The sequence below is a fragment of the Pelodiscus sinensis genome, chromosome 32 (assembly GCF_052426305.1).
Source record: "Pelodiscus sinensis isolate ZL-2025 chromosome 32, ASM5242630v1, whole genome shotgun sequence".
NCBI classification, from domain to species: Eukaryota; Metazoa; Chordata; order Testudines; family Trionychidae; genus Pelodiscus; species Pelodiscus sinensis.
The window spans coordinates 4,561,478-4,631,188 of NC_143083.1; the positions used below are offsets into that span (position 1 = coordinate 4,561,478).

General features: G+C 56.3%; 2 protein-coding genes across 4 annotated transcripts; both read right to left on the bottom strand.

The window, feature by feature from the left end:
* Positions 1 to 11,409: 11,409 nt before the first annotated feature.
* Positions 11,410 to 21,291, bottom strand: LOC142819043 (uncharacterized). Of its 3 annotated transcripts, none has more exons than XM_075903183.2 (7): positions 20,853 to 21,291; positions 15,881 to 15,955; positions 15,313 to 15,538; positions 13,926 to 14,068; positions 12,974 to 13,090; positions 12,327 to 12,480; positions 11,410 to 11,689 (listed from the first exon to the last, which is right to left on the bottom strand). In XM_075903183.2, exons 1-7 carry the CDS (start codon positions 20,910 to 20,912, stop codon positions 11,685 to 11,687), a joined length of 780 nt encoding a protein of 259 aa, XP_075759298.2. In that variant the 5' UTR covers positions 20,913 to 21,291; the 3' UTR covers positions 11,410 to 11,684. The 3 variants fall into 3 exon arrangements, with proteins under 3 accessions (XP_075759298.2, XP_075759300.2, XP_075759299.2); XM_075903185.2 differs by lacking the exon at positions 20,853 to 21,291 and adding an exon at positions 19,186 to 19,635; XM_075903184.2 differs by lacking the exon at positions 20,853 to 21,291 and adding an exon at positions 16,032 to 16,146.
* A 19,071-nt stretch (positions 21,292 to 40,362) lies between these two features.
* On the bottom strand, positions 40,363 to 42,097 carry LOC149520883 (uncharacterized). Its single transcript, XM_089775028.1, has 2 exons — positions 41,224 to 42,097; positions 40,363 to 41,028 (listed from the first exon to the last, which is right to left on the bottom strand). Exons 1-2 carry the CDS (start codon positions 41,771 to 41,773, stop codon positions 40,526 to 40,528), a joined length of 1,053 nt encoding a protein of 350 aa, XP_089631154.1. The 5' UTR covers positions 41,774 to 42,097; the 3' UTR covers positions 40,363 to 40,525.
* Between the last annotated feature and the right edge of the window lie 27,614 nt (positions 42,098 to 69,711).

Sequence of the window (69,711 nt, forward strand, 5' to 3'; positions counted from 1 at the left end):
GGACGGTGTCTTGGAGGCACCACGCCGGATTCTGGGGAGCGGGGCTGTGGACGGCTGGGCCGCCCAGGTCTCGGGAGCTCACCCGAATCCCAGGAGCCTTGGGGAGCAAATCAACCCGGCTAAGACACGTTTAGGTGCTGCCAGCCCCGACAGCCTGTCCCACCAGCCTAGAGGAGATCCGTCCTGTCCCGGCCCTGGTTCTCCAGCCGTCCTGCCCCTCTGGCTCCCAAGCCCCGTGGCTATTGTCCTTGGGCCAGTTTCCTGCAGGGCCAGCTGCCCGGCGGGAGGTGGAAGGAGCTAAGCCCAGGCCAGCTCTCTCCTTTGCTGACAAGCAGCGGGAGCAGGCCGGCGTTCCTGGCGTGCGGCGGTCGCTAAAGCAAGCTGAGCAGGGAGCCTTTGCGCATTGTTCTCCCCAGAACTCCTTCAGCTTTACTCAACGGGAGGCGTAAGGCCGATCCGTCCCGTCGCTGCCGCCATTAACTCCCCGCGATGGGATCTGCGATGAAAAGCCCCCGTGCGTCCCGTCTTTCCAATACGATTATGCCAGAGGGAGCGCTCCGGCGCGGAGGATGGATCCCCCTCATGGTTGCAGGGCATTGTGGGAAACGCCTGGAGATTGCCTGGTTCCCACCGGCTCGCGACTGGCGTGGGATGGACTCCAACGCTGGCAAGGGGAGCAGGGCTGTCTGGATTGAGCGCCCGGTGAGCTTCCCAGAGCTGGGAGAGCCTGGCAGCTTTCCGCAGGGCTGGGTGGCGCGGGCAGCTCGGGGACGAGCCACCGCGCCACAGGAAGGGGCCGCTCACGCTTCTCTGGCACCCGGCAAAGTCGGCGTTGGGTCTGAGGAGAAGATGCGACCGGCCTGGAGATCAGGGCTCTGGGGGCATCTCCAGGCCGAGTCCAGCATGGCAGCAGGCAGAAGGACCCGTGTTTTCTTGCCCTACGGAAGGCCTGAAAGCCCTAGAGGAGGCAGCCCCGGAAAGCCAGGCCCGTCCGCCCACGGGCTGCATGCAGCTCAGCCAGCGCAGGGACAGAACCGAATGCAGGGCCTGAGTCAGGGCCCTGGGGACCGAAAGAGCATTTGTGTAAGGGGACTGTTACCCCTCACTAAAACTCTGTGGGAGTTTTTTGGTTTGCCAGCTCCCAGCTTCAGAAGGGGAAGGGTTCATGAGACTGACAGACCCCAGAGACAATGGAAAGCAGCCAACACTCCAGCTCAGCCTGACTGACAGGTTGTAAGCGGGGATTGTTCTGGCTCTCTCTGAGCAAACAGAGGACACAATGCAGTGCAGGGCTGTACGAGTGCAGTGGCACAGGGGACACAATGCAGTGCAGGGCTGTACGGGTGCAGTGGCACAGGGGACACAATGCAGTGCAGGGCTGTACGGGTGCAGTGGCACAGGGGACACAATGCAGTGCAGGGCTGAGTAGTGCAGTGCAGGAAAGAGTAGTGCAAGCTCTGTGAAGAAGTCCTGCAGCGACAGAACCAGACACAGACAGCCCGAGCAGTGCAAGCTGTGTGCAGAAGAAGTCCTGCAAAAGGAACAGAGAGCTGAGACTGCTAAGAGGAGTGCAAGCTGTGCTGAGGGTCAGTTTTTGCAGCAGCAGAGCCAGGCATACACAGCTCAAGGAGTGCAGACCCTGTGTCGAGCAGCAGACTGGCAGTGCTCAGAGAGCCAAAAGGAACAGAGAAGCAACACAAGGAGCTGGAACTGGCCAAGCAGCACAGCCTGCAGCTGGGTGTGGTGAGCACCTGGGACCAGCAAAGTGTGGGGAGAGGCTCTGGACTGGGAGAGGGGTCTGGCCACTTCGAGCTTGAGACTGTGTGGTCACTACCAGAGCTAGCGTGTCCAGCCTGTAGCCCCCTCTGCAGCATATCCAGGGCCTCTAAGGAAGAGACTGTGAACTGTCCTTACACTCTGCAGACTGCTGTGTTGATGTCCCTGTGCTACAGAGCAGGGCTGTGTGTTCTCATTTAACCTTTCTCATTGTTTCTTATTCTTTTCTCTTTAATCAGATGATGTTTAATAAATTGTATTTGCTTTGAACCTTATGAAGTGATCACTGGGCCAAGAAGGCCTGCAGTGTAAAGAGAGCACCTCGGAGTGGGGACACCCTAACTCCTGCCCCTAGTGACTACAAGGTCAGGGATTAAGCCCCAGGAAACCTGGGCCCAGCCTTGTTGGGGTTTCAAGGGCTCTGCTACTCAGGAGAGTGGAGGGGGAGCCCTCAGGATCAGGGAGCCGTGGGGTAAAGGAAGTGGGAGCGGGGACTCAGATCCTTTCGCTGGTTCATTTCACCGGGGTGGTATAGAAGCCAGGAAAGTTCCCCACAATAGCGGGATCATTCCCTCACTTACATTTGGGATCCCAGGCGGCGGCTTCACGGGCCTGGCGAAGGGTCTTTTCTTCCATCCGGAACAACTGTTCTGGGGGGCAGGAGACGCAGGCAGCGTCCGCCTCCTGGGAAGGGTGCTGGGCCGACGCTGGTGCAGCAGGCGCAGATATTTCCTTGCGGGCTGGGGGAGGAAGATGCCAGCTGCTCTCCATCGAGGTCGGCTCCATCTCTCGACACCACCACTGAGCCTGGGTTGTTTCCAGTCCTGTCAGCTGTTGTGCCTCCCGCCGGACACAGATCCGGTGCCACGTGGATTCTTTGGGACCCTCTCAGGATCCTTTGCCCAGGGGGCTTAGCGGAGTCAGCGGCGCAGCCTGGCCGGGGTGGAAGGTGCTGTGCTTTGGCCAGGCCTCTGTGCAGAGCCCAGGGCTCCGATCGCTCCGTCGGGGCATCCTGCTTGCGGTCCACCAGCCTGGCTCCGCCCCCACGGAAGTCGACGGGAGAGTGGCCACCGATCTCGGCGGCAGCGAGACCAGCTCTGTGGCGGTAGCTAAGCGCCTGCACCAGAGCTACGGCTCCCAACCAGGGGTGCGCCGGCCCGGCCCAAGAGGTCCCCAGACCCTGAAGCCCAGGGAGCTGTGACCTGAAGGGTTGTGACATGGCCCCAACCTGGAGCTCCCAGAGCGTGCCGTGATTAGGAGGGGCCCAAGCCGCAGGGGCCTTCCACGGCCCGGTGGAGCACACGGAGCAGCCTGAAAGTGGCCTGCAGGCTGGGGAGGGGGAGCCGGCGCTCAGGAGAATCCAGGCTTGGAGGCGATGGAGCTTTTTGGCCAGCTCCTCAAGGAGGGCGGGGGGAGCAGTGCAGGCTGGGCGCCTAAATGCCCAGTGCCCTTGTGTCCTGGGAAAAGCACACGCGGGCCGTGCTGGGGCCTAGCGGGTCCTGGGGCCCGTTGCTGGGAGGCGCTGGAGGGCCCCGTATGGCCAGGGTCCGTGGTGACTGGGTTTCTCTGGGAACTTGCTGCTCCTTGGGACACATAATCCCCCCTCGTTGACGGGCGCCCGGTTGCCAGCGACGCACCTCCCCGCAGAGCGCTGCTGCCCTAGTTTGGCTCCGGAGCCGGGCTGTGGAGACAGCAGCGTCCTGCCCCCAGGGGCTGGGGCAGTTAACGAAGGGGGGAGGGGCCCTTGGCCATGTCCCACGGCCCCATTTCCCTCTGTTTCTAGGACGTGAGCCAGGGGGCCACGCTTTGCCAATTTGCTCCCAATGACAGGCCCAAGGTAACCCGCCAGCAGCTCTTAATTGGATTTGCTGACGCTAATTGCTATCATTTTTGCCTCAATTAAGCCATTTATTTCCCATTTAGGTCCCTCTCCACGGCACTAATGAGGAGCCATTGGTGGATCTGTCTGCCCATGATAGCAAGGCCCCCTCCCAGCAGCCTGGGGGGGAAATATCCCACAAGACAACGTGTCCCCCATCTCGTTCCCCCCCCAGGCTACCGGGGGAGGGGCTGCGCGTCCCCGCTGCTCAGACGAACGGCCCAGGACTGACCACCCTCCCCTCTCCACCACTCCACAAGCGGGCCAGGCAGGGGGAGCGGAGCCCCCGCCTGCCCTCGGAGCAGCCCATAGCAGTGGCCTCTGTCTGTCCCCCCATCCCAAAGCAGAGGTGGGCTGGCTGTGGGGCCGTGGCTCTCGGAACAGAGGCGCCCATCTGGCCTGAGTCTGAGCCTGCGGGCGCCCATCTGCCTTGGACAGAGGCGGTTCCCGACCCCCTGGTGCTGTCGGCTGTTGTGTCCCCTCCAATACCATGAGGTTCCAGGAGCCCGGATTGCAAACCCGGTGAGCAGAGCTTTTTGGGGGGCTGGGGAGGGCTCAGGTATCAGCCCCCAAGGGACAGGGAAATGGCTGCTCTGATACCGCTGGGGTTTGAGGCTCTGGGGGCAAAGGTTCAGGCCGGGGTGTTGCCAAGGGGCGGGGAGTCCCCAGGCCTTGCCCCCCCCCCCATCCGCAGCCAGACGTGACTGTCAGGCAGCAGGAGAACAGAAGGTTTATTAGTCGACAGGGACACAGCCTAGAACAGACTTGTCCGCACAGGAACCAGACACAGCCAGTACAACCCAGGTCAAGGGGGCGAGGGGGAGCTGGGGTCTGGCTTTTCCTGCACCCCAAGCCAGCCCAGACTGCCCCACTCCCAGCAGCCTGGTCCCGGCCCCCCAGCCAGGCTCCGCCTCTGGCCTTTGTCCTGCTTCCCGGGCAAAAGGTGTCACCCGGTTGCAACCCTCTCCCCAGCTCCGGTTATGGGGCATCAGCCACTGCTCATGGGCAGCTGGGGTAACCCCCCTCCGTGGAAGTCGCCCTGAAAATTCCCATCACCATGGAGGTAGAGGTGTGGTGCCTGGGGAAACTGAGGCACGCATACGGGGTTACTGCAGGAGAGTAGAACTCATGTGCAACGTAACGAGGTGAATAAAATCCCCATGGAGGGGGGCCGATCCAGGAACACGTGCTGAGCCGCACAGAAGTGACTCAGCTGTTCTGAGGGGTGGGTAGAACGCGTCCTAGAGCAGTCAGGCCGGGGAGGGGGGAGCGCGCCAGCCTGGAGGGACATGGAGGGAGGAACACCAGGGCGTTGCCCCTTCTGCTCTGCATGAGCCATGGCACGCACCCCCCCCCTCCCGCCCCACGCCTGGCTCTCAGAGCTGGTCTGCAGCCAGCAGCCCATGGGCCATTCCTGCGGGAACGCTGCCCCCTGCTGGCTTCCAGCAGGACAGCGAAGCCACACAGCCTTTGGTCTGCCCCCCTCCCCGCCCACCCATGAGGCTCTGCAGCTGTGTGGGGGGGGTGGGGGGGTGGGCAGGGGATCAGAGAATGAGTGGCCCCACAGTGTGTGTGCCGTGTTCGTGCACTCACCGGGTGGCGTGTGTCCAAGCGGGGGGATACTGTAAGAACCAGGCCCCCATGTAGCTGCAGCTGCAAAGGTGATTCGCTTTGGTCCCGGGGCTCGTCGTCGCAGCCACCGGCACCGTCTCTTCCCGTCGGTGCATGCCAGGGGCCCTGCTTCCATGTGGAGCAACTCTTGCCGGGAGCTGTGAGAGGTGCAGGGAAGCATCTACAGCCCCCCCTAGGCCCCAAGCTTGTGCGCCCGCCCCAGCCCGACCTGACCGGGGCTCACTGCTGGGTTCGCATGGCTCCACCGAGCTCGCTGCATCCTGCACTCCAGCGCTAAGGCCTGGCCAACTGCCCCTTACCGAGGCCGGTTACAAATAAGGCACCAAAAGACCAGCTTGGGCCCGTTTCCTCCACCTGCAGAGCCTCTGAGACGCCTGCTTGACTAGACCACTTGCTTCAAGGAAACAGTTTGGGGAGAGTCAGGTTCAAGTCCCTGGGCTGCCACCGATTCCCTGTGTGACCCTGGGCAAGTCACTTAGCCTTGGAGCTCCAGTCCCCAGCCATACCCTGAGGCTAACAGCACTGCCCTGCTACACCCGGGAAAGAGTCATGAAAACTTGTGAGGTGCTCCCATAATGCATCGTGGCGGGGGCGGTAAGGCCATGCCTACATTATGGGGGAGGGTGCCACAGCTGTGCAGACATAACCCCGCAGCATCGACTCAGCCTGCAGGAATGGAAGGGGCTTTCCAGAGCCGTAGGAACATCACCTCCCAGAGCAAGGGGCTGCCCCAGCCAGCCACCGCCCTGCGTCTGCACAGGGGTCAGCCGGCCTAGCTCAGGGGCGCTGTAGGGCCTGAATGTTACTTGTCGTCCCGGCCCATGGGCCGTCGCTCCCTCTGCCAAGGTCCCAGAGAGCGAGCGGGGCTGCTGCCGAGTTGTTCAGCCACCGCAACCAGCCGATGAGGGATGAGCCGTGATGTCTGGGCCTTCTCCTCTGACCTCTCCGTGACACCCACGGCTCGCTGCACAGGGAGGGCGGCTCAGTCCCAGCTCTGCAGGCAGCGTGGCCGCAGGCAGCAACGGGCGGCTGCCTCCCGCTTTGGCAGAGCCCGCTGGCAGCCGCGTCGCGTGAGGGGCTCCACGTGGCGCGTGCCCAGCAGCCGGACGACTGTGGGGAGAGAGGGATGGGCTGCGCGGGGGACTGGCCCTGGGCTACACAGCCTTTCGCTGCCCCCCCGGCGCTAAAATCCAGTCAAAGCGAGTGGCTGGAAGCTGAGGAGAAGCCAGTATGAGACACGGGGCTGCCAGGTCAGTGCCCCAGACCTGCTCCCCGTTGGAGAGAGCAGGGGCACGTCTGCGCTAGGAAGCTATTTAATCACTCCCGAAATAACAAAATCGAACTAGCATGTCCACACTGCGGGGAAGCCTCGAAATTAGACCGGGGCGGCTCCGTTAACATGGGCGAGCTACTTCGAGCGCTAGGAAGCTCTGGGGAGTCGTTAGTTGGAATGACTCTGAGCAGACATTATTCTGGAATAGCGGCACCGGAGCGTCCACGCAACGGCTGTTTCGAAACAGCTATTTTGAAGTGAGCCTTATTCCTCCAGGAAAGCGGGAGTCCAGGTTTCAAAATAAGCGGCCTGTTATTTTGAAATAACTGGCTTGACTGTGTGGATGCTCTGCTTATTAATTCGACTGGGGCAGGGGAGGGAGGGTTTAGGGTGCCAGATGATTTCAGAAAAAATACCAACCCCTCCCCCCCCCAAAAAAAGGATCCCGAGAATTGTTAAGCAAAAAACTCCCCCAAAAAGCAAAACCCAGCGTGGTCCCTTTAAAAACTGCGTGATGCCCTAATAGTCTGCCACCCGCCATCTTGCCTCCCTGCGCCAGGCCAGACAGCTCCCCTCTGGAACCCGGGAAGCACGAGGGTTGCCAGGCTACCTCCCTATTGAACCAGACAGCCTGGGATTTTCACCTCCTGGCCGGGAAAAAAATCAGAATGTACCCGACATTTTAGGTGTCTGGTATTTTCTGAATTTTTTTTTTACTGGACAGGAGGTGAAAACACCGAACTGCCTGGTTCAATACCGGACACCTGGCAACCCTAGGGTTTTATTGCCAAACAACCCCTAGTACAGGCCAGGGCCAGGAGAGAGGAAAGACCAATGAGCCTGAACCACCCTCTTGCTCCCTCAGCTTGCACAAGGTGTCCACACCGCGGGAGAAGAGGCACATCCCAGCACACCTGTGAGCAAACCAGTGCTCCAAAACTAGAGCATGGCCCACAGCCGGGAGGGGGGAGCAGATCCGACTACCTCGCTGCCAGAGACCGAGGCACGAACCCGGGGCAGCTGGCCTCACCCGCCGCTCTCTCGGCCGCGGCTTGGCTCTGCTGTTAGCACGCAGGCTGGGTCAGCGCGCAGGGGTACCTCAGAGCATGCCGGGATGGACACCTCCCCGTGGAGCGTACCCCCTGAGACAGCTTCTCCCCCGCGCCTCCTCGAGGGGGTATCAAGGAAGGTGGGAAACAGGCCCAGAAAGGACAAGTGACTGGCCCAAGCTGACACCCCGAGGCAGAGTTGAGCACAGAGGCTGTGTCTAGACTGGCAAGTTTTTCCGCAAAAGCAGCTGCACTGGCCTCTTGAATTTCCGCAAGAACATTGAGCATCTCATGTAAGAAACCCGTGCTTCTTGCGGAAACGCTATGCTGCTCCCATTCGGGCAAACGTCCTTTTGCACAAAAGGGCCAGTGTAAACAGCTCAGATTTGTTTTGAGTCACGAAAATGGCGATCGGGGCTTTTTTGCGCAAAACCGCATCTAGATTGACACGGACACTTTTCCGCAAAAAGCACTTTTGCGGAAAAGCGTCCGTGCCAATCTAGACGCTCTTTTCCGCAAATGCTTTTAACGGGAAACTTTTCCGTTAAAAGTATTTGTGGAAAGTCATGCCAGTCTAGACGTAGCCAGATTGTCTGCTCCCGCAGGGCCCTGGCACTGCACCATCCTGCTTGCCCTCCCCCCGCTCTCCAGGACGTGTGTGAGCACAGTAACAGGGGTCCTTGACTTAGGGTCTGTGGATGCTGGAGCTTCCAGCTCAGGACACTCACCCAGGCAGGCCTGAGTAGGCTCACGGGCTAAAAATAGAAATGTTGCCGCACTGCAAGCGGCGGAAGGGACCAGTTGCTCCAGTCCATGTCCAGGGTCTGTATGTGATGCAACTAACAACGACCCGGCTGGGTCAGACCAAGGGCCCATCCAGCCCCGTGTCCTGTCTGCCAAGTGGCCACCGCCAGATTCCCCACAGGGAATGAACAGAGCAGGGAATCATCAAGCGATCCCTCCCCCGTCAGCCATTTCCAGCTTTTGACAGAGGCCAGGGACACCCTCTCTGCCCACAATCGCTAATAGTCATTGATGGGCCCAGCCTCCATGAGCTAATCGAGCTCATTTTTTAACCCTGTTTTAGTGTCGGACTTCACAATATCCTCCGGCAAGGAGTTCTACACGTTAACTGTATTATGTGAATGACGTCCTTGTTTGTTTTTAACCTACCTGCTACCCATTCATTTCACTTGGAGATCCCCCTAATAATTCTTATGCTATGGGAACAAGTAAATAACTTTTCCTTATTCACTTTCTCCAGCCCAGCCCTGATTTTGTAGACCTCTATTCTAGCCCCCTTAATCTCCTCTTTTCTAAGATGAAAAGTCCCCGGCTTTAAGTCTCTCTTCATGACAGCTGTTCTAAACAATCCCCTAAGCATTTTCCTTGCCCTCCCCCCCCCCCGTGCCAATATAGCTTTGATATGATACAACCACATCTGTATGCAGCATTGAAGATGTAGGGCTACCATGGCAATAAGAGAGTCTCCGTCCTATTTTACTGATTCCTAACCGTTTGCTTGTGTGACTGCCGCTGCACCGCGAGGCTTTCAGAGAACGGTCTACACCGACTCCAAGACCTTTCTCGAGAGGCGGCTACTCTCTTTTTGGTGCCTTCACTCAAGCACTCCGAACAGCCCAGCAGCTGGTAGCAATTTACATGTTACTTACTTTGGCTGGATGCAAGGGTGGTGACTTAGAGGTGAAATGGCTTTGCATCCAATTATTGCTCTCACCCCTGCCAAGCCATTTCCTGCTGTCACAGCCATCCCAGCGCTGCCCAGATCTCCAACCAGCTGGGCTGCGTGACACTCACAGAGCTCTTGGCACAGCTCCCACTAGCAGACATGGCGGCTCAATGATTTGCAGGTGATGCGTAAGATCCCAAATTCAGTGCATCTCTCCCCCCCCCTTAAATTTTGAAGCATAAATAATCGTGCAGCCTGGAGCAGCAACAAGCAAAGTCCCAGCTTTACTATCCTGGGAGGCACAGCCCCACACCCATACGAAACCCATGCCCAGAATTCAAAAGGCTCTTGCATCGCCCTGCAGCGCTCCTGCATATTTGATGAAGCCCCGTGTTAGAAAGACTGGCTGCAGAGGACAGGAAAGCGATCAAATGCAAAGCGAGGAGCAATTGAACTCATGCGGAGCACAGTAGAATAAGCCCAAGAAGGAGAAGCCCAGGTAGTCAAACAGCACCCCTGTGCAGACACACCATGCTTTTTAAGAGGCATATTTACATTTAGGCTATGTCTACACTGGCATGATTTTCCAAAAATGCTTTTAACGGAAAAGTTTTGCGTTAAGCATTTTCAGAAAAAGCACGTCTAGATTTGCGGAAAAGCATCCTGCCAAAGCACTTTTTGCGGAAAAGCATCCGTTGCCAATCTAGACGCGGTTTTCCGCAAAAACGCCGATCGCCATTTTTGCGATCGGGGCTTTTTTGCAGAAAACAGTACTGTGCTGTCTACACTGGCCCTTTTGCGCAAAAGTCTTTCGGAAAAAGACTTTTGCCCGAACGGGAGCAGCATAGTATTTCTGGAAAAGCCCTGACGATCTTACATGAGATTGTCAGTGCTTTTCCGGAAATTCAAGCGGCCAGTGTAGACAGCTGGCAAGTTTTTCCACAAAAGCAGATGATTTTGTGGAAAAACTTGCCAGTCTAGACACAGCCTTAGAGACACTGCCCAGGGAAGGAAAGCTTGACAGGTTCATACCTACAGCTGTCCGGGCTTCTGGCTGTTCTGCATGCTGTGAGCACCTAGACTGTATAACGCTAAACAATGCTCCCTTTAATCTCTTCCATCTATGTGCAGAATAATTTATGTGCACCAAGGCCCAGGCACGTGCACCACCAGGTGAGACAGAACCAGGTGGCACCGGACCCAAGGCCCAGCTTGCAGGGAGCCCTGAGCCTAAGATGGAGATTGGGTTACCTGGAGATTGGGTTACCTGTAAAGGGTTGTGTGGTGGGGCTCACATACAGCCCCTGCTACAGAAGGAAGAGGGTTGGGCGCAGGGGGATTTCTAGAGGCTGGAGCCTGTCCTCCCCCGCTGTCAGCAGGAGCGCTTATGACAGTCCCGTCCCCTGCCCCCACAGAGAGTGGTTACTGGCGCGACAGCGCCCAGCTCCCCCTTTCCTGCAGGGACCATCCTATCCCACCCAGAGAACATGCCCACGGCCTTCCCCCCCTCAAGGCCTCCGCTCCCTGCAAGCAGCATCTCAGCTCTCTGCAGGGGCAGCGGGGTGGAGCAGTCGCCTCTTGAGATGCATGCGAAGGGCAGGCTCAGCCTCCCCTCCTAAGGCTGGGTTGTTAATTCCAGGCTCCTCCACCCCTTGGGGCACCCTTAGGGCTCCCAGCACGACTGGGCACAAGATGCTGGCAGCAGCCTGGTCAGGGCTCTGGAAACAGGAGGCCTAGAGTCACCTCTGGCCTGCAGCCTCTTGGCACCAGCCAGGCCAGGGCCAGGCACCCCAGGATGGAGATGTAAGTGACTAGTTGCTCCCCCTTGCTGCCTCTGTCGGGGCGGGGGGGGGGGGGGGGAAGAGAGGGAGGGAGAAGAGAGGAGAGCAGGATCCGGTGCTGGGGGGAAGCTGGCTTTAAGGCAGGCTCCCCCCAGCACTGTCTCTGCAGGATGGGGGTGGGGGGGGGAGGAGAAGAGTGGGGAACTGTGCAAGCAGGGACTGAAGCAAGCCCCGCTCACCCCGTGCCCCCTGCTGCGCTTCTGCCTTGGAAGTGTAGGAAGAGCTGCAGGTGGGGAGACAGTCTAGATGTGGCCTCCATTCACCTCCAGTTGTATCCTGCAGCTCTGTACCCCAAGCCCCGCCGAGAGCCGTGACCCCACATCCCCGTCTGTTGCCCAGCTCCAGGGCAGAGACGAGCCAAACGGCTTTTGAAAAAATCACATGAAAAGGTTTATTCGGGTAAGTCTCAAACGCTGAGCATTGCATTTTATAAGTGGATCCAGCACCCCGGGGCATGAGTCAGCACGCAGGGAACCAGGCATTTCCACGCCGCCGTAGCCACCAGGGGAAAATAACCGCTAGGTCCCGGAGCGGAGGGGCCCATTTACCCTGGAGGGAAGAGGCAAAGAACAAGGATTCCAGTGACTGCGCTGACCAGGAGCAGCCCCAGACACTGCTGGGCAGGGAGGGCAGAGCATCTCAAAGAGGGGGCTCGATTTCAGGCCCCCCCACCCCCACCCGCGACACTGCCAGGGGTGGAAGCTTTGGGACAGCCAGGACTGCCGGCTGGAGGCATCGCTCAGGGAGGTTCAGGGACCTCACGCCAGGTCCTGAGTCTCACTGACATCCCAGGGGGCCAGTCAGACCCAGGGCCTGAGGGGAAAGGAGGCCACAGGACAGCGGCTTCTGGCTTTGCAATCCCTTTCAGCAGCTCCCAACTTTGGCTCATTCTTCGAGTGCTGCTCAGAGCAATTGGAGGCGGAGCTGCCAGCAGGTGCTCAGCACAGAGGTAGCTCAGGCCCTCCATGGAGCCAGGGGTTTCAGGTCCTGGAAAGGGTTGTGCCTGCACCTCCCTCACCCTCCGCAGGGCAGCCGGTGGAAGGGCAGACGTCCCACGGGATTGGGAAACGTGCTCCCAAGACCCAGTTCCCGTGGCCCCCTCGCCCCTGTGGGCACATACCCCCCCCCCCCCCATTGCCCAGGAGAAAGGACCTATGTGCAAGGGGGACCCCCTGCCCCCACTTACCCATCACCTCAGCCCGTGGCTCCTGGTAGTCGCCGCCGCTCGCCGGGGCCGGCTGCTCCGGGGCCTCCCCGCCGCCGCTCGCCGGGGCCGGCTGCTCCGGGGCCTCCCCGCCGCCGCTCGCCGGGGCCGGCACGTTCTCTCCAGTCAGAGCCGCCTGCGGAGTCAAGGGCGCCCCACTGGGCAGCTCAGACTAGATCCAGCACCAAGAGCCGGCCGGCTACGTCAGCTCTGGTGCTCGGGGGCGTCAGACTAACGGCCGGGCTCAGGGGGGCCTCAGAGGGGATCCAGGCCCTCTGGGGTCGGGGACAGAGCAGCAGCGGGAACAGCCACAGAAAACTGGCTCCTGTCAGCTACAGGCCCCCTCCAGCCACCTTGCGCCGTTTCCTTGGTGACCAGGTGGTTACGAGATCGGTCCAGCGCCACCATTCCCCTTCCCACAGCTGGGCATGAGGGGTCAGCTCCGCCGCGGCCAGCCCTGCTCCGGGGAGCCAGCCTGCAACCGGCTGTGGGGGAAGGGGGCAGCCGTCTACCCATTCACCAGAGCCAGTAAGCCGCACCCGTTACGGGCGAGCTGCCGGTTAGCCTGGCACATCCCTACTCAGAACAGGCTGGCTCGCCCCCATGGCCAGTGAGTGCCGCTCCCTCACCTGCCCGTCCGGCGAGTCCTTCAGCTCCAGCACCCCGTCTCTCTCCTCAAACTCCAGGTCGGTCTCGGTGTCGTTCTGGGACCTGTACTCCTCGCTGTCCGTCTCCGAGCGAGTTGGCTGCAAAGGGGAAGGGGCCCATGCGCTCAGGACAAGCGGCGTGCCAACGCTCCCCCAGGGGGAGAGGGGAAGGGGCCCGTGCGCTCAGGACAAGCGGCGTGCCAACGCTCCCCCAGGGGGAGAGGCTGCAGCAAGCCTAGGGCAGAGGGCAACCAGCTGCTCTCCGAGAAGGGGGCAGACTCCCTTGAAGGGGAAAGGCGAAGGGCAGCTGGGTGCCCAAGTCCCTTTGGGGGAGGGGTCGCGGTGCTGACTGCCTCAACGCCACCTGCCTCCCCCCAGCTCCCTGGGTGAACAAGGGTTTGAGACCATGGGGTGGGACTACAAGCAGCAGCCTGCCCCTGCCAAGATCTGGCCTGCGACAGCCCAACGCAGATTCACCGCGGAGGCAAGAGGTTTAAGAGCATCCCCTGCCAGGCTCCCCAGGCATTCAAGGGAGTGTGGAGAAGCTCATAGCCCAGTAGCTATATTGGGAGACGACTGCAAGGGAGGTTTAGGTTGGACATTAGGGTGGCTCAACACTGGAGTAAGTTGTCTAGGGGGGTTGTGGAATCTCCATCACTGGAGATTGTTAGGAGCAGGCTGGACACACCTGGCAAGGATGATCTAGCCGGTGCTTGGTCCTGCCGGGAGGGCAGGGGACTGGACCTCGAGGCCCCTTCCAGCACTAGCGCTCTCTGGTTCTGGTTCGGGGCTGTACGGGCTGACGCCAGCTGTACGCTGGCCCAGCACTAGCATGGCAGCTCCTTTCCAGAGCCAAATGGAACAGGGATAGGAGGGTCAAATACACCAGGGAGGCGGAAATTAAAACTCAAGGCCCCAGCTGGTCTTGCCGTACCTCATAGGTCGAGTCCTCCGTCTCCTCCTCCAGCAGCTCTTCCTGCAAGACCTCCACCCAGGACTGGTGCTCCTCCAGAGCCACGTCATCTTGCTTCCTTTTGCTCCCTTTGCCCAAGGGCTTGACTGGGCTTTTCTGGATCTCTGCAAGAAAGCCACCCAGAACGCAGTTAGCACCAGGGCATGTACCCCAGGGAGGTTTGGTCCCCCCGGCCCAGAGCCCCTCTCCCAGAGGCCAAGCGTGGCCCAGCAGCTTTGCCCCGTGACTACTCCCCTGGTTCTGCTCAGGTGATGGGTCCTGGCTACAAGGCTTAGAGAGAGCCCAGGCAGGTCTTGGCTCAGTGCTGGGCTCGTGGCCAGACTCCCTGCTGCTCTGGCTGCTGCTTTTTGGAGAGCCTTTGGGGCTCGCTGCCACCTTAATAATCCAGCTTCCGCTGGCTTTGGGGGAACAAGCAGGGAGCCAGGAGCAGCCAGCACCTGCCCCCGGGGGAACCCTTTGGGTCTCACTACGGTTTTGAATTTGGGGTAGACACGGACGTGGCGCCTCTGTCTGGTGTCTCGGCGCTGCGCTCCACTCGCTGGCAGTGGAGTTTCTAGGCAACACCAGCAGCAGAGCCGGACCAGCGTCTTCTGGGGGAGCCTGACACGAGGGCCCCAGCCTGTCCGGGAACCCAGCCGGCTCCTCCGTCGGGAGCTCTTCCTGCAAGAGGAAGGTGACCCACGGAGCCTCACTGAGCCTCTGCTTTCACCCAGCCAGCAACAGGGCACGGGCGGGGGCCTGGTGCCTGCCGGGGAAGCCCAGGAGGGATTTCGCTTCTGGATGCTGCAGGAAGTAGCCAGCGACCCCTCCCCTGCAGGGCAGGCTCAGCTCGGCGCTTACAGACAGAGGCGAGGAGAGCCGCTGGCCTCATCTGCAGTGGGGATTTGGGAGCCAGCCTGCCGACAGGGCAGGGGGCGGTGCCAGTTGCCCCAGGGCCCGGTGAGTCAAGCACTGGTGGCCAGAGTCCCAGGCCCTTTTGAATCACCGCCGGAGCACTGCGCAGCACGCTCCTGGCAGCACTAAGGGCTGGCTGCTCCAGCCCCGCCCCTTTTGCCTGAGGCCCCGCCCCCCTTGCCCAGGAGACCAGAGGGGCTGACAGAAGTGAACTGGGCCAGGTCCCCGGATTTAAGGAACTAGCCTCTGACCTGTGCCAGTTCAAGTCCCACCTTCCCCTTGCCAGGGAGATGCAGCCAAGCACCCTCCGCCCCAGGGAGGTCAAGGCCAACCAGGCCTCCCGTGGGTGCTCAACGCAAGTGCCCCTCTGAGAGTCCAGCCCTGCTCAGGTCTCACACCCGGGGCCGTTCTGCTGGACACTCTGCGGAGCCCGCTGCATAGCGACAAGCCTCACCCTCGGGGATGCCGCCCTGAGCCATGTGGGCTGCTGGCACGTAGCCGAGGGCCTGCTGGAACCTGGAGGGGATGACGGTGAACAGGAGCCGTGCCAGTCTGCTGAGACGCTTCTTGGCCTGCCGCACGGGCCTGGCCGGGGAAGAGGCATGACGGTCCCGCCTGCCCACGGTCTCCACCAGGCCCGAGGGGCGGCCCCAGGCCGAGATCTTGTGCAGGAGCCCGACCTGAGAATGCGAGAGAGGTGCCTGACTGGAAAGCCGGGGGGCGAGAGGAGGGCAGGCCGCCCTGGGGAGCAAGCAGGCAGTGCCGGGCAGCTGAGCCGCAGCAACAGCTAATGGCCATAAGGCCAGAGCAGCGACCCCTTCCCACAGCCCAGCAGGACACGCCGGTCTCTGGAGCGGGGCAGGGACCAGCGCACGTGGCGGAAACAGCAGCACCCTGCACCCTGACTGCAGCACCTTGGGAGGGTGGGGAGGGGGGAGCAGCAGGACCAAGTGCCAGGCAGCCCCCAGCTCAGACACACCCATGTGCCCAGACACTGCTGTGGGGCAGGGGCAGGCACTTACCAGGGATCTGAAGAGCCCCCATGGAGCCATGTGGTGGCGGAGCTTGGCCAGCAAGGATTCGAAGGCCAGCATCCCCTGCACAGGGAGAGGGGGGGTTAGAAGAGCCAGACCTTGGGCACTGCCCCCCCCAGGAAACCCTCCTCCCCCTCACCTGAGGGACCCTCAGGGGTTTGGTTTTCAGCTGCATGAGGAACGACAGACGGAGCCGGACAGAAGCCTGGTGTGGCCCCACCCCCAGCACCGTAGCTACATATTGGGCCCGGCCCAGCTGCTCTGTGTTGGGTTAATCAATTAATCAGCCCGGCTCCCTCCAGGCCGCCTGGTGCCCCAGCCCAGAGAGCGGCTCCAGGGCCTGCTCCGGGTGCGCTCAGGGCTCCCTGTGCCTGGGCTGGAGTCGCTGACGCGCTGCTGCCCCCAGCTCTGACGTCTGGGGGGTCATGCGGCGAACGCTGCACCCACCAAATTCACCCCAATATCCCACTGCTGGGGGTCACTCAGCCCCCCAGCTCACCCCACACCCCACTGCTGGGGGTCACACAGCCCCCCACCTCACCCCACACCCCACTGCTGGGGGTCACTCAGCCCCCCACCTCACCCCACATCCCACTGCTGGGGGTCACACTGAACCCCCCCACCTCACCCCACACCACACTGCTGGGGGTCACACTGAGCCCCCACCTCACTCCACACGCCACTGCTGGGGGTCACACTGAACCCCCCACCTCACCGCACATCCCACTGCTGGGGGTCACACTGAACCCCCCACCTCACCCCACACCACACTGCTGGGGGTCACACTGAGCCCCCACCTCACTCCACACGCCACTGCTGGTGGTCACACTGAACCCCCCACCTCACCCCACATCCCACTGCTGGGGGTCACACTGAACCCCCCACCTCACCCCACACCACACTGCTGGGGGTCACACTGAGCCCCCACCTCACTCCACACCCCACTGCTGGGGGTCACACTGAACCCCCCACCTCACCCCACACCCCACTGCTGGGGGTCACACTGAGCCCCCCACCTCACCCCACATCCCACTGCTGGGGGTCACACTGAACCCCCCACCTCACTCCACACCCCACTGCTGGGGGTCACACAACCCTCCACCTCACCCCACACCACACTGCTGGGGGTCACACTGAGCCCCCACCTCACTCCACACTCCACTGCTGGGGGTCACACTGAACCCCCCACCTCACCCCACACCCCACTGCTGGGGGTCACACTGAGCCCCCCACCTCACCCCACATCCCACTGCTGGGGGTCACACTGAACCCCCCACCTCACCCCACACCCCACTGCTGGGGGTCACTCAGCCCCCCACCTCACCCCACATCCCACTGCTGGGGGTCACACTGGACCCCCCACCTCACCCCACACCACACTGCTGGGGGTCACACTGAGCCCCCACCTCACTCCACATGCCACTGCTGGGGGTCACACTGAACCCCCCACCTCACCGCACATCCCACTGCTGGGGGTCACACTGAACCCCCCACCTCACCCCACACCACACTGCTGGGGGTCACACTGAGCCCCCACCTCACTCCACACGCCACTGCTGGTGGTCACACTGAACCCCCCACCTCACCCCACATCCCACTGCTGGGGGTCACACTGAACCCCCCACCTCACCCCACACCACACTGCTGGGGGTCACACTGAGCCCCCACCTCACTCCACACCCCACTGCTGGGGGTCACACTGAACCCCCCACCTCACCCCACACCCCACTGCTGGGGGTCACACTGAGCCCCCCACCTCACCCCACATCCCACTGCTGGGGGTCACACTGAACCCCCCACCTCACTCCACACCCCACTGCTGGGGGTCACACAACCCTCCACCTCACCCCACACCACACTGCTGGGGGTCACACTGAGCCCCCACCTCACTCCACACTCCACTGCTGGGGGTCACACTGAACCCCCCACCTCACCCCACACCCCACTGCTGGGGGTCACACTGAGCCCCCCACCTCACCCCACATCCCACTGCTGGGGGTCACACTGAACCCCCCACCTCACCCCACACCCCACTGCTGGGGGTCACACTGAGAGCTTCCCACTTCACCCCACATCCCACTTCTGGGGGTCACACTGAGAGCTTCCCACTTCACCCCACACCCCACTGCTGGGGGTCACACTGAGAGCTTCCCACTTCACCCCACATCCCACTTCTGGGGGTCACACTGAGAGCTTCCCACTTCACCCCACATCCCACTTCTGGGGGTCACACTGAGATCCCCCCATCTCGTGCTGACATCCTGCGCCGGTGGCTGACCCAGGGGGGCAGGCTGGGCTGCCGCCGAGCCCGAGGAGTCAGCGCTACGTCTAGAACGAGGTCGCCAAACGTTTCCCTGACTCACGAGGTGCCGCAGGATGGGCCGAGCGCCTAGGAGCAGCCAATGCCTCTCGCGCCCCGTCAGCGGGGAGTTCCCAGGGTCCCCTGGGCCATGGCCAGGCCGCAGGCCCCCCTTGCATTGGCTTTGGATTGGGCCTCCCGGTGCTAGGAGCTGTAGACACCGTGCTGGCCCCTTCGCTGGCTGAGTCACCCTGCGGGGTGTGTTGCTTACAGCCCCCTCCCGGAGGCGAGTCTTTGCCTTTGTCCCGCAGTTTCTGGGGAGCACTTTACGAAAGGCCGGCAAGGATCAGCAGCCCCAGCGGCAGCTGGACTAAAGGCACCGGTTTGCTGGGAGCGTGGCAAGAGGCTCTCCAGGCTCTCTGGGCCCTCGTCAGGTGCGGGTGCCGAGGGCGTGTGCTGGGCTCTGACACATCAGTTAAAACGTGTTGAGCGAGGGATTCTTCCCAGCTCCTGTTTTGCACTGGAACGTGAGAACGGCCAGACTGGGTCAGACCAAAGGTCCTTCTAGCCCAGTGTCCTGTCTGCCGACAGCGGCCAGCACCAGAGGGAGTGAACAGAACCGGGAATCTTCAGTCAAATCATCCATCCCCTGTCACCCATCCCAGCTTCTGACAAACAGAAGTAGGGACACCATCCCTGCCCATTCTGGCGTATAGCCATTGATGGGCCTAACCTCCATGAATGTTTCTAGCTCTTCTCTAAACCCTGTTAAAGTCCTGGCTTTCACGACATCCTCTGGCAAGGAGTTCCACAGGTTGGCTGTGTATTGCGTGAAGAAATACTGCCATTGGTTTGGAGGGGAGGACAAAGGAGGTCTGAGCCTCGCTCTATCCCCCCACTCTGTTGACCTCCCAGACTGAGTCCCACACAGAGCAGGTGCCCAGCCCCACCGTGCGCTATCCAGGGTTATGTTTACCCGGACATATTGTCTCACCCGGGGGATAGCCCTGGGCAGATGAAGTCACGCGACCCAGCGTTCCGGTGCTTAGCAGAGCTTCACGCAGCCCCAGCAGGCAAGCCTAGGAAACCGACTGTGGCTTGACACTTCCGACCCGCCGTCCTGATCAACCGTTCAGAGGTAGCTGAGCCCGGATGGGAAGTCCCGGGGTGGCTGTCTCCATGGGATCATTCCCACTGCTCTGCTGCCACCTGGGATCAAGACGGGAGCTGGCATGGTTTGGGATACGTGACTCCGACGTGACCGGTTCCCACTGAAGGTGCATTGACGCTGGAGCCAGAGGCGTGACGGCAGCCCGTGTAGACGCACTGAATCCGGATCTAGCGCCTCTGGCCACAGTTTGGCTGTGCCGTTGTTCGGTGTGGGGCACACAGGCAGGCCACTTTGTTCCTCTGCACTAGTCCAGCTGTCCCGGACATCGGTAGCAACACTCCCCGTGACTCCTGAGACCTCAGCCCCCTGGGGAGTGCCATCTGCACTAGAAGGGGTGTGCTCCCCGCTGGCCGGGCGGGGACTGTGAGCAGGGCGTGGCACCCCTCGGTGACCCTGCTCACACAGTCGCGGTTATCCCCAGCGCAGCACAACAATCGCCGTCGGTCCAGTGCGGGAACCGAGGCGCCGCCTCCGTGTGCCGCTGTCCCCGAGCAGGCGTCCCATGGGGACCACCACAGGCAGTGCCACTCGGTGTCTCCGCATCTGCCTCTGGGTGCAGGGAGAGACGCATACAGGACACATGCTCTCCGGAGAGGATTTCAAGGTTTCTCGGTAGGGCCCCCTCCCTTCTGGGGGCCCCCCGTCACTGCACCTCCCCAAAGCATTCCTAAAAAAATATTTCGGATTCAGTGAGAGCTGAGAGCTCCCCTCCCCCTGTGGAGAGGCCTCAGCTCTCCCTCCCCCATCTCCCCAGTGCCGCACAAAGGGGGAGAAATAGAAGGAGTTGCTGAAAAGAAGCGAATAACTTCAGCCAAGGAGCAAATAACAACAAAGGTACCAGCTGGGGTTGCTGGGCCAACCATGTACAAAGAGGTGGCTTTGTAACTAAATGTGGTAGTGATCCAAACGGGCCTCAGTGCTCACGTGGAGGGGTGAAGGAGAAAGAAAGAAAGAAAGAAAGAAAGAAAGAAAGAAAGAAAGAAAGAAAGAAAGAAAGAAAGAAAGAAAGAGAAAGGGACAGAGAGAGGGAGGGGGAAGGAAGGGAGGGAGGGACAGAGAGAGGGAGGGAGAAGGAAGGGAGGGAGGGACAGAGAGAAGGAGGGGGAAGGAAAGGAGGGAGGGACAGAGAGAAGGAGGGGGAAGGAAGGGAGGAAGGGAGGGAGGAAGGGACAGAGAGAAGGAGGGGGAAGGAAGGGAGGGAGGGAGGGACAGAGAGAAGGAGGGGGAAGGAAGGGAGGGAGGGACAGAGAGAGGGAGGGGGAAGGAAAGAAGGGAGGGACAGAGAGAAGGAGGGGGAAGGAAGGAAGGGAGGGAGGGACAGAGAGAGGGAGGGAGAAGGAAGGGAGGGAGGGACAGAGAGAAGGAGGGGGAAGGAAGGGAGGAAGGGACAGGGAGAGGGAGGGGGAAGGAAGGAAGGGATCCAAGCTGTCAGGTGAGCATTTACTTCTTGCTCTCCACAAATGCTGCTCCCTCATGCCTCCCCCCCATACCTTGTGCTTAGGGGGCTCAGCCCTGGAAAAGCCAGAGCTCTGTTGATTGACTCTTTGCATCTCTCTGCTTGCCGAGCACCCCCAGCCCCTGCTCCTGGAGGCCGTGCTCCCCTTCTTCTGACCCAAGCAGTGGCAGGGACCCCTCTGTCCATAGTCCCTAGCCAGGAGGGCGGGAGCCGGTTGGACGTCCCCTCCTCCCCCCTTGCTCTGCTTTGCAGGGGTCAGCCGCTGCGTAAGCCCTTGTTCAGAGAGAGCCGCGCAGCCCCGGCTGTCTGGCAAGAGTCATCCCGGCGCGTCACGGAGCGGGAGCAATCAGGGCTCGGCGGAGGGTATAAACAAGAGGAGGCGGCTGCACGGAGCTGGAGAGCGAAGCAGCGGAGAGGAGCCGGTTCACTCCCAGCTGGAGATGTCTCTGTGGGAGCCCGCGAGGCCCTGCTGGAGGCCCCCCCTCGGCAGACGTGCCCGAGACGCCTTCACGTACGTGGTGACGCCCGAGCGCATCCCGCAGTTCATCATCCCCTCGCTGGCCGTCCGTGAGGGCAGCAGGCCGCCCGGCCAGGGGAAGGAGCCGCCGGAGCAGAAGACCCCCCAGAGAAGCAGCTCGGAGCCCGCCGTGAAGAACGAACGTGCCCTCTGGGGCGCTGGGCCATGCTGCTCCAGCGCGGAGCTGGCTGCCCGGGTGGAGGAGATTCCAGACCCCGTCACCCGGGCCGCCCTGTCCCTACCCCACTTGCCCAAGATCACCACGCCGTACGGGTTCCTCTCCCTGGGCCAGAGCCCCCAAGTGACCAACGAGGAGGCCTTGTTTTCCCACTTGCACGGAGCTTGCGCCCGGTGCCCCGGTGGCAGGAAACAGCCGGCGACCCAGGAGCAGCCGGGACAGTGCCGCCACCCCAGGGCGCCCGGCGCCCACACGGACAGTCGCTCTGGGATGGGTGGTTGCCTGAGAGACTGCAGGCAACTGCCCTGTCGCAAGGGCAACAAAGGGAGCCCAGGCTGCAGCCAACCAGCCGGGGACAGCCAGGTCACCGGCGTGCGGCAGGGCAGGGAGGCGGAGGACTCCGAGGGCAACCCGAAGCCCCTGCCCATAGAGACTGGTCAGAACAGCTTCTCCGCCCCAGGGCAGCCTGCCAAGAAGCACAGGAGGAATTTCCTCCAAAGCCTCCTGAAGAAACACTTTGCACATCTCAGACATTTCCCTCTCCACTGACCTTGGGGAGCAGCCGCCGGGGACCAGGGCACGTCCCCCAAGCCTGGGAATTCCCCCGGGGGCTGGGCGTTGGGACTTAGACACAGCGCTGCACAGTTTCCTCTCCCCTCTTGTGCGAAAAGGTGCAAGGAGCTGTCTGAGGAGTGTGCCCGGCTGCCTTCTGCTGGGGGAGGGAGGAATCGGAATGGCCCACGGCGTGTCATGGGCCCCACATTCCCCGCAGTTCTCTGCGATTCTCTTGGGCATGTGGGGTGGGCAGTGTCTTCTCTCCGTGCTGGCGTGGTGGAGGGCAGCCCAGTGACAGCAGCAGCCCGCGGGGGTGGATTTGATTGCAATGCCGTGTACCTAGAGAAATGTTCCCTTTGGTGACTGCCCTGCCAGCTGTGTAGCAATAAAGCTTTTTTGTGCCGACTCAGCTCTCTTTCCATGGGATGCCTGGGCCTTGCGCACGGTGCGGCCGTCTGAGGAACGGGGCGGGCAAATACGGGCCTGCGGGCCAGATCGGGTCTGCCAGGATAAGCCCCGGCGGGCTCCCTCTGCTATATTTACCTGCACCTCCGCAGGTACCTGCAATCGCGGCTCCCATTGGCTGCGGATCGCCTTTCCCAGCCAATGGCAGCAGTAGGAAGCGACGTGGACCAGACACTTCCTGCTGTTCCTATTGGCCAGGCACGGCGATCCGCCCCCCGGCTGTAGCAGAAAAGAGCGGTGTTCTATGGGCGGAATGCAAAACCCACTGGCCGGAAAGGCTTTCGGCACCTGGGGCAGACGGGCAGGGGCTCCGTTTCTTGTGGACTGAAGGTGAAGGGGGATTTACTTGCAAAGCTCAGCGTCCTGGGGAAAGTACCAGGGATGGTAGGAGTGGGCTGAGTCTTGCCGGGTAAGGCAGAAAGGGCCAGCAGTTCACCTAGTCTGATCTGTATATTCCAGGCCCCCAACCTCACACTACACCCAGCAACTGGACCGAGGTTGAATTATTACAGGCCGCAGGAGACAAGACTGAAATGCTGGCAAAAGAGATACAGGCCAGCAGTGCTTCCTCACATTTATTCCATTCATGTGTGGAATAAATGTATGTGCATCAAAGCACGTGCACCACCAGGAGAAACAGAAACCTGCCTGTGTTAATCAGCAGGGCGGCACCGGACTCTCTCCTGAGGGAGCCCTGAAAGTACGTAGGAGGTGGGGTCCCAGGTACCTGGACACACAACAAACCAGGGAGGAGCTGCTGGAGGGGGCAAAGAGATCAGGCAGAGCCCACCTGGCTGCAGGGGCCACTGAGACCTGCCCACCTGCGAGTTCCTGTGCTGGGTTCAAAGCTCGTTAAACCCTCACATGCCACAGGGTTACTCATTTTTTTAAAGCAGCACCGACTGGGAGTCACTCCGGTCTGGAGACCAGCCCTGTTCCCTCCAGGAGTGCAAGCCCTGGGGGTCCAGAGCGAGGGGGCTCCCCAGCCGAGCTGGGGGGAGAGGCACTTAACCTCCAGGAGAGAGCAGACCGCCCCCCAGAAGGGGCTGCTGTTGCACTGGAGGGGGGCTCCCCCCAGGAACTATTGGCCAAGGCGTGGGTGTAACCACCACCAGACAGATTTGAACCTGTGGAGCTTAGTGTAGGAGCCACTACTGCTGGAGCTACGAAGCCAGCAGCCTCTCAGCTTAGGCTGCAGAGCTCCCTTGTTCTTACCTCTCGCTGTACATGGTCTAAGGGCCTCTCCGTGGGACAGTGACCCACCCGAGGTGTGTGGGCTACACAGGCGTGTCCTGTGAGTCCGTGGCACACAGCTAGAGCATCACCTGGGTCACAGCAGCTACGCAGTTTCTTCTGCAGCCGCGTGTCTCTGTGTCTCGGGCAGGCTGCCCACGGGAGTCTCTGCAGACCAGCACGCCTGAAGGAAGCCGCCCTCACATGCAGAGTGTCTGCGAGTTACAGGCGCACACTCGCTCTCTTCTGCAAAACCCCCCTGCTAGACAGAGGCAACCGGCTGCCTGGATACGGCAGCGAAAGGCTGTACCGCCACGCCGAGACCAACAGTACTGACAGGGACAGTGAATAATTAATTATTCCTCATGATGATAAGGGGTCAGCTTGCCACCCCCAACGGCTTTGGATATGGCAAGTTTCCCACTTCTGTCCCCACAGGCACGGGCCTCAAATGGTTCTCCACCCACACTTGGCCACAGCTCAGCAGAATTGGAAAACTGACTATCCCAGGCCTGTAATTGACTGGCACTTTCAAGGCCAGATTTTCAGGTGCTCAGTGTCACCGAGGGGCGGGGAGTCCCTGGGCCCTGCCCCCCCAGTTGTAGCTGTCACCTGTCACACCCCACTCCCAGGCTTCGTATGTGCCAGGCTGGGGCAGCCTCCCTCAGTGAGAGTCACACCCAGCATTCCCATCCCCATCTAGGTATCAGTGCAGTGGCCAGGGAAACTGAGGCACACACCAAGGGCTATCACAGGACAGTAGTAATCACATACAACAGAGTGAACAGGGGCTCACTCGATTAACTACCCAGGCTCCTGGGCAGGTGTGTCCAGCCTTCACTGACGCCCCTGCTACAGTAGCCTCCCTTGGGTGCCCACACCTGGCAGCGACTGCAGCATGGACATCCGTTCCAGTGTGACACTTCTGCCCCATTTCCACAAGAGTTCAGCGCCTAGCTGGCTCCCGTTGATTTCCGCGTGAGTTCGGGGCTGGCGGAAGTCCCCGTAGGTGCCGACCCCTGTCTTTTGGTGCCTTGCTAGCTGTGTGAATCGGGCTCAAAGTCTCTGGGGCCAGATCCAGATTCAGGCAATCTGGGGGCTGCATCCGGCTCCTGGGTCTTAGGTTCCCCATCCCAGGCTTACACTGTTGGAAAATCTGCCCCATTAAGTAGCTCTGAGCAGCTAATCATGGCCTATTGCTAACAGCATATGCATGCTCAGGCTGATCAATGGCAGTCCCATAACCTGCTTCCAGGCTTGGCTCAGCACGGCCTGCTGGCCCTGCTGCAGTAGAGCAGATTGGTGGAAAGGCGTGGAGCCCCCAGATCCCCCTCTTGGGGTGCAGAGTGGTAAAAGCAGCAGCAAACCCTCAGATCCGGTCATGCCACCGGGCACCAGCACCAGCACCACGGTGAAGTGTGGCATGTGAGAGATGGGGCGCACGAGGGGCTGTGCTTGGAGTGGGGAACAGAGGGGCAGTGGGGAGGCAGGAGGTCAAAGAAGTCCTCTGACCCAGTGGGACCTCCAGCCTGATACGGCAAAGTTAGCAATGAGCATGGTGTGGCTGGGGCATCCGAGGGTTTTGGGGTGGGGCGGTTCTCCCGATGTGTGGAGGATCAGTCCTCACAAATATGCATTGCAGAAGAAAGTTCACCCCCTGAAAGTCACCGAGTGCAATGTGCCTCTGTGTGAAATATGACGTAGCCTCCTCTGAAGCTGATGCCCAAGTGCCGGCTGTGGGATTCGGCCTCGTATGACTACACCATAAGTCCCTGACCGCTCTTTCTAGAGCACTAGGCCGTGGCTAGTTTTGACCTTCTGGGGATGTTTTTTATTTTGGCCTTCGGTGCGGCTACTCGGCGTCCCTCACACGAAGCCTGGTTATAAGATGTTTCTCTGGGAGTGTGTCTAGACTACAGGGTTTTTTCGAAAAAACATCCCCTGCGTCTAGACTGCTGCCGCATTCTTTCGAAAGTAAATCGAAAGAACGTGGCAGTTTTTTCAACCGCGGAAAACCTTGTGTTACGAGGAAGAATGCCGTTTTTTGAAAAAAGGCGCTATGTAATGCAAACTGTGCTTTTTCGCAAGAGAGCATCCAGACTGCAAGCCGCTTTTTCGAAAGTACCAGTTGTAGTCTAGGCGCTTTTTTTCAAGAGGCTTGCAGTCTAGACATGGCCTGGGTGCGCTCAGCCTGTTATTCAGGGCCCTCTTGACTCTGCTAACAAGCGGTTAAGTGCTAAGGGGCCTTACAGGTCTGCTGCTAAGGGGCCTCTACACGTTACCTGAAGTGGAGCATCATTTCGGCTTGAGGGCAACAGATCCTGTCATCTAGCTCCTGGGTTCTCAAGTGGCGGTGGGGCGGTGACCCCCACAGGGCTCATGAAAAGCTTCTAGGGCAGGGCTGGGCCAAGCTGCCGGATCTGGCCCGTGGACGCAGCAGGCCTGCCCCGCCCCCACACGCCACTCAGAGAAGGCGCCGTGGGGCCCTGTTTGTCTTTGAACAGCTGGAGGAGCCTGGGGGAGGCTTTCCCTGTCCCCGCACCATCCCATTGGCCAGTTCCCAGCCAATGGAAGCTGCCCGTTTGAAAAATAGGCCGTGCACTATGTGCCCCTCCCCCTCTCACCTCAGGCTTGCAGCTCTTCACAGACCCACGTGGCCCCTGCAGCCGGTGCAGGGGTGGGGCAGGGAGCCTGCCTGAGAAACCTGCTGGGCTGCTGGCCGGGAGTCACCCAGGTAAGTCTCCCGGCCAGAGTGCGCCCCAGCCTCTCCTTCCCCCAACCCTCTGCCCCCTCCTCTACCTCCACCCCACATAACACAAACCTTCTGCCCTCCTCCTGCACCTACAGCCCCTCCCACTCCCTGCACCCTGGTTCCCTGCCCAAGGTCACAACCCAACCCCCCTGCATCCCGGTCCCCTGCCCCAGGTCACAACCCAACCCCCCTGCACCCCGGTCCCCTGCCCCAGGTCACAACCCAACCCCCCTGCACCCCGGTCCCCTGCCCCAGGTCACAACCCAACCCCTCTGCACCCTGGTCCCCTGCCCCAGGTCACAACAACCTCCTTCACCCAAACTCCCTCCCAGACCCCACCCTCCCTCCTGCAACCCAATCCCTTACCACAAGCTTCCTCCTGCACCCAACCTCCATCTCAGACCCTGCACCCCCTCCATTGGTGTCATGGAAGAGAGTGGCCCTTGACCACTTTCTAAATTCTTGGAGTGGCCCCCCCATCAAAAATGATTGCCCCCCTGGTTTACAGCCCCAGGAATTGGAATGGTACCCCAACATTTGAATTCTTTATGAACACCCTGCTCTGCTCCCCAGCTTCAAACAGGAGGTGCTGAGGGAGCACCAGACGTCTGGGAACCACATCCCATGGGACCTAGTGCCACCTCCTAATCCCAAAGTAGACTGAATTGCTGCAAGTGGCAAAGTGAAAAGACTCGGGGGGGGGGGGGGTGATCGTATTAGGATATCTGCAAGAACGAGGAGTCCTATGGTATCTTGGGCTATGTCTACCCTACGGAGCTACTTTGGAATACCTCTGTGACGGCACGTTGGGGGTTCCCCGTCTCCTGCACCCCGAAATGGCACAAACAGACTGTACCAGCCAGTGGAATTGAGGGTGGTTTATTGCTCCTCCAGCACAGCGCAGCACAGATGTAATCTGGTTACAGGAACTGGGCTAGGAGGCCTCAGGCCCCCTTGAGATGGGGGAGACTGGGCCCCTAAACTCCAGCTCCTCTCCCTAGGCTGTCTCATCCATCCTCACAGACAGCCACCAACCAACTCACTAACTTCCAGCCCTGCCCCCCAGCCAAGGCAGCATCCACCTTCCTTTGTTCCTCTCCATGGGGGGTGTCTGGCCACTGGTTTGCATAGTGACTCATCCTGTTTTGCTGGGTCGTGGTACCCACGGCAGCCAGTGGGGGTTCCCCCAGAGCCAGCAGCATAGAAACCAGCCAGGTACCCCCACTACGTCACAGTTCTCCCCCCTCCGAGAGCGAACTGAGCAGGGTCACTCCGCTCGTGACCTAGGGAAGTTCGGGTCCTCTGCGTGGGAACCCGCCCTGGGGACATGGGTGCTCCCCTTGACTCGGGCCGGCCGTGGCGAGGCCCCACATGAATTGGCTTCCCTCTGTCCACTCGCCGCCCCGCTCCAGGGCGACTGGCGCAGGCCTGTCCTCGGGGGTCACACCCACCCTTCCACTGGCCTTGATCTCTGGCCAGGGTCTCTCGGGCTGGGGCCATGAGCCCAGCGAGCCTTCTCTGGACAGCCAGGGCGGCTTCCACCCCCGATGCTCCATCCAGGGAGGACTTCCCCTCCCATAACTCTCTCAGCAAGCCCAGAGGGTCCTCTATCTGGGGTAGAGACCCCCAAGCCGCTTTCCTCCTGTCTTGGGCCTTCCTGCCCCTCTGGCAGGAGTCACAGGACCGGCAGTACCGCTGCACGGCTGTAAAGATTCCCGGCCAATAGAAGTGCTGGAGCAGCTTCAGCCGGGTGCTCCGGATCCCCCGGTGGCCCCCAATGGGGGAATCGTGGGCCAAATACAGCAGCTTGAGGCGATACTTTCGGGGGACGACCAGCTGCCGCTCTACCCTCCATGCCCTCGCCTTCCTGGGGGGGAGCCACTCACGGAACAGGAGCCCACGCTCCCGCAGGAATCTCTCCTGGCCACCTCTCCCCCGGGGCTGAGCTGCATGGAGGCTAGCCTGGTCCCTCAGCCTCTGCAAGGAGGGGTCTGCCTGCACCTCAGCCTGGAATTCAGCTGCTGAGGCAGGGATCGGGACCTGTCCCCCACCTCTGCCTAGGTCCGGAGTCCCAGCCTGGCTGGACCCCGTGTCCACTGGGATGGGACCCTGAGGATGCTGCCAGGAGTCCTTCCCTGGACCCACGTTGTCAGCCCCCCGCTGGCTCTGGCTCCAGGTAGTGACTAGAGCCCGCTGGGATTCATGGGGCCACTCCTCTAGGTCATTCCCCATCAGCACCTCGGTGGGCAAGTGCGGGTGCACCCCCACTTCCTTGAGGCCTTCCTTCGCCCCCCATTTCAGATGCACCCTGGCTACAGGCACCTTAAACGGGGACCCATCTATGCCCTTCAGGGTCAGCTGCGCGTGGGGTAGTATCCGCTCCGGGGCCACTATGTCGGATCGGGCCAGAGTCACCTCCGCCCCCGTGTCCCAGAAGCCCGTCACCTTCCTACCATCCACCTCCAGGGGTATGAGGCACTCGCTCCGCAGGGGCCGTCCTGCCCCCACCCGGTACACGGAGAAATCCGCCTCCTGAGAATCAGACCTCCCAGGGGAGGTGCACTGAGCATCCTTCCCCTCTCTCTGAGCTGAGGTTTGCCTGCCAGCCCCTGCCTCTGGGACAGCCTGCCCTTCCTCCCGCCCCAGCCAGTTAACCCTGGAAAGTCCCCGGTCCTGGGACCTGGTGCACTGAGCCCTCTTGTGGCCTTTTTGCCCACAGCGATGGCAAGTTAGGCTTTGGGCTGTCTCTGTCCAGGCCCTGGCTGGTTCTCTGGGGCGCAGATGACCTGTTCCTTGGTCTCGCCCCGTAGTTGACTCCCTCCGTCGCTCAGCCGAGATCCGGTCTCTGCGCGGTTCCCTCTCTCTCCGGGACTCCCGTTCACACCCGGACCGGCTCTCCGTGAACTCATCCGCCAGTCTCCCGGCCTCCTGGGGGTTCTCTGGTCTCCGGTCCTTGAGCCACAGCCTCAGTTTGGGTGGGCACGCTTCATAGAACTGCTCCATCATGACCAGCTTGAGCAGCTCCTCTGCGGTCTGGGCTCCGACTCCAGACACCCACTTGCGGCAGTATTGCGCCAGGCGGGAGGCCAGGTCCACATAGGTCTCCCGTGGCCCTTTCTGTACCCCCCGGAACTTCTTCCTGTACATCTCGGGGGTCAGCCCGAACTTGTGCAGCAGGGCCTCCTTGACTCGGTTGTAATCCCCTGGCTGTAGGTCCTCCAGCTGGCTGAGCACTCCGGCCGCCTCCTGGCTCAGTGCGGGGATGAGCTCCTGCAGCCAGTCAGCTGGGGGGACCCGTTGCAGTCCACAGGCCCTCTCAAAGGCACTGAGGAACCCGTCTATGTCACCCATGTCCTTCAATTGGGCCACCACGAGCCTCTCCAAGCGTCTGGCAGTCCTGGGACCCTGGGGCCCATCCGCACTTGGCGCAGCCGGTGCCCCGCCGGTTCTCCGCTCTGCCATGGCCAGCTCATGCTGCCGCTGCCTCTCTCGATCTTGGCGCTCCTTCTCTCGATCTTGGCGCTCCCTCTCTCGGTCCTGGCGGTCCTTCTCTCGGTCCTCTACTTCCAATTCCCTGATCCGCAGCTGGATCTCCAGGCGCCGCAGCTCCGCTGGGCTGGCCCCTGCCCTAGATGGGCTACGGCTTGCAGGCCTCCCGGGAGACGCTGTCTCATCTCTCCGTTGGGTTCCAGCGCTCCTCCCCCTCTCTGAGCCTGACACACTCTCAGGGGGGGTCTGGCTGCTTCCCCTGGGGACAAGATCCTGGCCCTGTGGCTGGTCATTATCTTCCAGCTGGGCAATCAGCTGGGCCTTGGTTGCTTTCTGCACAGGCAAGCCCCTCTCTCTGCACAGCCCCACCAGCTTTGCCTTCAAGAGTCGGGCGTAGGCCATCTGCCCGCTGGGCCCCTCGGTGCAGACTCACCAGTCTAGTGCTGCAGCGCCCCACGATTCCCAGGAACCGCTTCGCTCTGTCTCCAGCACGCCTGGCTCCAGGGCTCTTGCTTCTACTGCGCCTTGTCGCTTGCCGCTGGAAGCTCCATCCACGGGGTGCAGTGCATCCCACTTCTGACACCAGTGTGACGGCACGTTGGGGGTTCCCCGTCTCCTGCACCCCGAAATGGCACAAACAGACTGTACCAGCCAGTGGAATTGAGGGTGGTTTATTGCTCCTCCAGCACAGCGCAGCACAGATGTAATCTGGTTACAGGAACTGGGCTAGGAGGCCTCAGGCCCCCTTGAGATGGGGGAGACTGGGCCCCTAAACTCCAGCTCCTCTCCCTAGGCTGTCTCATCCATCCTCACAGACAGCCACCAACCAACTCACTAACTTCCAGCCCTGCCCCCCAGCCAAGGCAGCATCCACCTTCCTTTGTTCCTCTCCATGGGGGGTGTCTGGCCACTGGTTTGCATAGTGACTCATCCTGTTTTGCTGGGTCGTGGTACCCACGGCAGCCAGTGGGGGTTCCCCCAGAGCCAGCAGCATAGAAACCAGCCAGGTACCCCCACTACGTCACAACCTCCGGTATCCCAAAATAGCTATTCCGCCTCTTAAGAGCAAGCCCATTATATCACTAGTCCAACATCCCTGTAAACCTCATTGCACGAGGGATAAGGGGTATATTGGAATAATGCCTTAATTTGAAATGTCTGCAGCGAGTGAAGAGGGTGAGTCCCAACCTCGGCACAGACTGGTAAGGAACAGGCCACAAGCCCCACACTGGTGTGAATTCTATATTTAAATTTCACAAGCCAAGAATCAAGTGTAAACTTCTCTGGTGCCTCACATCAGGGCTACTTAACACAAGGCTCGCGGCCTGTTTGTTTGTGGCCTGCGGGGCAGTTCGGGTTTAGGGTGTAGTTCGGGTTGATATGTGTTTTAGTAGCTCAATGCCTGGACTGTTGTGAATCCAAAACAAAAAAGGAGTTAACAGAATGGTCTTCTGTTGAGATGCGTTTTAGTAGTTAAATTCCTAGACTGCCCTTGCTCATTAAAAATGCTGTCCTAGGGGCAGAAATTGGGTGAATATTGCATTTTATTAATATCGGAAGAACTGACTTAAATGGGGCTTGCGTGTTGGGTAGCCTTGCCTTAATTTTTATATTTATGCCCCTCAGTGTGAAAGAAGCTATTTGCATATATTTGCATATATATTTGCATGTATATGCAATCACACTTAAGTTGCGGCCCTCGGCATGTGCTGCAAGTATCATTGTGGCTCCCGGGGCTTCCAAAGTTGAGTAGCCCTGCCTTCATGGAGTCAGAGAGAGTCCACCGGCGGACTTTGATCTGTCTCACCGCCCAGGGGAGCCACCCGTCCTGATGGATGGTCCTTGACACCATGAATCATTGCAATACTCAGGTTACTTCCAGTTCCGAAGGACCAGCTTAGTCACCCCTCGTCCCTTTCACCTTAGATCTCACACCAAAGACAACACTTGTAGCCCATCCTGTAATAAACTCTTTGCAGATTTATGAACAGGAAAAGGAAGCCGGAGAGTTATTTACAAGGTTAAAGCAGGTAAACATAGATACACAAAAGAGTTACAATCGTCAAACAGTTATAGATGCTTCTATAATACGCATGCTCGATGTTTTCTTTAGAGCTAACCCAAGCTAAACATAGGGAACCTCTTGCTTATAGCTAGAAAACATTGCCTTGCAGAGTGCAAGCAGCACAGAGATACAATTCCTTCCTGTGAGGAGTTTGCATTCTCTTCCCCCGCTGTGTTCTGAGCTGATCAGAGGAATTCATTTACATGAGTCATCTTCGGAGAGGGCGGGGGGAAAAAGGAGAAGATCAGAGCAACCAAGTGTTTTGTTTTCTTAATCTTTCCTCCAGCGAGACCTGCCAAGCCGCAGTGGCATTGCTGGAGGCTTGGGACTCAGAGAGAAGGAACAGGGGTGCCAAACATCTCGCGGCCAAGCTGCAAAGTTTGGAAGCACCTCTGTCCTTTGGGCAGCTGACAAACCCCTCTCAGGGAAGCCCAGATGCCACCTCTGCACAGATAATTGCCAGCTCCCATGGGCTGATGGAAAAAGACATCAGGCGGCAAGTCCACAAACAACGTCACCACGTGCTAAACTGACACCCGTGGTCTTCACCCCTTTCTGCTCGCGCAGTGGGAGACATGGACAAGAGTCTCTCCAGCACTAAGCCCCGGAAAGTGGCAGGTATGGACGGAATAGTTCCAGAATTCCCAAAGAACCTTGGTGAACAGGCTAGAAGGTGACTGGCCGATTTCTTCAGCAGCCCCCACTGCTCTGACATAATACCAGCCACATGGAAGGGAGCCTAGATCGTAGCCATTTTGAAGCCTGGAAAAGAGATCACCAAAAAGCCCTGGCCCATCTCGCTCCACAGCAGCTGCCATTAACTGCTGAAGCAGCTCCCCAGTCAAAGCTTACAGCTGATCCTGGAACAGCTAGTCCCCCAAGAGCAGACTGGCTAGAGAACCAGCCTCACCCAGCTACATAAAATTCAGCCACTAGTGAACACTCGGACCCGTGGCAGCACTCATTGATCTCTCTCCTGCGCACGCTGCTGTTTGGCAATCAAGTTTCCCACTGATGTTTGCGGTAGCTCTCCCGTCATCAGCGAGATGCCGAGTCATGGAAGATTCACCCAGCACGTTGGTGAATTTGCCAGTAGATCAGAGAAGCTGAACAGCCTCTGTGTTGCCCACCGCGTGGTTCGGTCTGTACAAGCAACGTGGGTGTGGCACCCCATAAATTCATCTCTGCAGACGACATTCCCCTGGCAACACGAGCCTGCTCTCCGAAGGCCACAGAAAAAATCACGAACAACCTCCAGACACTTTGAGGCCTGTTTCAAAGCCTGGTGACTGAAATCCAATGCTTTGGAAATGCTGTTTTCCTCCTGACTAACCACATGGCCACTGTGTTGCTGAAAGGGGACTTTTGCGGTCTGCTTCTTTCACATCGCCACCGTCCCCGGTACCGTAGAATTCCCCTGGATCAGATGCTAAGCTATTGCCAACGCCTTGACCAAACCAAGAAGAAGCTGAAGACAAGGGAGGGGTTGCTCAGGGGTTTGAGCATCGGCCTGCTAAACCCAGGGTTGTGAGCTCAGCCCTCAAGGGGGTTACCTAGGCTGTGTCTAGACTACATGCCTCTGTCGGCAGAGGCGTGTAGATTAGACACATAGGCAAAGGCAAATGAAGCCGCGATTTAAATGATCGCGGCTTCATTTACATTTACATGGCTGCCGCGCTGAGCCGACAAACAGCTGATCAGCTGTTTGTCGGCTCAGCGCGCTGGTCTGGACGCTCCCCTGCCGACATCAAAGCCCTTTGTCGGCAGCCCCGTTATTCCTCGTGGGATGAGGTTTACCGGGGCTGCTGACAAAGGGCTTTGATGTCGACAGGGGGAACGTCCAGACTAGCGCGCGAGCCGACAAACAGCTGATCAGCTGTTTGTCTGCTCAGCGCGGCAGCCATGTAAATGTAAATGAAGCCGCAATCATTTAAATTGCGGCTTCATTTGCCTTTGCCATAAAAACAAATCTACATGCCTCTGCCGACAGAGGCATGTAGTTTAGACGTACCCCTAGGTATCAGGGACAAAAGCTGTCAGGGATGGTACTTGGTCCTGCTGTGAGGGCAGGGGACTGGACTCGATGACCTCTCGAGGTCCCTTCCAGCTCTATGGGTATGTCTAGACTGCATCCCTCTGTCGGCAGAGGGATGCAGATGAGGCAGGTTGACATTCTAAATGAGGCAGGGATTTCAATATCCCGTGCCTAATTTTCATAAAAATGGCTACCGCGTTTTGCCGACTCAGCACTTTGCCAGCAAAAAGTGGCAGTTTAAAGGGGGATCCGTGGAGAAAGAAAGCCTTTTTCGACAGATCCCTTATGCTTCCTGCAAGGCCAATGGCAAGGACCTCGGCCTTGTCTGGCTTGTATCATGGGCTGCATGCAAAGACCCTGTTGAAGATCCAACAAAGAAGTCTTGGGATTCTGCCTTCCCTGTAGGCAGTGGCACGGACTCAGTCTCCTTCGGACAAGGGAGGGAAGGTGTGAATAGCTCTGCCACAAATGGGACGTCGAAGAATCATCCAGTTGTGACTGGTGAGGTAGAAACCATGTGACATACCCTGGACAACTGCCCCGCTCATGCTTACTGGGGTGTCATGAGAGGGATCCATCTCCCTACTCCAGAAACGTGAGAAAGGCTTTTTCATCTCCAGGTTCAGCTGTAATCCCGTTGCTTTGCAGGTGCCGTATGGACGACAGAAGAGGTCGATCGTGGGCAATAGGACTGAGAAGAGGCCGCTCTCGTGTGAAATACATAGATCTGGGCCGTGTTTCGATCCAGCAGTGGATGGGTTAAAATGGTCTGGAATGAGCTTGTGTTGAGTCCATGTGAGACACCGGCTTTTATTGGCTCAACGTGCCTACGGTCAGAAGGGCCTGGACCTGCAGCTGGCACCTGCCGGCCCACGTGAACGAATCTCGAATCTCGTGTGCTGAAGAGCAGCCAGGAACTTGAGTGTGAGTCACACATGCCAGACGGTCGCTGTTCCCTAGAGGCCCTAGCGCATGAGGTGCCGTGTGTACACACACACACACGCACGCACACACACACACACCACCGATCAGTGCCTTAAGTGTAAGACCACACACACACACACACACATACACACACATACACCACCGACCAGTGCCTTAAGTGTAAGACCACACACACACACACACACACACACCACTGACCAGTGCCTTAAGTGTAAGACCACACACATACACGCACACACACACACACGCACACACACACACACACACCACCGATCAGTGCCTTAAGTGTAAGACCACACACACACACACACACACACACACATACACCACCGACCAGTGCCTTAAGTGTAAGACCACACACACACACACACACACACACCACTGACCAGTGCCTTAAGTGTAAGACCACACACATACACACACACACACACGCACACACACACACACGCACACCACTGACCAGTGCCTTAAGTGTAAGACCACACACACACACACACCACTGACCAGTGCCTTCAGTGTAAGACCACACACACACACACACACACACACACACACACACACACACACACACACACCACCGACCAGTGCCTTAAGTGTAAGACCACACACACACACACACACACACACACACACACACACACACACACACCACCGACCAGTGCCTTAAGTGTAAGACCACACACACACACACACACACACACACACACCACCAACCAGTGCCTTGAGTGTAAGACCATCCTTCTTCTCAAACACCCTTGTGTTCGTCAGACAAGGAGCACTGGAAACCAAGAGAAAGGAGGGGGGAGAGAACGGAAGGTTTGTAGCTCACTTTTGAGGCAGAAGCAGTTCAGAAGTGGGCCTGATTTACTGACTGATTTAAAATTTCCAGGGAGCACATACGCACCTCCAAGTCCACTCATGCGCCTGAAAGTTTGGTTGCTGGTAAGAGTTACAGCTACTCTCCGCCCCCCTTTCTGGTCCAACCACTTCCAGTCTGCAGTCTGCAAAGGGTTAAACATCCTCTCAGGGTGTTATCCATGCTGCTGCCTTTCACCCTCCTCCCTGAGGTAGATGCACTGTTTCTCATGTGTCCAGGAGGCTGCAGCCAACTGCTAAGAGGCAGTTGTGCAGCACACGTGACCCTCGTGAAGTTCTTCATCAGAATTCGAATGGAAAACAATGAATAAGCCACGCCAGGCCCCCCCTTCCCTGGTCTCTCCACTCACGTGCTCGCGCCCATGAAAGCGTGGGCCGGAGGCTTCGTTCTACATTGTCTGCCCATAGAAAGGCCAGAGTCATGCCACATCGAAAGCACAACGGGGTTACCAGCTGCATCTGCCTCCAACTAATGGCTAAACACGGATAAAAAATCTGGTCTCATTATGTTTCTTTAATTGGCCTCAGAGCTCCGTGTATTGTGCGGCTGAATTGAATTTAGTCAGGAGGAGGGAATGAAGAGGAGGGAGAAAACTTGCCCTGCGTTATTTCATCCTTCAACAAAACAGCTCCCCAGGAAGCATCCTGCAGCTGCAGGGGTCGCCCTTTGGAGGGACCGACTAGGAGAGACACAAGACCCAACAAACCCTTCTGGGGAGAGGATGGGGTGAGTCCTTCACCCAACCACCATCTTCATGCAGCAGTCTGAACACGAAAGCAAATGAGATAAGAGGGGAAGGGCGCATGAGGTCACGTGGTGCTTTTTTTTGCCTGTGCCTTGGTGGCCGGGTGTGCTGGTGTGCGACTGGCTCTGGGGAGCAGCTCATTGCGGTGCAGACTACAGTGACGAGCCATCCAAGCCCGTAGCGTGATGGTAAACACACCTGGCTCTTCAAGTGTTTTGCAAAGGAGGCATGTCTCTGGAGTCACAGTATTACAGATGGGGAAACTGAGTCACGGGGAGGGGAAATGGCTTGCTGAAGCTCAGTCAGCAGGCCAGCCCCACAGCCAGGAAAAGAACGGATGTCTCTTGTCTCCCGGCGCCATGCCCTCTCCGTTAGGGCAGCAGTTCCCAAACTGCCAGTCGGGACCCAAAGTGTGTGGCAACTGCTACCCCATTTTAATGCAGTCACCAGGGTTGGCTAGGACTTGCTGGGGTCCAGGGCCAGAGCCAAATGCTGATCCTCACTGCTGACATCCAAGGGCTTCTGCCATGGGCAATAGGGCTCAGGTTATGGGCCTGAGCTGGGGGGTCTTTGGCGCTGGTCTTCCCACTGGGGTTGTGTCATAATGTGCGTTGGAAGGGGGGTCACAGTGCGAAGAAGCTGGAGAATCGCTGTGCTAAGCTACCAGCTGATGGTCATTTAAAGATGGGTGAGTGTGCCCTCATCCTCCACTGCCAGGGACTTCCCAGGCACAGGCTCTGCCTTGGCCCGGCCTCCCGGCTCGCGCTCGTGGCGGGCTGAGCTCTGCTCTGCTCTCCTTCCCCACTTCTGCAGCAGTGAGGTGGGGAGAAAGTGGCTCCTCGTCGCACTCCCCTACCCTGCTTCCCTACCACCCCCATGCAATTCCAGTGGCTGCCTAGGGAGAACCCTGCACCAAGGGATCTAGGGGTCATGGCAGACCACAAGCTAAACACGCGTCAACTGTGTGACACTGCTGAGAGGCATTAACAGGAGTGCGGTGAGCCATCATCAGGCCGATGCCACCCAGAGAAAATCGAGCCCTTTGATCTATGTGCAAACCAAGTGCTTGTAGGGCAGGGCAGCCTTCCCCGCCGTGAGATGGACCCAGTGAGCAGATCTGAATTTGCCGTAACAAGAGAACAATGCCAACGTCTGTTCCCGACCAGCCCTGGCTGAGAACTGCCGCAGAAGGGATTATGTCTTAGAACAACGGGACACTTTGGTAGCTCCTTACCCTCCTGTGGGACTTAGCCTGGCTTTGTACCCAGAGAAGAAGGGGCATTGAACCAGGAAGCTAATGAGGAGATAAAGCCCACCAGAGAAATGAATCAGTCGTACAACACTCGTCAATATCCCTGGCAGAAATGAGACGTCTGGTCTCTCTCTGCCTCAGCTTTCTAGCCCTGCTCAGATCTCATTTGGAATGCCATTATTGCTCCTTTCCCGGGGGTGGGGGGAGGTTACTTCTCTCTCTCCTGGACAGTTTAGTTTTGTAATTTTGGGGAGGCCATTTGTATGGTAAGCACTACAGAGTCATTGTGCCATTGTATTGCGCCTTCAAGCCAGGAGACTTAGATCTTCTGATAAGGTCCTATTCCAGGAAGCGTATTTCAGTTAGACCAACTGGTTGATGAGGATTTAATCGCTATGGACTTCGGAGAAGCCTGCGATAAGGTGACAAAACTGGGTATTTACGACCTTACTGTTATTCTGTTTCGAAAGACACAGGGTACGTCTACACTACAGCGCTAGTTCGAACTAACTTAGTTCGAATTAGTTAATTCGAACTAAGCTAGTTCGAACTAGCGCATCTAGAACTAAAAACTAGTTCGAACTAGCGTTTTGCTAGTTCGAACTAGCGCGTCCACACTGATTGGACGCAGGGGGGCATTTAAGGGCAGCTGAAACCGGTTCTGGCAGGGCATCAGGTCAGCAGTTGCTTTGTGTGGCTGCTGTCTGAGGCTATCTGAGGCTCGTGCTTAAAGGGACCCCCCCTGGACAGCCGGTTCTCAGCTTTTCCTGCTTGCTTGCCAACCTCGCCGAGGGACAGCAAAGCGTCGGTCTCTGTGCCCGTCTGTGTCGGTGCTTCCCTTCGGGGGGGACCGCCGCAGGTGGCAACATGGAGCCACGGCTCGCCCTGCACCTTCTGGTGCACGTTCTGGACTTGCTGCTGCAAGCCTGCCAGCAATGGCTCGAGGCTGCCTGGCACCACCTGGGGAACGTCAGCCCCCTGCCTCTCCGCCTGGCCGCCCTGGGGGCCGTGGAGGAGCCGCGGCGGCGCCCCGGCACCGGCGTGCCCCGCCGCATCTGGCGTCTGGACACCAGCAGCGACTGGTGGGACCGCATCGTCCTGGAGCGCTGGGACGACCGACAGTGGACCCAGAACTTTAGGATGAGGAGGGACACCTTCCTGGAGCTCTGCGAGTGGCTCGCCCCTGCCCTGCAAAGAAGGGACACTCGCATGAGGCCCGCCATCCCCCTCCAGAAGCGGGTGGCCATCGCCCTCTGGAAGCTCTCCACGCCGGACAGCTACCGATCCGTCGGGAACCAGTTCGGCGTGGGGAGATCCACTGTCGGAGCAGTGCTCATGCAGGTACGGCGCTCGTCGGCCACCGAGCCGGGGGGGAGGGGGGCTGCGAGGAGGGGATGGGCCGCCCCAGGGACAAAGGGGGGGGCGGGAGGAGGCGAAGGCGCCCCGCACCGGAGGGGTCGGGCTGTCCCGGCCGTACTACACGCCGCCAGGGGGGTTGCTTCCGGGAGTGGGGCGCGGGGCACTGCCAGGGCACGCACGCTCCCAGCCACCCGGGCGCCCCACTGATTGACGCTTTGCTGTGTCTCTCTCCGCAGGTGGTCAAGGCCATCAACCGGGTGCTGCTCCGCAGGGTGGTCCGCCTCGCCAACCCGGATGCCGTCATCCGGGGATTCGGCGCCCTCGGCTTCCCCAACTGCGGGGGGGCCATCGACGGGACGCACATCCCCATCCGTGCCCCGGAACACCAGGCGTCCCGGTACGTGAACCGCAAGGGGTACTTCTCCGTCATCCTGCAGGCCGTATGTGACCACCGGGGACAGTTGACGGACATAAATGTGGGCTGGTCCGGCAAAGCACACGACGCCCGGGTGTACCGGAACTCCTCCGTGTGCCAGCGGCTGCAGGACGGGACCTTCTTCCCCGACCGCCACATCAGGGTCGGGGACGTGGACATGCCCGTCTGCCTGGTGGGGGATGCCGCCTACCCACTGCAGCCCTGGCTCATGAAGCCCTACACGGGACACCTCAATCCCTCCCGCCAGGCCTTCAATAACAGGCTGAGCAGGGCCCGCATCGTGGTGGAGGGGGCCTTCGGGCGACTGAAAGCCCGCTTTCGATGCCTCCTCACCCGTCTGGACCTGGCCGAGCACAACATCCCTCCCGTGGTGGCGGCATGTTGTGTGCTCCACAATTTGTGTGAGCGGAAGGGGGAGGCTTTCTTGCCAGCCTGGATGGCTGAGGCTGACCGCATGGCTGGACACTACGGTCAGCCCCGCACCGCCGCCGTCCGGGAAGCCCAGCGGGGGGCCATCCGGATCCGGGAAGCCCTGCGGGAGAGCTTCCAGGTGGAGGAGGAGGAGGACTGACCTCTCCCTGCATGCCCCACCGGGGCCTTCTTCCACCCTACCCCCCCCCCCTTCCCCTTTCCCCTCCCTACCTACTGTCAAATAAAGACACCTGTTTTTCCAACAAAAACGTCTGTTTATTTCACAGAACTGGGGTGGGGGAGGGAGGAATGAAGGTGGGAGAAGGGAGGGGGAAACCTGGGACGAGGGAGCTGGAAGGGGAGGGGAGGGAAGGGAGGAAGGGAAAGGAAAGCTCAGGGGTGGGAGTCTGGGTGCCTCTCCCGTCTCGCCACACTGCGGGTCCGGGGGCGTCGGTGGGGAATGGTTGTGGAGGGGGGGGCAGAGAGGACAGGGGGTGTGGAGGAAGCAGGAGCGGAAGCAGGAGGAGCAGGAGGAGCAGGAGGAGCAAGAGGGGGAGCAGGAGGAGCAAGAGGGGGAGCAGGAGGAGCAAGAGGGGGAGCAGGGGGAGCAAGAGGGGGAGCAAGAGGGGGAGCAGGGGGAGGAGGAAATGGAAAGCGGTCTAGCAGGCTCTGGAGGTGGCCTCGCAGGGCACGGCCCTGCTCCTCCAGGGCCTCCAGACTCCTCTGGCGCAGCCTGAGGTCCTCCTGGACCCAGTGGTCCTGGAGACGGAGCTGTCGGTCCAGGAACCGGAGATGCCGCCTCTGGTAGTCCTCCTGGTTCCTGGCTGTCCTGCTTGCCCGGGCGCGGGCGGCTGCTGCAGGCGGTGTGGTGCGCCCTGCAGTCCCCGGTGCTGCAGCTGTGGTGCAAGAAGACCAGCGGTCAATTACCCCAGGGGCCCAGGTGTGTGAAACCCAGCTCCCCTCTGCAAGGCCAGGGCCCCTGCAGGATCCCCAGCTGCTGCTCCGTGGTGGGCAAGGCCCAGGCGCACGGTCCCGGGGCTCCCTCTCGCCCCAGCCCCCCGTACACATAAGGGGAACACGAGGGTACTCACAGGTGGACGCCTCCCCGGCCTCTGATGATGCAGGCGAGCGGCTCTGTGGGGTGCCTCGGGGGTCCCGGGTCCTGGGAAGGCTGGCAGCAGGCTCCTGGCTCTCAGAGCCCTCTTGCTCCTCCTCGGTGTCCAGGAGCGGTCCCTCTGCCCCGGGGTCAATCACGTCCCGGGGGGCAGGGACGGCATGAGCCCCCAGGAGGCGGTCCAGGGCATGGAAGTGGGGGCAGGCCTCCGGGTCAGCCCCTGGCAGGCAGGCCCGGGAGTAGGACTGCCGCAAGTCTTTAATCTTGCAGCGCACCTGCTCCCGGCTGCGCTGGTGGCCCCTGGCGGCCAGGCTGGCAGCCATGCGTCCATAGACGGCCGCATTCCGGTGGCTAGTGCGGAGATCGTGGACATTGGAGGCTTCCCCCCAAACCTCGATGAGGTCCACGATCTCCGCACTTGACCAGGCGGGCGCCCGCCTTTTGCGCCCCCGGGCAGGCTCCTGGGAGCCGCCAGGCTGGTCGTGGGGAGCAGTGGAGGGCTGGGAGCCCTCGGATGGCTGGCTCATTGTGTGGCAGGTGCAGGCTGTGCAGGCACGGGTGCTTGCAGCCTTGCAACTGGCACAAAGTGAGTAGCCAGCCCGTGGCCCTTTAAGGGCTCCGGGGCCGGGAGGGGGGCAATAGAGTTTCCCTGGTGTTGGCCAGAGTGGCCACCAGGGAAACCTGGGAAGCCTTAGCCTCCCACTAGTTCGAACTAAAGGGCTACACAGCCCTTAGTTCGAACTAGCTAGTTCGAACTAGGCGTTAGTCCTCGTAAAATGAGGTTTACCTAGTTCGAACTAAGCGCTCCGTTAGTTCGAATTAAGTTCGAACTAACGGAGCGCTAGTGTAGCGCATAGGAAAGTTAGTTCGAACTAACGTCCGTTAGTTCGAACTAACTTTCTAGTGTAGACATACCCACAGATAAGAAAGTGAGATCAGGAAAGTTCCAAAAGTAAAGGGTAGAATTTTTCCTGCCCCTGAACGCACATGGCAAAGGAGAAGAACTGAGGTGCGATCAGCCACCATGAGAATGCTGTAAACGAACACTCCAAAGATCCATCCAAATAAAAAAAAAGTGCATTGGCTTTGAGCCCTTTCACTTACAGGTTGAACCTCTCTAGTCTGGCTCCCTCGGGTACCAAACCAGAGAATTTGCTGGACCATGGGAGGACAATGTTGTCGAGCAGCATCTCCAACACTGCCCCTGCTTGCTGGGCTCTTAGGAGACATCTGGGGGTGACTTAGAGCTAACAGCCCAGAACACTGAGTGCTGGGACTGGGACTGTCAACAAACTTTCTGGGACCGCGGGAAACTTGGCCACTCCCCTGATCAGTGGACATCCAACTCACGACATGCTGGCCTACAGATGTTGCCGAACCAGAGAGTGATGGACTAGCGTGGTTCGGCCTGGACTTTGTGCAAACATTTGTGCAGATGAAAACTTGTTCACGAGAATGTTTGCAGAAAGGGGAAGTATGGCAAAGGCCCGTGAGAATACGTATTCGCGTGATTCTTACGGGCAGAAGTGATTATGTTCTTGGTGGGTTTGAAAGCCATCTCATTACGGAGCAGAAACAGTACCGTGTGATTTACATCACAAGCACTAAAACAGGAAAGGCAAGACCCATGACAGCCCATTGGCTGGGATGTGCTGCTAATCCAGGCCCCGATCTTGCCATAAGTAATGTGAATGTTTAACCTGTAGGGAAGGCTGTGCTGACAGTAATGGTGTTGCAGAACCAGGCCTCTCATAAGCTCATTCCCTTTAAAAAAAACAAAAGGAAATACTTCTTCACACAGTGCACAGTCAACCTGTGGAACTCCTTGCCAGAGGATACTGTGAAGTCCAAGACTATAACAGGGTTCACAAAAGAGCTAGCTAAATTCATGGAAGAAAGGTCCATCACTGGCCATTAGCCAGGATGCGCAGGGATGGTGTCCCTAGCCTCTGTTTGTCAGGAGCTGGGAATGGGTGACAGAGGTGGATCACTGGATCATTCCTTGCTCTGCTCATTCCCTCTGGGGCACCTGGCATTGGCCACTGTCAGAAGACAGGACACTGGGCTGGGTGGACCTTTGGATTGATGTGGTGCGGTTGTTCTCATGGTGTGACGTAGTGGGGGGTACCTTGCTGGTTGCTATGCTGGGCAGTGGGTTGTGAGTGACCTCCACTGGCTGCTGCCTGCAGCACGGCCCAGCAGGACAGGGGATGAGTCATTATGCAAGGGGGCTATCAGACAGGTATCTCCCAGGGAGCGGAACAATGGGAAGAAGGGAAGTGGATTCCTGGCTGGGGGCAGGGCTGGAAGTGAGTGAGTTAGTTTCTGTCTGGGAGCATGGAGGAGACAGCCTAGGGAAAGGGGCTGGAATTTAGGGGCCCAGTCTCCCCCATCTCAAGGGGGGCTGAGGCATCCTAGCCCCAGATCCTGTAACCAGATGACACCTGTGCTGTGCTGTATCCTGGAGGAGGAATAAACTCCCTCTGTTCTACTGGCTGGTGGAGTCTGTCCGTGCCATTACGGGAGTGCAGGAGACGGGAAAACCCCAACGCGCTGTCACACATGGTATCTTCTTGACCTCTTAAAAGTTGGTGTCAGGTGTAAATCTTTCCTAATAACCACGAACAAAGGCTTGTCCACCTGAAATGCCACAATGGCACAGTGGTGGGATTTCAAGATGCAGGAGGGGTTCCCCCATCAGCGTAGGTATGCACTTCCCTGAGAGGCAGCAGCTGGGCTGACAGAAGACACTAGGGCAGCTTACTATGTGGATTTCTCAGACTCCCGCGTGGCGTAGCCGGGTCGAGCTGCTAGTTAAACACGACTGATGCCCTAAAGGTTCCTGGCCCAGTCCTGGGCTTCAGCATGTCTCTGTTATTTCCCGAGGAGGGTGGGAAGCGCTGGGATGGGTTCCCTAGGGAGGGAGTAGAATCTCCATCCCTAGAGGTTTTTAAGTCCGGGCTTGACACAGCCCTGGCTGGGATGATGGAGTTGGGGTTGGTCCTGCTTTGGGCAGGGGGCTGGACTCGGTGCCTCCAGAGGTCTCTGCCAGCCCTGGGATTCTATGAACTGGCTCTTCTGTTCTTAGTCATTAATGCTTCCGTGGCACATCCAGCCTGTGATACCAGACCTGCAGCAGAGTCCTTGCTGGCTGGGAGCATGGGGCTGTGGCAGCGGGGTACAAACCTGCAGGGTAGACGCTCAGGCTTGGCTGGAGCCGCAAGGGGTGGGTGTCAGAATCCAGGTGCCAGCCCGTCCCTGAACGTCCATGCTGACCCCACAGCCTGAGTCCTGTGGCCTGGCGGCTGAGGCTCAGCGGTGGGTTTTCATTGCAGGGTGACGAGTGTTCAGTCAGTGCCCGTGGATGGTCACACGGATCGCTGGGCCTTGCGGGATCCACAGGGCGCTGGGTACGGCGGCGTGGGAGAGGCCAGTGAGAAGAGAGAAGACGAGGCGGAGAGCCCCCCGATCCTAAGTGTGATTGTCGCCGCCATGCCCAGAGCAGCGCAGAGCCTGCCAACGGGCCAGCGCGCCGGGAATGGAGATGGCAGGAAACCTGGATGTCGGCCAATGCCAGGTCACCTCTCCCCTTGGCGTCCCACATTCCAACTCCTGCCCCACGTACTGTTCTGCTATCTCCTCACGAGGGCGGGCGGTCACAGAGCCGTGTCGAGGGCCTGGCGCACGGCGTCGGCATTGCTGCAGGTAGCAGGTTGCCATTCGTACTAGTGCTTGGGACACAGAACCAGGACGGGCAAGCTCTCCCCGTGCCCGCCAAGGGGGCGTTGCGGGGAGCACGTCTTACCTCAGTCCCTTGGTTTTTTGTTGGGGGAGGGGAGCCACAACCCCCTTCTATATCCTCTGCCTCCACCCCGGGCCAGGGCGTTCTCGTCTTCCCACCGATGGCCCGCCCTTGTCGAGTGGAAGGAGAGGGAAAGGAGCAGCAGGAGGAGGGTGAGAACCCTGAACGGATACAAAAGGGGATCCACATCTGATCTGCGAGCTGCCCGGGGCTGTCAGAGGATATGGAGTAGTTATCTGCGACTGTGCAGGGCTCAGAGGATGGTCCAGCTGTTACTGCACTCACCTGGGCTGTGGGCAATCTCCGACTCCGAATATTTTGGGGGATCTTGGGCTCAGGCCCCATCTCTACAATGGGGTTGTAGCGCTGCCCAGCCTGGGTAGGAGGTTTCAAGGCTACCAAGGTTAGAAGGTCACCGAGATGCTCAGACACCACAGTGATGGGGGCCCATTTCTGCAGATCCCTTCCCTCCGTCTTCTTGTTCGCTGTCCCAGTAGAGCCAGGTGCTTTGCAGGTAACCGTTCCAGAGGCAATTCCCGGCAGGCACCCAGGAGCTCCCCATCCGGACAGCAATGGGAGCGGCGGCTGGAGGTGGCTGAGCTCGTCGCGTTCTCTGAGGATTACACACTTAGACGAGCTCCTGTTCCCCGGCGCGGCAGGAATTCTGCAACCTCCCGCCCGCCAGTGACGCGCTGCGGAGGAGCTTTGGCCAGTTCTGCTTCGCGCTTGCGGCTTTTGATTGTTTTCAGGGTTTGAATTCAAGGAGTTTTTAAAGTGATTCGTGTGGAACCAGGACAATAGGTGGGATCCATGTGGAATACAGATGGGGAGACTTCTGCTAAGTGCTTTTATTAGGACTCCAGACCTAGGTCTATCTAGACCAGGCAGGTCAGCTTAAGGTACACCATCCAGCTTCACAAAATGCGTAGCTAGAGTCAGCTGGCCGTAAGCTGAGCCATCACGGTGTCTACCGGGCAGGAGGATGGCAGGAGCACGTGCTCCCCTTGGCTTCCCTCACTTCTCACAGGAGGAGCAGCATAGGATACCGGCAGGGCTGCCCTCAGCATTCGATTTGGGGGTCTACGCTAGACCTGATACATCGAGCACTAGGAGACCGACCTCCAGAGGGTCAGTCTTCTCCAGTGTTGTCTTCAAGCCGTCACTGTCAAGTCCAAGTCGAGTCTCAAGTCACTACAGGTCAAGTCCCAAGTCGAGTCTCAAGTCTTAATTTAAAAAAATGTCAAGTCACTTTTGTACAAGCCATCAATATCGGCATTTTCGGACGATTTTTTCACCAAGCCCATTTAACAAAATTAGCAAGTCTCAAGTTGAGTCTCAAGTCACAAACAATGAACCCGAGTTGAGTCTCAAGTCGAGTCACCTAGGCAACATAAGTCGGACTCGAGTTCAAGTCGTGGGACTCGAGTCAACAACTCTGGTCTTCTCTGTAGTGTAGACATGCCCAGTATGTGCTTAATCATGCGTGTGGCTGGACCAGGGTCAGAACGCACAGCCTCTTGTAGGCTCGAACCCTGAAATCCACCGAGCCCACAGTTCAGCAGGAGACTCCAGTGACCGGAAGGAACATGCATTGGGTAGTCAATTGAATCCTAAATGTGATTTTAGCCAAAATGCCAAGGACCACTTGTGTTCTGCCTGTGGAACCGGGAGTTGTTAGTGTAAACGAAAGAACACCCGGCTGTGTGTGAGTAAGGGGAAAGCTGTGCAAATCCAATTGGCCAATAGCAGCCTTGCTCTTCCGGTACCTCCCAACACACTGTACAGATGAGGTTAGCACGGTTCATTAGCCCCATTTTACAGCCTAGGGAGATTCAGTGGAATCCAGCAATAAGTTCTGATTTGCTGCCAAGCCGCGTGCCAGCTCTGCTTCAGAGATTGTGCTGGGATTTCTTTTTGAGGTGGTGTGGAGAGGAGGGGTGGGGTAAAGGGAAAACGGCGATGAATACTCAGAAAATAAAACCAGCGCTAACACCCCCCAAACCCAGCGTAGAACAGTTCCTCCGCTCCTCGGGAGCCGGTCAGGCTGACAGCCCTGAGCAGGCTGGGAAGCGGAGTCGATTTTCCAGTTGCCATTTGGATGCAGTGGTTTTAGTCATGCTGGCCTGCCTCCCAGGAAAGGGAAGATCTACAGCCGGGCAGTGGCCGGAAGGGAGCATCTGGCCACGTGCTTGTCAAAAATCATTTATGCGGCTTGCTGCCTTCAAAGGCTGGAGCCCCGGGCCCCGCTAGCGGGAGAGGAGGTGTTCAAAGGGGCGGAGAGCGACTGCTTCTGCTGGCGGCGGCGTCTGCCTGGCTAAACCCCTCGGCACAGGCTGAAGGCAGATGTCTAGCCTCCCCCAAACTGCCCTGCACCCCTGGTTCCAGGAGACAGGCAAAGCCAGGCCTAGCACGGCTGTAGCTGCTCTTTCCCCTCTGTCTTCTGCTGCCCTCTGCTGGCTCTTCCCTTGCTCACGTTTCCCAGGGACTGAATTTTCATCTTGGTCCCGTGTAGGTCTGCGGCGCAGGGAGGAGCAAAGGGGAAGGGGCTACTGGAGTCTCCTGCATGGACCGGAGCTCCCACACCCATGCAAGTTAGTCACCCTTTTCCCTTCCCTGTCCAGGCAGGAAATGATTGCCTAGTTTGCATTGATTTTTCCCTTCATTTTCAGCTTCTCTCTGTATAGCTGGGAGATGTTTCCTCTCTCCTAGGGCCTTTCCCTTGCACCCGTTGTCACCGTTTGGTCCTAGTTTTGCCTTTTCCCTGCTCTCCTCTCTGCCTCAGTTGCTTCCCATCGCCACTCTGCTCCCGATCCCCTTCTGTCTCCCTTGGGAGCAGGGCAGAGCAACATCCCCTCCCAAGGCAGCTCACGGCAGGTGGCAGAAGCAGCCATCAGCCACCAGGGGGCAATATTGCCCGCCCTGTTGAAGGCCAAGCCCCTGGGAAGAGCTTTATGCACCTACATGATTTCAGGCACAAGCTAACCCAGCCCAGTGAGGGTGGGCCCGCAGCCCGGTTCACTCCCTGGACTGGATCCCCCAGTGGGGATTTACAAACCTCTCCCGGGCTGCTCCCAGTCCCAGGGCAAAGGCAACTTCCAATGGTCTGCAGCATCTGATAGTGTATCTCTCAGGGGCAGGACACTGGACTAGAAGAGCCCCTTAACCTGACCCGGCAGCTTCCTTTCCATTTCTACGTAGGCCTTTGATTTGCCCAGTCCTGCTCCTTGGAGAGCCCAGACTGGCCTTTCAGTCCATTCATCACAACACTCAGGCTACGTCTGCACTGGCGCGTTCTCACGCAAAAACTCTTCCAGAAGAGAGCGTCTACACTGGCATGGGCTTTTGCGCAAGAGCATCCGTGCCAGTGTAGATGCTCTCTTGCGCAAGAAAGCTCCGATGGCCATTTTAACCATCGGGCTTTCTTGCGCAAGAAATTCATGTTGCCTGTCAACACTGGCCTCTTCTGAAAGAGCTCTTGCGTAAGAGAGCTTATTCCTGAGCTGGAGCATCAGAGTTCTGGCGCAAGAATCCCTGATTTCATACATTAGAACATCAGTTTACTTGCGCAAGAACACGCGGCCAGTGTAGAAAGGCAGCAGGTTTTTGCGCAAGAGCAGCCGCTTTTGCGTGAGATCGCGCCAATGTAGACACAGCCTCAGAGCTCTCGCAGAAGGGCAATGAGACGAGGGAGCACGGTAACAGCTAGAGACTGAAGTCATTTGATGAAAGTCCACTCCCTCCCTCACTGCCCCAAAAGCACCAGCAGTTGTTTGCGGTTATCAAAGATGCAGACTTTTAATAAAACCAGCACTTTGGTTCATGCTGTCGGATGAAGCCAGCTTCTTCCTCCTTTCAAGGGAATTTGCTGAGCTCAAGCCAGGGGAAGCTCTCAGAGCTGGTGGGAAAGGGAGTTCCCACCAAAGTCTGTTGCAAGGGAGGGATATTTTATACATACACAGGAGCTCAGAGACTGGGTAAGAAATGGTGAAACCGGCCTTGATCTCAGCATGACAATGTTGTCTCACCTCCTTCTTTCGGATGCTCCCACGCAACGGTCTCTCTCATTTTTCCCACCCATATGCAGAATAAATGTTGTTCTGTGCACCAAGGCATGTGTAGATGTGCACCACCAGTAAAAACACATGCTGCTGGCTGTGGTGATCTGCCAATCAGATGGGCAGCATTTGAGGGTATGTCTACACTACAGAGTTGTGTTGGAAAAACGGTCGTTTTTCTGACAAAACCTGAGTTACGTCCACACTGCGATCGCATTCTTCCGAAAGTAAATCAAAAGAACAGAGGAGTTTTCCCGGCATTGGTAATCCTCTTTCTATGAGGAAGAAACCTTTTTCCGAAAGAGTTATCTCACAAAAAGGCATGTGTGGACGGGGAAGAGGGAGTTCTTTCGAAAGAAGAGGAAAAAGGAAAAAGCACAGGTGACCTGGTGGCCACTCCATCCATAGTAATCACACCTTACATGCAAGAGATCCTCCATTCAGTGTGGACGCTATCTTTCAAAAAAGTCAATAACCTTTTCAACGCACTTTTCTGTGTGGACACTCTCTTTCAGAAGAAGCTTTTTCGGAAGATCTCTTCCAAAAAAAGGTTCTTCTGAAAGAAGCCTGGAGTCTAGACATAGCCTGTACAGCCTCTTCCCGACTTACGAACCGGTTACGGACCAAGCAATTGGTCGTAATTCGGTTCACTCGTAAGTCGGACCCCATAGAGTTAGACGCGACCACGCTGTTTGTAAGCGCGGATCGCGTTCGTAACCTGGGGTCTGCCATTTACGACAGCTTTCGTTGTAACTGCGAACGGTCGTAAGTTGACTGTTCGCAACTCGGGGACCGGCTGTATCTCCCCCAGGTACTTGCACAAGCACTTAGCTTATAGGGAACACTGCTCCCAGTACTAGGCTCTTCACAGCAGATTAGTTTTTACTTGTTTTTAAGTCTGGGGTCTGCAGGTCCCAGGATAATTCTGCTGTTATGGTAAAAATTTTAAGAACTCCCATCCCTTAAGTTTACTTTTCTCTTCCAACAGCAGGAGCTCGCTTGGTTGCAGGCCACAGACAGGGAAGGGTCTGGGAGGGGTGGGCGAGATTCTGTGGCCTGCGCTGTGCAGGGGGTCAGACTAGATGATCATAATGGTCCCTTCTGACCTTAAAGTCTATGAGTCTATGAGTCTATGGGAAGTCAGAGAACTCTGGTTTCAGAAGGGGCTTGACAAGAGAGGACTGTGGATAGAGGGGAAGGAATAAAGCTGGAATGTTGCACTGTCTTAGCTCTCTGGCTGCTGGGGCGCTGAACGTGGCCTCCAAAGTCACAAACATAAGAACATCAGAACGGCCACACTGGGTCCTACCAAAGGTCCATCTAGCCCAGTGGCTTCAAACTGTCCAGTGCCATGTGCCCCAGAGGGAGGTTTAGGTTGGACATTAGGAAAAACTTCCTAATGGAATAAACACTGGAATAAGTTGTGTAGGGAGGTTGTGGAATCTCCATCCCTGGAGATATTGAAGAGCAGGTTGGACAGACACCTGTCAGGGATGATCTAGCTGGTGCTTGGTCCTGCCGTGAGGGCAGGGGACTGGACTCGATGACCTCGCGAGGTCCCTTCCAGTGCTAGTGTTCTAGGATTCTCTGATTGTTCGGGGTGCTCTCAGAAAACAGAATCCAAATATGAAGCCACCGTCCATCAGGCCTGTTTTCTGCCCCACAGTGGCTGCAATGCACCGGCATGCTAGCTGCATCAGAAAACAGGTTATCCCGAGAGATCGGGATCTTTGGCTGCAGGTCTGGATTGTTAACTTGGTGCCTTGGACGCTCCACACTGTTCGTTACTAGGACTCACCACTATGGTAACCCCAGCTCCTTGGGTTACCAATCTGCAAACAGCCTGGAGTTGTTTGTAAAAGGTACAGCGTGTCCTGTGCAGGCATGAAGGGAAGAGAGTGGATCCGAAGGAACGTGAGTGCTTGTGAGACATAGCTTTGTTTGTTTACCGCTGTTCAGGGCATTGACGAGGCCTTTTGATCTTAAATGCTAACACTACATCTGAAGCATCAAGTTCCCAGCCACCACTGAGTTCCTGGGAGTTTTTAGGACAGTTTCATTTCTTCCATTCACCCAGGGAAATAGCCCCACGAAGCTCATCATTTGCCGAGGGAGAATGCTTGCACCTCGCTGGAGGAGAGGCCTTTCAAAGTCGACTTTGGTTATTTTGTTGTGCTCTAAGTTGATTTACACGTTGAACCTCTAAACCGGGACTCTCTGGTCCATCAACGTGGTCCAGCAATACCATGGATGTCCCAGGACCAGAGAGTCCTGATGGAGGCCTGGCAGGCCAGCAGCGGGGGGCGGGGGGAAGAGGGGGCGGGGGCGGCAGAGAACCACCCACAGTCCATGGGGCTCAGTGGCCACCAGGGGGGAGATGTAGGCCGTCCACCTCCACTGCATCCCAGCCCAGGCCCTAGCAGTGTGGAGTGGTCTGCCACTGTCTCAGGCCAGCTCTCAGTCTGACTGTGGCCTGGCTCCTTTGGCTCTTCCTCTCGGGTGTCCCTCTGCCCAGGGTGGCTCTCAGTCTCCCTGGCCCTGCTCTCTGGGGGCTCTGCTGCTGGTTCCATACGCAGGATCCCAGCTGCTACCCTGCACGGGTTGGGCTCTGGTGCTGGCTTCACACCTAGGATCCCGGCTGCTAATCTGCACGGGTTGGGCTCTGCTGCTGGCCCTGCATGCTGCGGATTCTGCTGCTGGTTCCATACCCAGGATCCCAGCTGCTACCCTGCACGGGTTGGTCTCTGCTGCTGGCCCTGCATGCTGCGGATTCTGCTGCTAGCCCTGGCCCTGGGGTCCAAGCTGCTGGCCCTGTGCGCTGGGGACTCTGCTTTGGCTCTGTGCACCGAGGACTCTGCTGCCAGCCCCATGACCTGGGTCCCAGCTGTGGCCCCACACACCAGGACTTTGCTCCCAGCATCAGCAGGGTGGGGGGCAGGACAAGGATAAGGGGGATTCCAGCACCCCCACTCTTACAGATGTTCCCACACCACTGCTTGCAGCGTTCCCTCTGCCTCTGAGGGAGGCCAGGCCTGCTCCCTACAGGTTTTACTCCGGGAAGGCCAGACCCTTGTATAGACTCTGATGTTTTATAAACACTCAGGTGTCAGATTTAATGGGAGAAGCATTTGTTATCCCCCCAAGCAATTCGCTCACTGTCTGAGGATTTGTCTGCACTTACATGCTGCACCGGAGCAGCTGTGCCATTGTATCGCTTAGCGGAGACACTACCTACACTGACGAAACAGCGTCTCCTGTGGGCATAGGCGCCTCCCTGAGTTCAGGGAGGACTTTCCAGAATCATCAGCAGAAACAGGCCCCTCTGAATGTTAATCAGCTTATTTGCATATCACCACTCAAGCTATTATGAAATTTTAGGAGCAGAGCCCTTCATAGGTACAAAATTGGCATCTGCAGAAATGATCTGCAGATATCTGCACCCACATCCGCGGCTCCCTGTGGCTATAAAGTGAATACCTGCAAATGCGCAGGGCTCTCGATACAACATTGGTACCTGTAGCCCTCTCTGCAGATGTCTGCACCCACATTTACATGTGCAGCAGAACCCCACTGATTTGGGGGAAAATCTGGATCCATATTGGGATCTAACCTCACCTCTGCTATGACGTTAGTGTAAATAATCCACGTGGAAATAGAAATGTCCTGAACTCTAATGACATTTAGAATCATGCAGGGTTCAGCGAGGGTGCTCAGGTGCCATATTTCAGGCTGTAAGATGATCCCTAGCAGGCGTTCGCAAGGAATTGTTTCTCCCCAACGTAGCATTGCATGACTGATCAAGCAAGCAATAGGCAGTGTCCATGTAGCAGCGAGAGCCATGTTGTCTGAGGCAAGATCTTTTATTGGGCCAACCTCTGTTGGTGAGAGAAGAGCTTTCGAGCATCCCCAAGCTCCTCCACAGGCCTGGGAAAGGGTCGCGGCGCGTCCCAGCTAAATACAAAGCTGAACAGCTCACACAAAACTCAGTTCTTGAAACGAACACACCCTCCCGGGGAAGTGAGGAAACAGATGAGTTCCCAGAAGTTACCTACTTCAGGACTGGCCCGCCAAGGAAAATAACAGAGCATAACTGGACATCACCTCCAGCCCCCAGCTTAAACCCTCCAGCGCATCATTGACAATCTGCAACCTGCCCTGGAAAACCAACCCTCCCCTTCACAGGCCTCGGGGGACAGGCCAGTCCTCACCCACAGAGAGCCCCCAACCTGAAACAAACACTCGCAGCCATGCACCACTCCTCAGACACACTCACTTAGGAACCTACCCCTGCAACAAACCCTGTGGCCAACTCTGTCCACACATCTACACAAGTGACGCCATCACAGGCCCTAACCACATAACCCACAACATCAGGGGCTCATACAACTGCACATCCACTAACGTGATCTATGCCAGCAAGTGCCAGCAATGCCCCTCTGCCGTGGATATTGGCCAGACTGGACAGTCTCTATGACAAAGGACACAAGTCAGATATTAGAAATGGTAACACACACAAACCTGTCGGGGAACATTTTAACCTCCCTGAACACTCAATAGTGGATTTAAAAGTAGCCATCCTTCTACAAAGGAATTTTACCACCCAATCACAGAAGGAGACTGCTGAACTGGAGTTTATTTACAAATTTGATACTGTTGACCTGGAGTTGAATAAAGACATTAAACGGCTAATACTTTACAAAGGCAATTTCCTCTGCCTTTGAAATTCACATTTTTCACATCCAAAGCTATGAATGGGGCACATCCGGTCCACTTAATTAGCTTCATTAACACGGGTCCTACAATTGACAGGTAACTCCTTCTGCTATTATATATACCTTGAATTCTGGTATTTCCACTTCAACTCACCTGAAGAAGTGGGTTATACATGAAAGCTCATGATCCTCTATATTTGTTAGTCTCTAAGGGTATGGCTACACTAGCCACCCTAGTTCGAACTCATTGCAGGAGGAGTAATGGTCATTCGAATTAAGAGTGTTAATTCAAACTACCTAGCCCGTGCTGCGTGTAGCCGCGGACAGGTAGTTCAAGCTACCGGGCATTTAAAAATGGCGGTGCCTGGGAACATAGAATCATAGAATCATAGAATAATAGGACTGGAAGGGACCTCAAGAGGTCATCGAGTCCAGCCCCCTGCCCTCAAGGCAGGACCAAGCTCCGTCTACACCATCCCTGACAGATGTCTATCTAACCTGTTCTTAAATATCTCCAGAGAGGGAGATTCCACCACCTCCCTTGGCAATTTATTCCAATATTTGACCACCCTGACAGTTAGGAATTTTTTCCTAATGTCCAATCTAAACCTCCCTTGCTGTACTTTAAGCCCATTACTCCTTGTCCTGTCCTCAGAAATCAAGAGGAACAAATTTTCTCCTTCCTCCTTGTGACACCCTTTTAGATATTTGAAAACCGCTATCATGTCCCCCCTTAATCTTCTTTTTTCTAAACTAAACAAGCCCAGTTCATGAAGCCTGGCTTCATAGGTCATGTTCTCTAAACCTTTAATCATTCTTGTCACTCTTCTCTGTACCCTTTCCAATTTCTCCACATCTTTCTTGAAATGTGGCGCCCAGAACTGGACACAGTACTCCAGCTGAGGCCTAACTAGTGCAGAGTAGAGCGGCAGAATGACTTCACGAGTTTTGCTTACAACACACCTGTTGATACAGCCTAGAATCATATTTGCTTTTTTTGCAACAGCATCACACTGTTGACTCATATTCAACTTGTGGTCCACTATGACCCCTAGATATTGAAATCCTGGGCTTCATTTGCAAGTTTGAATGACTATATTAGCCATCCTAGTTCGAACTAGGTTGGCTAGTGTGGCCATACCCTAAGGTGCTACAGGACTCCTCGTTGTTTTTAGAGTTACAGACTAAACTAAATTGTTCATCCTTGTATTTCGCTGGGACACTTAAGAAGAAGGAACTTCGCAAAGCTCAAAAGCTTGTCTCTCACCCCTATAGATGTGGGTCCAATAGAAGCTATTGCCTTCCCACCTTGTCTCTTAGGCAAATTATAGATGCTTCCAGTCTCTTTGCAACATGAGGTACTACTGGTCCTTGCTTGGAGACAGAGCACTGGACTGGATGGATGACCACTCTGAGCTGACCAATGCTAAGCAGTTGCAGGCTCTGAGGTTAGCTGTACTGGAGCTGTGATCTCAGATCACAATTCTTGCAGTTTAACCAAGGTGCAATTTGGCTCAATTTGCCTGTCTACTGAGGAGGGGCCCCGGGCAGGACGAAGGAATGTTGCTGGTCAGGATGGAGGTGCCGCAGGCTGGGTGGAGGAGATGATGGCTCTGTGCCTGAATCCACTGAAAGTCTGTCAATCTCCCCCTTTCAAAAGCAACCAAAGGCCCAAAGTTCATACAACAATAACGATTTATAAAATAGCAACGGTTTCCCCAGCCCCGGGCTTTGGGCTCTGACAACCAATGTGAAATAAGCTCCCAAACCGCAGCAATGGTTTCAAAACACCTCCAGTTCTGCCGCTTGCAGTGCCATTCCCCTGGGATTACTATATGGTCCCTCCCGAAAACTTTCACCCCTGGTATTTTTCCGATGAAGACGTTCTTTGTACCAAAAGGAAGGAACAGGCTCCGCTTCAGAACAGGCTGGCCCTGCTCATGGGTCTACAGAAAGCTGAGTTCAACATCATGGAGGACTTCAAGGGGCTGAATGACCCAGGGTCTGCTCCTCAGGAAGTTCTCTGACAACTCACAGCCGCTGGGGGAATTAGAAACTAGCCTGGATCTGGGGATGACAAGACGCAGAGCTCACCGGTTGGCTGTTCAAAAGCTCCACATGGAACAAGTGGATAATGTCTGTACATACAGCGAAGCCCTAAACCCCTCCCACTTCACCACAGCAATGTTGGGTTCAGAATAGGTCTTCAGTTAGGGAGAGAATGAGATGAGCTCATGACCATCAGGGGTGTGCACTAGAGGGAGGCAAACAGGGGCTTAGCTCCCCAAAATCTGAGGAGGCAAAGAACTCCTCTGGCCCCCATGGGCCATGGTGGGAGAGCCAGCTCCTCTGGCCCTGGGGCCATGAAGTAGGGGCAGGAGTTCAGCCAGCTCCTCTAGTCCTGGTCTCAGGTGGTCGCATTTTTATTCCTGCACATGCCCCTACAACCAGCAGAAATATTCTTAATGAACTCAGGCTGGGAGGGGTTAGCTGTTGGTATGTACAATGCCAATTTCACGTCTCCCCCCCCCCCCCCCCCCACACCAGCTAAATGTACAGAACGGCAAGGAAAGAAAGATGCTGCTCGAGAACTTACGAGTGTGGCTTAGAGATATTTACTCTGGAGATGTTGCATGGGCTGCCGACCATTTGGGTTTTAATGGTGAGAAAGTTTTGAATCTCAACCTTACTAGCATTCAATTATTGTCTGCCCCCCGACTGTTGTGATCCTACCCAGAACTACCCACCACTGTGAAAATACAGAACTAAAAATAGAAGAAAATGCTTAATTAAAAATTATTCTGTCAAGTCTATTCAGAGTCTGATTAAAGCAAATATTAAATGAGATAAAAACGCTACTGTCTATCTCTGTACTGTCACATGCCTGACGCATCAGAAATATACACGTCATAAGCAGCCCAAAAAAGCTTTTCTAAACACACATAATGAAATTATATGAGCTAATCATATCAGGCTCAATTATTTAGACTCAAGCAAACTAGAACCCTTAATGCTCTTTTATCCAGAAAACGCCCTGGGCTGCCAAATTCTTCTTTGGTGTCAAGCCTTGAAAGCAATTGGCTTTACACCATGGATGAACTTGGCCATTGTTATTCGTGGGTGGGTAATTTTGAATGAGGAAACCTCTTAGCCTGATAACAATCAGAACAAAGTCATTTATCCCGACTGAAGTACAGGGTGGTTTTGCTGGCAAAGAGAGGGTTTTGTGATATTTTTGGCTAAACTGGAAGCAGAGAGTCACATGATGGAATCTTATTTTCATCCAATTCACAGGATGTGAACGCATTGGAGAGGGTCCAGTGGTGAGCAACCAAAATGATTCGGGGGCTGGAGCACATGATGTAAAAGAAGAGGCTGAAGGATTTGGGCTTGTTCAGTCTGCAGAAGAGAAGAGTGAGGGGGGAATTGGTAGCAGCCTGCAACTCCCTGAAGGGGGGTTCCCAAGAGGCTGGATAGAGGCTGTTCTCAGTGGTGGCAGATGGCAGAAGAAGGAGCAATGGTCTTCAAGCTGTAGTGGGGAAGGTCTAGGTTGGATATTAGGAAAAACTATTTCACTAGGAAGGGGATGAAGCACTGGGCTGGGTTCCCTGGGGAGATGGTGGAAATTCCATCCCTAGAATGTTTTAAGTCCCAGCTTGACACAACCCTGGCTGGGATGATTGAGTTGGGCTGGTCCTGCTATGGGCAGGGGGCTGGACTTGATGCCTCCTGAGGTCTCTTCCAAGCCTAGGATTCTATGATTCTATAAGATTTCCCTGGCATTGCTTGGATCCTTCATGGTAGGGGGCAGGGAGTGTGGGAGGGGGCAGGAGTCAGGGTTGGAGGGTAAGCAGGGGGTGTATGCGCTTGTTGGTCTGTTGAAGTGTTGGTAGTGGGACATATATTTGAGATAAGAACAGTTTGCTGTAGAAACCTTTGCAGATCCTTTCCATTCCTTTTCTGTTGATATCGCTGTCTCCTATTGGCCAATTATACGCTTTCTTTTCCACTTTTACATTGAAGTTGAGCCCTGCTCTGAGCAAGCAATGGTCACTGCTCATGTTGAATGATGACGCTACTGAGCTGTCTTGTACAATGCACGGTTATCGATCAGAATATGGTCAACCTTGTTCTTGATTCTTGCATTGGGTGTGATCCATGTCCACCTTCTCCTGGTCTTTTTCTTAAAATAGATGTTACCAAGGAACATTTCTTTTGTCTCTGCCAAAGCTGCCAGTTGCTTTCCTAGTGAATTCCATTTGCTATATCTTCCAATGAACTTGTCACCTTCTTTCCCTCTTCCTACCTTGGCACTGATGTTTCCCATTGCAATTGTATATATGGATTTTTTGAGCGAGGGTTTCTTAAGGTTCCTGATAGAATTCTTCCACATCATCATCTTCACTTGTGCTTGCAGGAGAGCAGATCTGAATAATTTTGAGGCTGCTGTTCTTTTCCACTTAAAGGTACAAGACTCCAGTGCATGATGACTTGAACTCGCAGAAGATGCTTTTTGAAGACCGTTCCTTGATGATGATAAAATGATTCCTCCCACAGTTCTTGCATCTTTGAATTGATCAAGGGACACACAAGGAACTGGGACCCATTTATTCCTGTTGTTTCAGACATTTCGTCAGCCACCCACTGGCTCTTCTGTCATCCATTTAGCTAGTGCTGAACCTCAAACGGGAGGAAAACTGTCCTCTCCCTGGGTTGGCAGTCTGATGCCTTGATAGCATGGTAGGACTTACTGGAGAATACACTCTGCAATCATCACCGTCAGACCAGCCAGGGTCATCACTGTGCCACCTTGAGGTGTTGAGGTAGGATTTTGCAGCCGAATTAAAAACTACCATCCAGCATGCCTGCAACAAATCAACACTCACAGAGTCTGTATGAGGAGCACTGAGACAGCAGGCAGGTTTTTGAAGAATTTCAGCACATTGGACCATCTCTTCACTATTGGAGCACTCAAGGCAATACAAGTTCCCTTTATGCACCAACTTTGTCATCTAAGAAAAAGCATTTGACAGGGTCGAGATCAGTGAAGTGCTGCAAGTTCTCCCAGAGCAGGGCATCATCAAAAACTGCATCAAACTACTAAAGGAAGCAAACTCTGACTGCACTATGGATCTAACTTTGTTTGATACGACCTTTTACGTCCTAGTCAAAAAAGTATGAAGCAAAGAGACATGGTTTCATCAGAACTGTTCACAGCCTGCCTCAAAAGGTAATGAGTTGGATGAATTGGAAGGGTAGAATTAACATCAACAGAGAACAGTTAAAACACCTCAAATCTGCAGATGATATGTTGATTAATGAAAACACTGTCAAACTACAAAAAACGCTGCAAGAACTTGACACAAAAGACAGCCAAGTCAGACTGAAAGTGAACTATTCTAAAATGAAATGTATGCTGTCTGATGACTTGCCAAAACTCCAAATAATAGTCAAGGGAGAACAATATGTCTATTTGGGCTAAGAAATGAACATATGCCACGATTGGAAAGGTGAACTCTCATGAAGAAAGAAAGCTGGTTGGTGATCATTCAAGTCTATCAAGGATGTCCTCCGAGGAAAAATCAACCAGGTAATACGTGCTAAGCTCTTCAACTTAATAGTGCTGCCAGCAATGTTTCTTGCAGTGAAACATGGGCATTGACAAAGATAGGTGAGCAACAATTGCCTGTCAGAGAGGGCAATAGAAAGAAGAAATCTGGGGATTTCAAGCCATGACCAAGTCCCCAATGAAGTGGTCAGATAGCAGAGTGGAGTGCAGGATGTTGCTGTTGAGAGCAGGTACAGTAATATGAGATGGGCCAAGCATATAGCTAGGCTCAGTGACAATCAATGGACTATAGCTCACACTGAGTGGTACCCATGAGAACTGAAATGTCCACTTGGCCGACCTCCAAAGAGATGGGAAGACTTTATTGTGAAAAGGCTTGGTTGCACATGGAGAAGGAAGGCCAAGATAGAAGAAGGATGGAGGATGCGTTGTGATCAACACAATCTATATGAAGGCTGAAGGACCAATTGATCAAGGTGATCAAAGTGGAAACTGGAACAGATTTAGGTTTAAGAGACATGTCCCACTCATGGCTGGCAGAGGCAGGAAGGGGCGCAAAGGAATACACACAATGCCCCATATGACTGTCTCCACTCCTCTCTTTGCCCAATTATTTTCTGATACTTCCAGTCTATGTTCTCCTGCGAATTTAACAAAGGTTCATGGTCCATTACAAGGGGCTGGATAGATCAGTCTCTGCAATTTAACAGTTAACTGCTGCAACCCCACCCCCTGATTTAGAAACACATTTGTCTAAAGACAGACACCACAGGCCCACTGACAAGATGGGTTTCTGAAAGTGGACATGGTAGTGCGGGGATTTTCACACGACGGGTCGTGCCCTAGTACTGGATTGGGAATGGTGGGGCCTGGGTGTTGCTGCTGCAGAGGGATCAGGTGAGCAGCGGTGGTGCTAAGGCAGCTCCCTGCCTCTCCTGCACTGCAGACTGTGCTGCACCCCAGAAGCAGCCGCAGCAGACCCAACTCCTAAGTGGGGGGGGGGGCAGGGGAGAGCTCACAGGGCTCCTCTGTTCATTGCCCCTGCCCTGAGCACTAGCTCCGCACTCCCACTGGCTGGGAACCTGCTGCGGTGGCTGATTCTGGGGGCAGCAGGGTCTGTGTTGCCAGGAGAAGCAGGTAGCGGTCTTAGCCTCCCCACTGCACTGCTGAGCAGGAACTGCTCAAGGACAGTCCCTCCTGCCCCAGCCCTGACCCCCCCAAAGCCAGAGCCCCCTCCCACACCCGAGAGCTCCATCCTCAGCCCCACCCCGGAGCCCACACTCCAGTCACATTCTGCTGGGTTGCAGCACCAACAATTTTCTTCAGCTGGGTCATGAGAAGAAACATTTGCAAGCGGCTGCTGTAGTGTGTAGTTCTGTTTACCGGGCTTTCTGCTCTGCCAAGACACAGGTGACGGGGGCTGGCAGGGGCATGTAGTCTACCCCCCTGCCCAGACACAGAATTTGTATTATCCAAACCATCCACGCTGGATGACTCGCCAGCCTCCTTTGGAAACTTCCAGTGAAACAGCTTCTGGGACATCCTGAGGCGCCCGTGCCATTGTCCTGCTTTTCTTCCATTGTCCGGCTGGTCTTAATTTAAATCTGCCAGACGGTACTTTGCCCCCAGGGCCTCTCATCCTGCCCTGGGGGGCACAAGAGAACAGCTTTCCCCTGCTGTTTCTATAGCTCAGGGTTGAGCTGTAGCACCCTGTTGTAACTAGACTTGCCCTCGTTTCTTCCCCCTTCTGCCAAAACAGGCGAATCCGGGCCTTCTGCACCCTGCTGTTCCTGTGCTGGATCCCACAAAGATCTGCTGATTCCCTTGCTTCTTGGCTCTTTGCCTGCCTTTCCATGCCAGCCCCAAGCTAATCATGCTGCATGATTTCACGAGACGTATATACCATGGAGGACACCATATGCAACTTCCCTTCTGACTCAAGTCAGATTTCACCTTCACTTGCCATCTGATCTTTTTGCCACCTTTAAACCTGCCATGAACTCAGTTCTTCCTCCCTGAGAAAAACAAGAGGGGACTATTGTCGGGATGATTTTGGAACTTGAAGCCACCCCAAAGATACATACAGGTTGGCACTGACTAATCCCACCAACAAGCACACCCCTGGAGTTGCAGTAATCTGCTGCCATCTGGCAAGTTCAAACTTGATGGATTCATCTCAGATTCTTAGGCAGCAGGAGGAGTATGAGCAGAATGCAACCCAGGCAGTCACAGTGTTTGCTTTTCTAACGTTATTTTAATTTATGCAGTGCCAGAAGCCTTCCACGGCAGTAAAATAAATCAATCAGCCCCTGGCGAATGAATCACACTTATCAGATGTGTCTGTATGGTAACAACCATGAAGAAAATGTCCCACCCCAGGATGATTTGAATAGCTGCCACAAAGATGAAAATCGGGCTCTCACAAAGCCCGTGAATTTTTTTTATTGTGGCTAGGGAAGATTGGTAGTGAAAATAGAGGGTTAGATAAGCACGCTGGAGTCAAAGCAGCATGCATGGCTAAGTGGCTGCAAAGAGAGAGGACTAGAAGCTTGCAAAGTGTTTCAAAGCAAAGAGTAGGAGAAAATGGTTCATTTTCAGCACCGAAAGGTATGAACAAGTGGCAGGATTATTTACTAACTGGCGGATGTCCCTGGCATTGCTCCGCTCTTTAGCTGAAGTCATTTTGTTTGAAAAATAAATGAAGAATGTACACGCTTGATTTCAAGGATTGTATTTTTCAATACAAGCTGGAGTGAGAGTTCGGGGGTGAGGAGGGGCAGAGGGTGGATGGCTTAGGGCAGAGGGCTGGGAGGTGTGACGGGGCTCAGGGCCAGGGGTGGACGCTCAGGCCAGGGGGAGGGTGGTGGGGAGCTCAGGCTGGGGGAGGGGCAGAAGTCCAGGCAAGGAGAGATTGCCAGGAATGCTTCATTTTTAGAGAAGAGATTAATAGCGTGAGACATGATATAAGTAAAAATAATAAATGGTTCAGAGAAGGTAAATGAAATTTACAAATTTGCCCTGGGCCACTGGTTATACAAGCATAAGGGAAATTAAATACAATTTAAAGGCGATAAAATGTATGTATTGTGACAGACTCAGACCAGCTGGCTGCCGCACACTAATGGAGGGAAGGCATGCTGGGGCCTGTGTGAACAGTTTTCTCTTTCCTGAATAAACTGCCAGGCATTACTGCCACATAATCAGGGCAGGCAGGCACCTGAGGCTAATTAAGAGTTTGCCTGATGCAGCAGGCTAATCAGGCACCTGCTGCCAATTAAGGCCTGCTGCACTATTTTAAATGGTTTCCCCTGAAGTAAAGGAGAAAGAGGGAAAAGAGTGAAGGACTGGGAGGAGGAAGTGCGTAACTGGAGAGCTGAGAACTGCAAAAAGGAAGGAATATTTGTGCCGAAGCAGGAAAGATACGCTCAGGTACCTGGGAGACGGTACTAGGGGAGTGTTTGGAGAAGTGGCCCAGGGAAAAGATTGTTATATTGGGGCTAAGAGAAAAAACCCATCAGTAGCCACCAGCTGGCGGTTAGGTCCATAAAAGGCTATTAGCCAGGGGATAGAAATGGTGTCCCTGGCCTGTTTGTCAGAGGCTGGCAAGGGATGGCAGGAGACAAATCGCTTGATCATTGTCTTCGGTCCACCCTCTCTGGAGCACCTGGTGCTGGCCACTGTTGGCAAACAGGATACTGGGCTAGATGGAACTTTATTCTGACCCAGTACAGCCGTTCTTATGTTCATTGCCACAAGATATCGAGGACAAGAGTTCAGCAGAGTTTGGGGATCTCTCGAGGTCCCTGACAGTTATAGTATTCTATGATTCTATGATAGCAACTCCCCTGCTTTGGAGCATGCCAACCTCTCCCTCATGCATCCTCCAACGTACCCTCCTCTCTCAAAAACACACAACCCCCCCCCCAACTCTTAGAAACCTTTCCCCACATCCAACCCCCAAACCAGTCCCCCCCCCCAGATCAGAGCCTGCACAACAGCACCTCTCTTCGCAGCTAACTGATGGATGCCACTGCCTCTGTGGCGCGCTCATCAGCACGGCTCGCTGGGCATTAAGTTCCACTCACCCTACATTCAGTTGGTTCAGATTTTGGTATCATTTGCCCATGGGCAGTGGGCTGGGGGAGGCAAGCCCCCAGCCCCACCCCTTGTGCCTGAGGCCCCGCCCCCCATGGAAGTGAAGACTCCTCCCCCACCACAGCGGCAAGCCGTCAGCCTCCCATGGGAGACTCCTCGGGGCCGGAGCCCCACGGAGAGGGCAGACGGTGCATGGCCTGAGCCTCCCTGGCCCTGGAGCACGAGGGGACGACACTGCCCTTGCATCTGCAGCCTCAGCGTAGCGGAAGCCAGGGGCCAGCAACACTCCACCTCCAGAATGCCTGCTGCTTCGGTACGGCTCCCGACAGACGCCCTGCTGAAGCGGTAGGCATCCAGGGGGTGGAGTGTGGGCAGGGCCAGGCCTGGTCATTTGGGAAGGCATTGCCTTCCCCCGCCTCTTCTACCCGCCGCCCCTGCCTTTGCCACTAACACGGATGTTGCCCTGTGATGGGAAATTCAGCAAAGGCTCATCAGCCATTCCAAGAAGGAGGCTAGTGAAAAAGCGCATCACTCTGCCTCTTCGGTAACGTCTGTTTAGTGCCCCCTACATTGGAGCAGGGACTTGACATGTGGCGGGGGGGGGGGGGTGGCCTTTGCGGCAGGCACGTGCCCTTTGCCATTCTGGGAAAACGTGCCCATGTTTGGTTAAGTCCTACGGCTCTGGAAAACAATCCAGGCTCACACATGCTCAGCGGAGACTTGCTAGAGCTGAGCTCTCAGCTGCAAAGGAGATTTCTCCGGCACTGAGCATGCCCAAGCCCAGCCGAGTTTCCCAGCTGTTGCCGCCGCGTCTCACTGTGGTCTGTTCAGGTCGGGGGCCAGGCACTGGAAAGGGAAGCATGGGGAGGGCCTCGCCTATGCTCCCATTGGCCTCGCTGCTGGGCCCAGGCTACACAGAGGAGGAGGATGCAGAAGGGGCAAAAACCAGACCTGGGTGGGGACCAGGAATCCTTGAGGTGGGAGACTGAGACTCGGGGTTGTGGTGAGGAGACAGGGACGAACTAGGTCTGGAGATGGGGACCAGGATGGGCAAAGGAGCATGGGTTTGGGAGCTGGAGGTGGAAAGATGGTTGGGGGCTATCAGGGCAGGGGCTAGTGGAGTAGCCTATGGAAAAAGCAGTAAGGGAGGAGGCAAGTCAACCCTGCATGGTAATGTATTTGCAGAAGGCAACTGTAATTCTGGCATTTCCTAAGGCTTGAGTGCTTGACTTTGCAACCCTAACAATATTCTTGTAACCCAAGGGCTTTTGCTTGTACAGTATGAGCTGTCTGGCTGCCCACAGTAGCTGACACGCTCCTCAGGACAGTAGAGACTAACCTAAAACCCAAAGCAGGGAATGGGATGGAAACGGGAAGGGATTCCCAATGCACATTTCACAGTGAGACTCATTCAGTGCCCCTTGCTCACAGCCCTGCCACAGAAACAAACCAGCAAGCCCTTGGCACCCTTCCAGGCTCGGGCTGGGTACACACACACTTAGCTGCATAAATAGGACCAGAGGAACTTTAAATTGGCTGTAAATAGGCAGTAAATCTCCCTGTCACAGCTGTGTGCTTCCCTTTCTGGCAAGGGCCCAGAGTCAAAGGAACAGTCACCCAGCAGAGCCAGGCAGAGTTAACAGCAGGCATGATTATTAAGGCAAGGAATTACAGAATCACAGTATCACAGAGCACTGGAACTGGGGGGACCTCGAGAGGCATCGAGTCCAGTCCCCTGTCCTCACGGCGGGACCCAGCACCGTCGAGACCATCCCTGGCAGGAGTCTGTCCAATCCGCTCTCACATATCCCCAGGGATGGGGATTCCACAACCCCCCTAGGCAATTTAGTCCAGTGTTTAACCACCCTGACAGATGGGAACTTTTCCCCAATGTCCAACCTAAACCTCCCTTGCTGCAGTTTAAGCCCATTGCTTCTGGTCCTGTCCTCAAGGCCAGGGAGAACAAGTTTTCCTGTCCTCCTTGCAACACCCTTTTAGGTACCGTGGCAGAGTGACCCCACTCCTGGGTCCCAATACTCTCCAGCTAGGCTCTCAGGCTGCCAGCCGAAGCAGGGCCTAATGACCCGACCCTGGTCTGGTCTGGTCTGGTCGGGCGGGGTGGGGCGGGGCGGGGCGGGGCGGGGCGGGGCAGCACAGCTCCCCCCTTCCTGCCAGGAGGGCATCCTTTTAACAGGTTCAATGGCAGCCTCAAGTCAGATCAGCTGGTTCTGCTTAATTTGCAGCAGCCCCATCTCCTTTGCCCCTAATTGCTCAGGGCTGTTGCTGCCTTTCTCTCTATCTGCTGTAGTCCAGCCTGACTCTGTCTCAGTACTTGAAAACTGCTCTTAGTCATCTCTTTTCTAAATTTAACAAGCTCAATTCTTCCCGAAGCATTGGGGGGTAGCTGAGTTAATCTGTTACAGAAAAAAACAACAAATGGTCTGGTAGCACTTTATAGACTAACAAAACATGTCGATGGGATCATCTACCACGATCCCATCTACATGTTTTGTTAGACTATAAAGTGCTTCCAGACCATTTGTTGTGCAGTTCTTTCAGTCTTCCCTCCTAGGGCTTGTTTTCCAGATCTTGAATCATTTGTGTAGCTCTTCTCTGAACCTTCTCCAATTTCTGAGCACCACACATCAGGAGAGACATGGAGATGTGGACACAAGACACCAACTGAGGCCTAATCAGCACAGAGTAGGGTGGAAGAATGACTTCGCGCGTCTTGCTCACAGCACTCCCATTCGTGCATCCCAGACTCATGGTTGCCATTTTTGCAACAGCATCACACTGTTGACTCATATTTATTTGGGGTGTGTGTGTGTGATTGTGTGTGTGATGCTTTGCCTTGCCCACAGCTGTCCAGAGGCGACTGTCTGTATTCTTACAGAGCTACCGGGAGGCACCGTGTCTCTGAGCAGCTTGGTGAGCAGAATCCCTTGGCTGATATTCCGAGTGGGGTCTTTGGCACACCCTGCCCTCTGCTAGTGCCACTGCCCAGACACAGTCTGCTCCGTTGGTACCCACGGGGCAATGCTGGGCATCGTGTGCTGTGAAGACTAGAACTTAACACGGGCCAGGGCATTAGTTTGGGTGCCAGGCACCAGACCATGCAAAACCAAGTCTACTGGAGACCTGATCATGGTTCTGTCTGGGGCAGGCGTGGACCTCGAAGCATTGCGCACCTAGCAGGGAGCACAGACCACAAGTTGTTATTCTGTTATTTGGACCCCAAGCCGAGGTCTGCTCCCACATCCTAACCAGGCAGAAACGTGGCAAATGGTCACGGACAGGACCGCCACTGGGTGCCACTAGCTGTTGGGAACAGGTGAATGATCACAGGACACACGAGGCTCTCAGGAGTCACACTTGAAGGGAGAAGGACTGGAGATTCCACATGGGCACTGGGCCCCAGACATGGCCCTGTCACAGCCCTTCCTCTAGGTCCAGGGGCACCTTACCCAGTAAGAGGATCAGCTGGTGCATCGCTCCACAAATTGAACTCGCTCCTGGGGCATCAGCTGGAGGTAGCTCTCTGCCACAGCAAATCCCTGTTTTAGTCCTTCCCTGTTAGCGTGCTCCATGGCTGGAGGAGCAGCTTCTCCAGCACAGAGACATATTCCCAGTAGAACCAGCCTAGAGCTTCCCATCTGTGACATAGTGGGGGGTAGCTTGCTGGTTGCTATGCTGGGCAGTGGGCAGTAGGTGACCTCCACTGTCTGCTGGCTGTAGGGCAGGGCAGGGCAGGGGATGAGTCATTATGCAATGGGGCTCCGAACCTGTCCGACCAGTTATCTCCCAGGGAGCGGAACACTGGGAAGAAGGTGGAGTGGAGCCCTGGCTGGGAGGCAGGGCTGGAAGAGAGAGGCAGGGCTGGGATTATAGGGCCCAGCCACCCCCCATCTCAAGGGGTGGCACTGAGGCCTCCTAGCCCCAGTTCCTGTAACCAGATTACATCTGTGCTGTGCTGTATCCTGGAGAAGCAATAAACTCCCTCTATTCTACTGGCTGGTGGAGTCTGTTCATGCCACTACGGGGGTGCAGGAGATGGGGAAACCCCAACGCGCTGTCACACCATCCCACAAGACACCACGGGTGGACTGCACGGCTCTAGACCACTGCCCAAGTCAGATGGTTGGGTTCTTCCCACTTTCCCAGGCTGCCAAGTACCACGGACAAGTTATTGGAAGAAGGTTTCACCTAATTCTTTCTTGCCCTGCATCCTGCGTAGTCATCCTGCGTACTCACTATGGAGTAGTGAGTGTGTGTGTGAGTGTGTGTGAGTGTGTGTGTATTAGTGTCTGTGTCTGTAATATTTCAGATGAAGGAAGCCAGACTTGTGTTTTTAGTGCAGCCACTTTCACCAACACTAGTTAGCCTCCAAATGCAACAAAAGGAGGACTTGGCACATGGCTCCCCCCCCCCCCCCCCGAACATTCCAATGGTAATTAGGGCTCGATCCATCAGAGTTGCTGATTACTTCTGAGGTTCCAGCACCTGATGAGTCACCACTCGATTAAAGATTAGCCCTCAAATAGTGAATCAGAAACTGAGCACTTCGGTGGCTAGACCCCAAGCCAGGCACAAAGACTGTTGCAATCTGACTACATGTTCACACAGGCCCGGGCTGAAACCGCTTTCACATGTTGGTGAATAGTTCACCAGGGACTCACGGCTGAAGCTTCCATAAATGCAGATTAATGGCTTTGTGGCTTGGCAGTCAGCAACGCAGAGTTTTGTTTGTCTCTCCCACTGGCTGCCATGAAACAGCCACCGCGTCCGTCGTCATTCCCCCAAAGCCGTACTAATTCTTGTCTCCAATACTGGAGTTGGTGCTAATGGTGCTCAGCTATTGTTAATGTATCTCATAAAACAAAGCAAATAGATTATGAATCAAAGCGCCTCTCGTCTTTCAAAACCAAGCAAACAACCCAGCTCAGCCCAGCCCAACCCAACCCAGCCCAAATGCTGTGGTCAGGCTCACATCAGGCCATTTGATTCTGTCTTCAGGCTGAGACATGCACTGGCCTCTCTAAACCTGCTGGCCAAAGAGCACCGTTTATAAGGCATTTACAGAGGTATTCACATAGCTTACTTAGCAGTGCTTTGCACAGGCTGCACCTCGATAAACAGGAACTCTCTGGCCCGGCCACATCTGTGGTCTGGCTGGGCTACGGATGTTCTAGGATCACAGTGTCCTGGCAGGCTGCAGAGGGGAGGCCGGGCAGGCTGCAATGCAAGCGGGGGCAGCCTGGCACACAGCTCAGCTGGGCTGAGTAAAGGGTGGGGAGGGGTGGCAGGTAGGAAGCCCAGTGTGTAGAAGCTGCCGGGGGAGCTGGGAAGCCTGGTGGGACAGCAGGGCAGGAAGAGGGGCTGGTGGCAGGGGGTCAGAAATGACCTCCCCTTGTCCAGAAAAATCACTCATCTGGGACCAGTCAGGTTCCAAGGGTGCTGGACCAGAGAGGTCCAACCTGTATCGAGTTCTTCATTCACTTGACTGAACCAAGATTTGGGAGAAAAGATTCGTTCTGGGTTAACCTGACTCCCAGGTTGCATTTTTGGCAAAAATGTTGAGTTTGAGTTTAACTTTTTTTTAAATAAACTAAAATGGAAGTAAAATGTGAACAAAGTGTTGTTTTGATCATTTCATTTTCAAAACGGTTGAAAGGACATCTTTTGATTCCCCTTTCCCCAGTGAAAGATATGGCACATTTAAGAATCTCTTAAAAAAATGAAGTCAAATTCAAAACAAAAAGCTGTTTCTATTTGGAAAAATTAACACTTTTTGTTTCAAAAATGTCAAAGCCATTCCAATGAATTCAAGACAAAATTCTCAAAATATTGTGATTAAGCCTAATCTAGTTTTTACAACAAGAGCAAGTTGCCTGTGAAATGGGTCACCCGGCTCTCTTAATGAATACACTTTACACCAGATGGAGCGCATGCATGGAGATGGATTTGAATTGCATGTGAAAGGGCGTCGCTCAAACCTGGCCCCCATCACAGACTCATTTGGCAGTCGGTGTGTTGGAGAAACACGAGACTAGAATGAGAGAGGCTGTTTTAGAGGAGGACAATGGCGCAGTATCAGAATTGCTTGGGATCTTGGACTGGAAGCAGGGGAGCTGACAGCCCCACTGGGCTCCTGAGCATGGTGGGAAGGAGTCTGTCTCTGCGCTCCTGGAAGAGGCGGGGCCTCAGGTGGAAGGGGTGGGGCTGAGGCAGT

Coding starts and splice junctions, on each gene's coding strand:
- LOC142819043 (XM_075903183.2), bottom strand. CDS start 20,912: ATGCAAAGAGTCAATCAACAGAGCTCTGGCTTTTCCAGGGCTGAGCCC. Junction 15,956..20,852: donor CTGAGCCCCCTAAGCACAAG/GTATGGGGGGGA, acceptor CTCCCTGTGCAG/GGGATGCTGGCCTTCGAATC. Junction 14,069..15,312: donor TCAGGGCGGCATCCCCGAGG/GTGAGGCTTGTC, acceptor GCTTTCTTGCAG/AGATCCAGAAAAGCCCAGTC.
- LOC149520883 (XM_089775028.1), bottom strand. CDS start 41,773: ATGAGCCAGCCATCCGAGGGCTCCCAGCCCTCCACTGCTCCCCACGAC. Junction 41,029..41,223: donor GGCCGGGGAGGCGTCCACCT/GTGAGTACCCTC, acceptor CTTGCACCACAG/CTGCAGCACCGGGGACTGCA.